This window comes from Lygodium microphyllum, chromosome 12 (assembly GCF_053477565.2).
Source record: "Lygodium microphyllum isolate KBCC chromosome 12, Lygodium_microphyllum_v1.1.10, whole genome shotgun sequence".
Lineage (NCBI taxonomy): Eukaryota > Viridiplantae > Streptophyta > Polypodiopsida > Schizaeales > Lygodiaceae > Lygodium > Lygodium microphyllum.
In genome coordinates, this window is record NC_141146.1 from 24,207,648 (window position 1) to 24,279,736 (window position 72,089).

The 72,089-nt window shown below is 42.3% G+C and overlaps 1 protein-coding gene across 2 annotated transcripts; it reads right to left on the minus strand.

The window, feature by feature from the left end:
- Nucleotides 1-14,831: 14,831 nt before the first annotated feature.
- On the minus strand, nucleotides 14,832-38,270 carry LOC148027546 (polyphosphatidylinositol phosphatase). 2 transcript variants are annotated; one of them, XM_087689272.1, is made up of 9 exons: nucleotides 38,254-38,270; nucleotides 38,001-38,160; nucleotides 20,116-20,250; nucleotides 18,083-18,294; nucleotides 17,709-17,858; nucleotides 16,700-16,914; nucleotides 16,362-16,620; nucleotides 15,566-15,982; nucleotides 14,833-15,417 (listed from the first exon to the last, which is right to left on the minus strand). In XM_087689272.1, exons 2-8 carry the CDS (start codon nucleotides 38,065-38,067, stop codon nucleotides 15,851-15,853), a joined length of 1,170 nt encoding a protein of 389 aa, XP_087545398.1. In that variant the 5' UTR covers nucleotides 38,068-38,160; nucleotides 38,254-38,270; the 3' UTR covers nucleotides 14,833-15,417; nucleotides 15,566-15,850. The 2 variants fall into 2 exon arrangements, with proteins under 2 accessions (XP_087545399.1, XP_087545398.1); XM_087689273.1 differs by lacking the exons at nucleotides 20,116-20,250; nucleotides 38,254-38,270 and having other exon boundaries at nucleotides 14,832-15,417; nucleotides 38,001-38,236.
- Between the last annotated feature and the right edge of the window lie 33,819 nt (nucleotides 38,271-72,089).

Genomic DNA, 72,089 nt, shown 5'->3' on the forward strand with positions numbered 1-72,089 from the left:
ACAAAGAATAAAATGTATTTATACTTAGGGCACATAAGTCACCCCAAAAGGCTTAGCTTCAACCATGTTAAATCTATCTGGTATCTTTTCAATGTACTTTTCTTGAGATTTTCATGTACAAACAAATGATCTACATGGCTATGTGTAAACCCATGAGAGAGCATAAAAGTGTCAAACTTTTTGTACCACTGTCATGGTGTTGAGATGGCAAGCTCAACACGTGCGGACATTGATGATAGACCGCCTAGCTAGATGGGCCCCATATCTACACTTAGCACATTGATGGCCATTATGATACTCACATGGCCACTGACTTATCACTTATTATATTTAGTTTGTTACACCTACCTACAACTGGCAAAGACATAGCGCCAGTCGATTATACACTATTTGACTTAGTAGGCTACTTTCCTTTATGTTGTATCTTATCTATACTTTGTGTACATTGTATAGTGTATGGAAGACGAAGAAAAAACCAGCAAGAAAACGTTTTGGCCTCCATCTCTCTTCTTGTGTTCTTGAGTGAGCTTCCTCTTGTGTATACAGTGTGTGTTTGGCACAGCAGCTCAAGCAAGTCCCCCCACCATGAGATTCTTGACATGGTATCAAAACCGTGCCACTGAGAGACTGATTTCGAAGATTGAAGTGAAGGACAAGAAGCAAGGTTCGAGCGAGCGAGCAACGGGTAAGAAGCTCTCCCATTCTTCCACTCTCTCTCTTGGATAGTGCCTGTGGAGGCACCGGAAGCAAGGTCGAGCAAAAATCTCAAATTGCTGTGAGATTTGATATGCAAGCAGATCACTGTATATTCTACAAATAAGCCCTTTAAGGCTTGCTCGTAGTTTTTTTGGGCAACTGAGGCCGTTTCAGGCCTCGTTTTAGGGCCGCAAGGTTGCGGACATCAGTTGCAGTGTACACTGTGATTTTGACTATATTGACCAAAAGTGGGTGCACAGGTTAGAGATTGCGAATCTATAATTTTAGAGGTTTTTGTAGGAAGCAAACATAAGGTTTATCTGCAAACAGGTTGCAGATTACATGTACTATTGAGCAATCAATGAAAAAGGTTGCTTTGTGTAGTGTTGTGCACGTGTTGTGGAAGATTGCAGAAGACTAGCTTACTGTGTTGTATCCTTGTTTGTGATAATGGCAGAGAACAATGGAAATCCCATTATCGAGAAGCTCAACAAGAACAACTATCCTTCATGGAAGTTCCGAATGAGGAACTTCCTCATTGGAAAGGGCCTTTATGAGTTTGTTTCAGGTGAAGAAAAGGAGCCAGAGTTGGGTATCCCTCCAACTGTAGATGAATTAAAAGCATGGAAAGAATGAAATGTGAAAGACAAAAAGGTGATGTACTGGTTATCTGCAGTCATTGATAATACGATGTTAGGACATATTAAGAATATAGAAACTTCACATGCAGCTTGGACAATTTTTGAAAACATGTTTTCAGTAAATACAAAGGCACGAAAGATTCAACTCAAGCAAGAGTTAAATGCCTTGAAGAAAGGAAAAATATCTGTCGATGAGTATGTGTTGAAGGTGAGGAGCATTGTAGATGCTTTAGCAACAATTGATGCAATGCCGGATGATGATGATTTGGTTTCATCCACTCTGAGTGGCCTTAATAATAAGAAGGCATGGAAATCATTTGTTACTTCAGTATATGTACGGAAACCATTTTCAGATTTTGATGAGCTAATCTCTCTCATGATTACTAAAGAGATCAATATGCAAGGTGATTCATCTGAAAGAAATGGTGAACAGGTCCAAGCATTTTACTTGAGTTTAGGAAGGGGACATGGTAGATCCTCTTCGAGAGGCCATAGTATGAGACGTGCTGGCGATAACCAGCAAAACAGGTTCAATCAATAGTTTGGTGAAATGCAAGTTTCTGAAGGTAGAGAAAACTTTAGAGGCAAGGGGAGCTCTAGAGGAAGAGGTGGATGATAGAATAGAGATTCTAAAAATTCTGCTATTATTTGACATTATTGTGGAAAAACATGCCATATTGCAGTCCATTGCTATGCAAAGAAGGATGATATTCACAGTGGTAAATTGCAACAAGGAAACTATGCATCGTCTTCACGACAGAATGAAGACAAAAATGAGCGTCTGTTTGTTATGCAGCATATGATGAATGCAATTACAGGAAAGGGGACACATGATGATGTATGGTATGTCGATTCAAGTGCATCTAATCATATGACCAGTCATGCTGAATGGTTTGGAGAGATGTAGGACTTACAAAATCCATGTTATGTGCAGATGGGTGATGATTCATACCACCCGATTTCACACATTGGAAAGATGCCCTTGTCCTTGTATGATGGTCAAACAAAGAGTCTGATAGATGTATTACATGTACCTTCAATTACAAAGAATCTAGTATCCATTGGCCAAATGGTAGAGCAGGGGTTGCAGGTCCGATTCAATGCAAAAGGTTGTTTTGTAGAAAACTTTAATTATAAGTGTAGGTTGGTCGCAAAAGGAAGTAGAGTTGGCCGAATGTTCACTTTAGATGTTGGAATTCCTACAATGGATGCTGCTATGTATGCTAAAGGAAAAGGAATAGTTGCAAATATTGAAATATGGCATAAACGTATTGGACATGCAAATGTACAAAGGCTGAAATTAATGCAATCCTCCAGAGGATTGGTTACAATGCTGCCTTCTTTTAGAGTTGCAGAATTGCATAAAGTCTGTGAAGCATGTCAGTTTGGTAAGCAGGCGAGACAATCCTTCTCGCATGATAGAGAAGTGAGCAGAAATATACTTGATGTGGTACATACAGATGTTTGGAAGCCTACACAGAATGTATCTCTTGGTGACAGCAAATACTTTGTCACATTTATTGATGACTGTTCAAGGAAGCTGTGGGTATACTTCATGAAGAAAAAAAGTGATGTGTTTGAGCACTTCAAATCTTTTAAGGCAGCTATTGAAACAGAAACAAACTTAAAAGTAAAGTGCTTGAGATCAGATGGAGGGGAAGAGTACCTCTCTAATGAGTTCAGTGGCTTCTTGAGGACTCGTGGGATAAAGAGGCAAGTTAGTTGCAGATATACTTCATAGCAAAATGATGTTGCAAAAAGAAAAAGCAAACATATTGTTGAAGTTGCAAGAGCATTAATGGCTGAAAAGAGTATGTCCAAATATTTTTGGTCTGAGGCTGTCCATACTGCTATTTACATTATGAACAGAACTCCCATAGCTGCAGTTAATGGGATGACTCCTAAAAATGCTTTACTAGCAAGAAGCTTAATGTATCGTACTTGAAGGTATTTAGCTGTGTTGCATGTGTTCATGTGTCAGATGAACTACAGAATAAGCTTGATCCAAAGGCAGAAAAATGTGTTTTTATTGGATACTCTTTAGAGCAAAAAGGGTATCGTCGTTATAACCCTATCACAGGTGAGTTCAAAGTGAGCAAAGATGTTATCTTTGATGAGATGGAAAGTTAGTATACACTTGCTGGTGATGTTTTGAATGATGATAATGATCAGGACAGCTATGTGAAGAAATATAAATAAGAATCACGGAGTCTTAGTGGACCAGAAACATCATCTGGTACTACACCTACAGTGAGCCCTTGGTCTGGGAGACTAAGGAGTAGCCCCACACCTTCAGGTGGATCTATAAGTGTTGCAGGGAAGGACAAAAGAAAGAAGAATGTGCTGGATGGTAATGATGCATCTACTAGTCATTTGGGATTTGATGGAGATTCTAGTGGTTTGGAGAGTTTGGATGATGAGCTTGGTATTCCTTGAATCAGGATGCCACGTGTACAGAGAGCTCATAGTAACGTAAAGGCTCCATTGAGTGATCCGGTGGTACGCAGATCTAGCAGGGTCAGATACCCTATTAAAAGATTTAGTTTTGAAGGTTATGCAGCTCACCATTATGCTTATATGGTGAAACTAGTTGAGGATGTTGAGCCCACTTGTTTTGAGGATGTTGTTGATCATGCTCATTGGGAAGCAGCAATGGATGAGGAGATGGCTGCATTAGAAGCCAATAAGACTTGGGATTTGGTACCCTTACCTAAGTGTAAGAAAGTATCAGCTGTAAGTGGGTTTACAAATTCAAGCATAATGCAAATGGTTCAATTAGCAGGTATAAGGCTAGGTTGGTTGCAAAAGGCTATACTCAAACATATGGCATAGATTATGATGAGACATTCAATCCAGTTGCTAGGATGGCAACTGTTAGGTGTGTGATTGCCTTGGCAGCAGCCAAAGGTTGAAATTTGCAGCAAATGGATATTAAGAATGCCTTCTTGCATGGTGAATTGCAAGAAGAAGTGTATATGGAGCAACCAACAGGTTATGAGGATTTAGAGCATCCCACATATGTGTGCAGGTTAAAGAATGCGCTCTATGGACTGAAGCAAGCACCTAGAGCATGGTCTGACAAGATTGGAGAGTATCTTGTCAATATTGGATTTTGTATTTCTGATGCTGATCACTCACTTTATGTGAGAAAGGGAGATCTAGGTTTGGCTATCATAGTCATCTCTGTGGATGACTTAATTATTACAGGTGACAGTGACACTAGGATTGCTGAAGTTAAGGACTGCTTGAAGAAGAAGTTTGAGATGAAAGATTTGGGTGAGCTGAGATACTTTCTTGGTATTGAGGTGATCATATGTGATGATGGTATATGGCTATCCCAAAGTCAGTATTGCTTAGATATGTTATCCAAGTATGGTATGACAACATGTAAGCCTCTTTCAATACCACTGGAGCAAAATGTGAAGCTGAGTGCTGATTTTGGAGATGAGATAGAAGACCCTACTATGTTCAGGAGGATAGTAGGGAGTTTGATTTGCATAAAGTGGCCTACTAAGTCAAACAGTGCATAACCAACTACACTAATCGACTGGAGCTATGTCTTTGCCAACTGTAGGTAGGTGTAACAAACTAAATATAATAAGTGATAAGTCAGTGACCATATGAGTATCATAATAACCATCGACATGCTAAGTGTAGACATGCGAACCCATCTAGCCAAGCGGTCTATCATCAATTTCTGCATGTGTTGAGTTTGCTATCTCAACACTCCCCCTCAAGCTCAACTCTATCTCTGTAACTCCAAGTAAGCTTCAGAACTTTCGAAGCTTCTCTGCACTCAATGCCTTTGTGAAAATGTCAGCTATCTGATTATGTGTGCTGATATATACCAGGTCAATCTCTCCTACAAGTACCTTCTCTCTCACAAAGTGGTAGTGCACCTCAATGTGTTTTGTCCTAGCATGGAACACTGGATTCCTAGCTAGTTGTATGCTGCTCATGTTGTCATAATGAATGACAATTGGACCATCTCCTTACACGTCCAAATCACCTAATAACTTTTGCAGCCATACCACCTCACATACTGCCATAGCAGTACCTCTATACTCAATCTCTGTACTCGATAAAGCAACTATAGGTTGCTTTTTATTGCTCCATGTAACTGCTGCACTACCAAGGGAAAACATGAATCCACTTGTAGATCTTATGACCTGACATGCTACCAGCCCAATCTGCATCTGTGTATCCAAAGACTTGTATGTTCTTACCTACCTCATAAAAAAGTTCACATGTTATATCTTATCTATACTTTGTGTACATTGTATAGTGTATGGAAGAAGAAAAAAAAACCAGCAAGAAAAAATTTTGGCCTCCATCTCTCTTCTTGTGTCTTGAGTGAGCTTCCTCTTGTGTATATAGTGTGTGTTTGGCGCAGCAGCTCAAGCAAGTCCCCCACCATGCGATTCCTGACACGTGGTGCTTGTTTCAGCCCATATAGGCTGCGTTTTAGTTTACACGCCAACTACTCTTTTCTAGGAACTACAAAGCCCTCGGGCTGTTTCATGTAGATTTCCTCATCAATGTCACCATGCGAAAAAGTTGTTTCACATCCATTTGGTACAGCTCCAATACAACAGTGAGAGCAAAAAACACACATAGAGTGATCATCTTCACAACAAGTGAGAAGATCTCTTGGAAGTCAAGCCCTTCTTTCTATGCATACCCTTTGGCAACCAGTTTTGCCTTGTACTTGGGTTTTCCATCAACTGTCTTTACTTTGTAAACCCACTTGTTTGGAAGAGGTTTTCTTCCTTTGGGCAACGACACAAGATCCCAAGTATCATTAGCATACAGAGATTTAATCTCTTCCTGCATAGCTAGCTCCCACTTACTGCTGGATTTGCATGACTTGACCTCTTTATTTGTAAGAGGCCCACCCTCATCTGTAAGCATCACACAATGCAAAGAGGGGTCATACTTATGTGGCGGCCTTCTTAAGCGTGTAGACCTGCGTACCCAATGATCTACATTCTCAAGAATTGGGTCTACATCTGGAGGTATGTTATTTTCAGCATTTATTGGCTGTTGTAAGCCATTTTCAGCATGCTATTCATGTTGTACAGCACCTTCATTTTCATTACCAGCACCTGCATTTTCATAATCAACAAGTCTATCTTGTTGTCCATGACCTCCTTGTGATGTTATTTGATGTCCATCATTATCTTGCTCAAAAATAACCAGTCGATCAATAGTTCCAGCCAGTGGTACAGCATTATGAGGCTCATCAGGTGGCTGCAAATTTTGAAATTTGACCTTTTTCATATCTTCGTCAGAGGTTGAAGTGCTTTTCAGCAACTTTGCCTCATTAAACACAACTTTACGGCTACGAACAATTTTCTTGGACTAAGGTAACCACACTCTATAGCCAAATTCACCCTCATCACCATAGCCCATGAAAATGCCTTTGGTGGATTTCGGGTCAAGTTTACTTCTTAGCTCATCTCTAACATGCACAAAAGCATCACAACCAAATATCTGTAAATAGTCATATGAGGCCAATTTGCCAAACCAAACCTCCTCGGGGATACCATTTTTTTAGGACCTGTTTGGAGAGTGGTTGCAAATGTGAACCGCGGTTTTAAGTGCCTCTCCCCAAAATTCATAAGGGAGATTAACAATGGACAGTACACACCGCACTCTTTCACATAAAGTCCTATTATATCTTTCCGCCACCCCATTTGAAGAAGGGTTGTAAGGAGCTATAAGCTCCCTCTTGATTCCATGCAAGTCACAAAAGGACTTAAACTCGGTAGAGGTGAACTCACCCCCATTATCAGTTCTCAAGCATTTAAGCTTCCTACCTGTCTGAGTGGTCACAAATGCATGAAAAGTTTTAAAAATAGTAAACACTTCACTTTTCTTTTTCAACAGATAAACCCAAATCTTCCTGAAACAATCATTAATAAAAGAGAAAATATGTAGCACCACCCACCGATTTCACAGGCATACTATATACATCAAAATGCACTAAGTCCAAGACATTGGACTTACGCGAGACACCAGAGTAAAAGCAACTTTTCATTTGCTTTCCAAACTGACAATCATTACAAAAGTCAAGATTAGAGCCTTTTCCATCAACCCTCTTCAAAGAGGTAAGGACCAAATACCTCGCAACCAAACACTCTCAAGTAAGTATACGAAGGTGGCTTGCCCGACCACTCTTCTTGAGGGACTCTCCCCCCAAAAGACCTATTTGGTGACCAATTAATCAAGTATACAGCTGTCATAACAGCCTCTGCCCAAAATCCATGGGGTAAAGCAGCATGTGACAACATTGTACGGACCTTGTCTTGAATGTTCCTATTCATATGCTCTATAGCACCATTTTTGGGGGGATTATGAGAGGTAGTAAGCTCCCTTTTAATCCCTTTGTTGTCACAAAATTCTTGAAAGGCTTTGGACACATATTCTCCATCATTGTCAGAGCGAAGGCATTTGAATGTCTTGCTGGTCTGATTTTCAACAAGTGCCATGAATTTTTTAAATGTATCCAAGGCCTCCTCTTTCCTACGGATTGGATAAACCCAGATTTTGTGTGTGGCATCATCGACAAAGGTTATGAAATACTTCTTCCCCCCTAAAGATAATCCTGGCATTTAATATACATCTGAATGTACCAACTCTAAGGGTGAAGACTTTAGAGAAAGAGATTTTTCATGTGACGTTTAAGTATGTTTATCATAAATACAATTATCACAATATTCAAAATTAGCATACCTCAAAGAATGTAAAAAACCCAAACAAGAGAACACTTTCATTCCACATTGACTCATGTGTCCCAACCGGCTATGCCACAAAGAAACACTTGGCTGCTCAGTTATGGCGACTACATGGTCACGCACACTAGATACATGCAAAGGATACAATGTATCACTTTTAGCCCCCTTGGCAACAATGCGAGAACCCTTACAAATTTTCCATTTGCTATCCCCAAATGTGGTGTCATAGCCTTCATCATCTAGTTGCCCTCTGCTTATCAAGCTCTTCTTGAGCTGAGGTACATGTCTCACATTATGTAAAACAAACACAGAGCCATGCTGAAATTCCAGTTTCACACTACCAGTGCCTGCAATTTTACATGCATAGATATCCCCCAAGTGGACAACACCACGTACACAACCATTGTAGTCATAGAACCACTCATGATGTGGTGTGACATGAAAGGACGCACCTGAATCAAGCATCCAAGTGTGCATATAATCCTCAGAATCTACAATCAATGCATGTGCACTCAAAGAAGAAGCAAAAAGTACATCACCATCACTGCCATTATCATGAGTGACTACATTAACCTCTTCTATTTTCACATTGCTCTTTTTGGCAGGCTGGTTGTCCTTGTTTTCAACATTGTTGGCTTCAATGTTTTTGTTTTTGCCCTTCTTTTTCTTCAATTGAAAGCAATCCTGTTTGTAGTGCCCTTTTTTGCCACAATGATGGCACTCCACATTTTTTCCACGAGATTTGCTACGTGCTCTGTTTTCAGAAGTGCTCATGTTGAAATCTTCCTCTAGAGTGTAATGCATTAGAAGACTTGTTTGTTGAGTTATTCTGCCTATTGAGTTCTTCCATTAGCAAAGAACTCTCCACATCAAAGTATAATAGTTGAGCATTCGAATTACTCAAAGCTGTCCTGAAAGTATCCCAACTTTCAGGCAAAGTGCATAGCAAAAAAGTAGCTTTGAACTCTTCATCAATATGGAAATCCAAAGCAATCAACTGATTGAAAATTGAGTTAAACTCATTTAAATGTACAAACATGGTTGTATCTTCTTTCATGCGAAAGTCCATCAGTTTTTCAACCAATAAACCTTGTTGGCTGCACTTTTCTGAGAGTACAATTCTTCAAGCCTTTGCCACATTGCATATGCTGAATTCAGCTTCTCAATGTGAAAGAGCAAGTTGTCTGACAATGAGAGCCCAATGGTAGAGCAAGCAAGCTCGTCCAAGTCATCCTACTCGTCTTGTTCCATGTTTGCTGGTTTGATTCCCTTTGTTTTGATGGGCTTTACATATTTCTTCTGCACCAAGACATTGTAGCATTGTTTTTGCCAATTTGCAAAATTATGTTTACCCTCAAGCTTCTTAATGTGCAAAAGATTACTGTTGTCACTGTTTCCAACCATAATTTGCAATCCCAAATTGACTAACCAGACACCAAAGGCAAGCCCAAATATGACACAAGTAACCATGGTACACAAAAGTACCAGCTAGCAATGAAAATCCCAAGATTGCAGAAATTTCAGATCTGCAAATAGATTTTCAAAATTAAAAGGTGTCTTTTTTTGCACTCCTCAAGCAATTTCTAACACATTTAAAGACCAAGCCACCAGTTACATGTGAAATCCCCAAAATTTCACTGCAGTTTCTACTCCAAAGGCATTCCTGAGCACAATTTTAACAATTTTGATCAAAGGCCCAAAATTTTAGAGGATAATCCATTCAAATTGCATTAACACACATACCCAAGTACATATACTAGGCAATTCTTACACAAATTGATGAAATTCTGCAAAATCCCCAATTTTCTCGGGTCTGGTATGCACAAATTTTAGTGAAATTGAAAAATTTTCACTAAAATGTGAAAAGCCCAAAAATTTCCTGTGCAAATGTGCACCGATTTTGCAATTTCTAAGTCATATTGTCCAGTTATGCATTAAAGTCCCCAAATCTAGGAAAAGCCCCAATTTTTCAGGTCAGGCTTGCACACTGCATGTGTGCGCGAACACCCAGTTGTGGGAGGGGAACAAATTTGAAATATTTTTTTAAAAATATAGCATTGGCTGCCAAATTGTGACTCGTGGCCCATTTGGTCATAGGTGACTTGTCAAACAAGTCACTGCTTGTCCTGTTGGAGCGCTCGCTCAGCCTGTCTCATCCGCTGCATGGTCCTGGTCGGGTGTAGGTCCCGTTTGGCCTGCGTCGACCTATTGCCTGCAACAAGCATTGACAAAGCTGTTGCCCATCCCCTGCTCACTACACCTATTGGTCCATCTGCCTCTCCTGCACCTACTGAACATTGACTACTGCTGCCGACACCTCTCACTTGAGGTTGCCTAACTAACCTGTCCAGCTTCGAGAAGCGTGCATTCCTTGAGCTCTGATACCAATTTGACTGAGATTTTGTTGAGCTGAGAGTGAATGCGACGGATAACAGACATAGAGTAGAGAGCAGTAGAGAGGAGAGTGAGCACAACACACTTGATGTTCGGTACAAAGACTAGTGTACCACATTTTAGGTTTTGATAATATATATAAAGTACAAGAAGTGTAGGGGTGCGTTCACACCCAAACACGGTAAAAGGCACGGTGAGCCTTTATTCCCAACAACGTCATCATAGCACCTGATCAACCTGCGTTTTCAGCATCTGGTGTCATGCGACAGGCTGCTACCATCTCTGCCACCAGGCGATTGCTGGAGTACTTGCATTTTTGTTGCCCAACAGGCTGTATAAACACCTCTCCTGTTGTCACCGTAGTTCCCTAACACTCTGAAGATCAACGTTTGGTATTTCCCACACTCTTATTGGTGGTTGCTGCACTTGGGATCCATCTCTGGTGGATGTCACTCTTTGACACTACATTGCTTTGCCCTTGGGCATTCTATACACTCTTACATTCATTTACAGCATTCATTCACTTCATAGTTTCTTCTCTCTATATTTGTCTGTGTTTGAGTTTTGTGTTTTGCATTTTGCATTTAGGGTTTGAGTTTTACTTATCTCTGTCTGAGTCTTTGTGTTTCACTCTTGGTCATACATGTTGTGTTTCCTCAATGCAAACCCTAGCATATATTCACAATGGATGCTCCTGAGAGTCGTGTCTAGCATGAGCTTGCTTTGGATGTTCCTTAAACAAGATCTTTGGTTCTGGTTCTGTCCATTGGATCTATGATTCACTTTTCATTTGGCGCAACATACAACTACATGGTCTAGATTGGATCTTATCTACATCATGCATGATGATGCCTTAATGCCAAAGATCTTGGGCATGCAAGTCTTGCAATGCTACGCCTTGTCGAACCATTTGCCTCTACAATTTGAGATCCTTGCACAATCTATGGCTTTTTTTGCACAGTTTCTAGGCAAGCCCCCATTGCACTTCAATTCCTCCTATTTGAAGCACCTTGTTTTCAATGGTGATATGGGGTAATTGCTTCACCAATTTGTGTCTAATTTCTCGTCAAGAGGCGCTCACTCTTTTGAGCAATTGATTGGTAATGCACAAAGGGTTGCCCCACAATATGGCATCCATCATGAACCCCTTTGCAAACAACATCAAGAATTAGCCTTAGTGCATTCATTACTTCTTGAGTCCCCGAATGATACACTCTTGTCCTCACTAGCTACGAGATTAGTTGATCTTATCCAATAGTTCCAGTTGAGATCTTATAAATAGGCTAAACTAAAATCTTTGACTAATAATTTTTGCAAGATGCCTCCTGCTAATCTCAATTTTTTTCGTGGTCTGCACCCTTCCCCTACCCATGAGAATATGGTTAGCCTACAACTTCCTAATGGGCACGTGGTTACAAATCTACAATCCATTGTTCCCATGTATCACAACTATTTTTTGGAGCTTCTTGGCTCGTTTGAACACCCCTCGAAGCATATTTCTACGGCCCGTTCAACTTTTTATGCTTTGATCCTAGACTACATTTCATCTAACATACAGGTTGCACTGAAAAGTAACATTCATTAGGATGAGATCATGGATATTGCACTTACCCATGAATAAAAGCCTCGATTAGTATGGCCTCACTAATGAATTTGTTCAAATCTATGCCACTCATCTAGTGAAAGGCTGTGATGTCTCAACAAGTTTGGGAAACAAGAGTTATACTAGCATCATGGGAGAGAGTTATTAAATTGATCCCAAAAGTGCCATCTCCATCAAAGTTGAGACATTGGAGACCCGTCTCCTTAATGGGCTCTATGTATAAAATTTTCTCTTAAGTGCTAGCTAACTGCCTCCATAGGCTTCTCCCTACTATTGTGCACCCCAATCAATATGGATTCATCAAGGGTAGAAATATTTTGCATAACTTGTTGAATGTGTACATGGGAATCGACTATGCCAAGCACTCTAACCACGAGGTGGTATTAGTACAGTTGGATTTGGAAAAAGCTTTTGATTATTTGGATTGGTCCTTGCAGAATTGATGCATACTATGGGTTTTGGCCCGTGTACGTCTCAATTGATCTATAATATCAGTATTGATGCTTCTTCCCGAGTAATATTAAATAGTGGTGCTATTGACCCATTCCCCCTTATATGCTTGGTCCGACAAGGCTATCCATTGAGCCCCTTGTTTTTTGCCTTGGCAACACATTCAAAGCTCACCAAGTTATCCCATATGGTGATCACTGACCAATTGGTAGGTTTATCTCTTCCCTATGGATAGCATTTTGTTGTCCAATCACTAGCAAATGGCATGTTCATGATCTTGCATGCAAAGAAGGACAATCTTCATAAACATTGGATGTTTAGACATTGTTTGGGCATGCTTTTGGTCTCCATGTTAATGCTGCAAAATCATCCCTCATCAACTGCACTGAGTCTGGTATCTAGTCATTGCGATGGTTTGGGTGGGTGGTGGTTTTTTTTTTTTTTTTTTTTTTTTGGAGGGGGGGGGGGGGGGGGGGTTTGGGATTGATGTGTGTGCCTTGTGACAATGTTGTTAGACACCTAGGATATCCTTTGGGTGTGGATGTTTAGTTAAAATACTTGCTAGAATGGATCTTCCGAAAGATGGAGGCAAATTTTGATTCTTATAAAACACAAGCGTGGCCCCTTCATATACACCTCAAAATAGCTCAAGCCATCATGCAAACCACGATTACCTACTTACCACTTCTACCTTGGAACACCACTTCCGTGAATGATCTTACCAAACATATCCATTTTTTGTTGTGGAAAAATGACTCCTTGTGCATCTCTTGGATTTCTTGGAGCCACGTCTGTACCCAAAAGATCATGGGTGGTGGGGTGATTTTGGATGCACAGACCCATACAATGACTCTTCTTTGGTCGCTCTTTAGAGAAATGTGCATTGATCGTCATCCTTGGGTCTTTCTAGTCCACTCTTTTCTAAAAAACCGAGGTATTGTACATGGTAACACCAACATACACAGATCATGGTGACACACTCTTAATTCTAATGCCTCCTTTTCCACATCCTCCTCCATTTTGGTGAATCATTTGGTTTGTTCTTGGCAGCTCGTCCTTCAAAAGGTTCGATGTCATCTTGTAGAGAAGTGTCTCAAGGCAAACTCCTTTCAATTGGAATTTCTAGCGGCCTCGTAGCTGCTCTCTTGGGATAGGAAACAGGATGATAGGCCCAAGTTGAATTGTATGGCACTAAAGCCAATGCAATTTGGGGCATGCATAAATCCAAGGCTTGGTGGAAAATGACAATGATAGAAGGATGGCTGAACAAGACCAAGTTCAAATGCAAGGTCTTTCATTGGAGAGTGATCACATCATAGATTTATTTCCTGCCCTTTGGCTAGGAAAATCTGGGCTCTTCTATCAGATATTTGGCAAGTGATCGTTGGTCTATTGCTGCAGCCTTTTGATTGGGTCTTTGCTAAGGCCAAATATCCCGCCCCAATGCAACCACATGGAGGTCTTGTTCCATGTTTTCAGATTTTGGGGCTGTTGGCATAATTGGATCACCTGGAATGCTTTCGAAAATATTTGGCTCCGCCATGGGCATCTCACTCAAGGGTCTTCTACACTGGCAGTCAAATCTTGTGCAGCATGCTGATCTTCTCCCTAGGGAGGATTTAGCTCCTTAGCATATGGCAATATCTTCTGGTGCTTTTCTGTGACTTTTGTATCTTTCATGTCATCTGACTTTTATACGCCTTCAGTGATCTGATATGATAAAAATTACCCATTACAAAAAGAAAAGAGCAGTAGAGACAGCTGAAGTGGAGGAAAGAGGCAAAGAAGCACAAAGAGTAGAGGAGGGGTATGGGGGGCAGTGTAGCAAAAAGGACGTGGTTGGCAGCGAGCACGGAGCGGGCAAACAGGCAGCAAACAAAGATTGGGCAGCAAGGAGGGGAGGGTTTGGTTGTACATCAGGGCTGTGGATACTTATCAGCACGGGCCCCACAGATTTTCACAGGTTCACCCGGTAACCAGGTTCTTGTGGGGCCCACAAATTAAAAGGCCCCTAAAAGGGGCATGGTCAAATCCGTCATGTCTCAACCCGGGCTTGGACCCACATCTCCCTTGGCACAATCTCACACTCTACGCCATGTGCCTGCATGACAGCTAGTCCGAAACTTTTATCAGAGAAAAATAGTATGGATTCCCTACCGATATCGATCTTCACCCATACATCAGCTGGACAGACAGCAGCAGCTTGCAGGGGGAGGTCATTTTATGGTCATAGGAAACCTTCCTGAACTAGCTGCAATTCATCATTTGTATTCCTATAACATCTCAGACAAAGTAAACATTTGTTCAAGTACTTTTTATCTTACTGCCACATGACAAAATATGATGTCAAGTATTCTCAGAATGATGTGAGGCTAACCAACCATTGTACAAACAAATTTTCTTCTTGCATCATGTAATAAGGGCAAATTTCCCAAGTCAAACAATACTTAAAGAGCTGAGGACCTTTAGTGAGACTTGAACATGCAAACACCTTCAAACTGGAATTCGCCTATATGTCGTGGCATAAGCAAGATATCCACTCTGAATAGCACCTTGCTCATCCATTTGTTGATTTGTTGACAAAAAATAGCTTGCAGTTTCATGTCAATGCATAGGCATTTGTCATGTCCATCATCAATATCTACAGGCATAAGCAAGGCATGCAGCTGCATAGAACCTTGCTCATTTATGTTTTGAAAATTTTTGCATTTTATGTCAAACCATACACATTTTGGTATGTCCATCTCATCAGGTTGAAATTTGTCGTATAAACTTTCATATCAAAGGTGTGCCATTCTGCAATAAACTAAATGGTGGTCTCTTTTCCAAGGTCATACACTTCCATGTTACTAACTGTGATCCTGCTTGATAGAAAGAATGCTTAAAAACCTAATACCTGCATTGCACAGCTTGAATTTGTTAGAGATGGTATTTTTGTGATCAACTTGGTCCAATTCTTGAGCAGCTCACCTCATTAAAGCCCGAAACAAAAAAATCTCAGTAGACAACAAAAGAGCAATGTAGTGCAAGCTAAGTAGACTTACATATACAAGTATCATGTTGTCCCATGTGCACATATTCTAAAAATCCCAATATGGTGTCATCCGATGTGCTTGCCTGGCAGCAGCTTGGGTCCTCTGATCTAGAACCATGCTGGACTGAGAAAGAAATAAGCATGATCTGGCCAAGAAGAAATTCTCCCATAAAGTGCAAGGCATGTACACCACAAATCCGAATGGGGGAAATATAGGTGTCCCATAATGTTGCACCTGGGACTTGAACAAAAAACCTCATTGTTATGATCCACGTAAACTGGCAATATGAGACACTTAAAAGTCATATTTCGTTCGACCACTGCTCAAAACAAGACATTCCATATCCGATAGATTGGCTGGATTTTGTTTGTAGAAATCCCATGCTTCCAGCATAAGTCTTTTCCTGGATCCTTTGAAATGCAAAACCTGTAGAGAGAAGGCATTCTCATAACCATCATTATTTCAAAGGCCATCATAATAAGTCCTCATCTAGACATTATTTCAAAGACCATCTAGAGTTTTAAATTCGTCTCTTCTACATGACCTGGGTGAACTAATTCGCACAGTGAAATAGTTACACTGAATGTTTGGACTAGATTTTTTTGAAAGCCAAGTGCATGTGCAGGTAGAAAAAGATGACAAGAAAAAATTGACAACAATTTTCACTGTGGACATGCAGATTCCCAAGGCAGAAAGTGTGACAATAAAAAATATCTACTAACAATGAAGTTTAACACAACACCTAGAAGAGCCATGAGTTTCAATCAAAAAGTCCATCCATGTTAGGGAAAAGAACACGTCTTACTTTAACATTTTCAGGCATGCCATGGAACTGTCCGGCTCCTTCAGAAGGAGTCCAATTGTAGAGTAAAGATGGCAAAAACAATGTCTTTGCTTTCAAAATCTGAACCACAAAGCTTGATGGCTTCTTGAAGTTCAAAATGCTGACATTAGAATTCTCTTTAACAACGGCTGCTAAAGAAAGCTGGTCACCAAGCATCTTGGCGGCTTTGATGAATCTAGTTTTGTACTGTTTGACCACCTCAACTAAGAAGTCTTTTGCTCTGCCACAACATAGTCAAGACATTCAGAGCTATGCTGACTAAACATTGATTCAAAACATTCTCCATAGAAATCTTGTACCTTGATATGCTTTCAGGTTGCCCCCATACCAGGATAACCCCTGAATTAATGGGTTGGTACTTATTGTTGCGAAATGTAAGAGCAATGTCAAAATCTGTATAAGTCTTGAAGATGCATCCAAGATCACCAACTATGATAATATCTGAGTCCATAAATACAAGATGCTCAATAACTTTCTTGTATTTTAAATTTGCCAGAGTTGTTTCAAGAAAATTCTGCAATAAGTCATTTTAAGTGTGTCAAACCTTGACCTAGCTTTAGATCACCAAGTTGTAAATAGAAAGAAACCTTTGCAACAATATACTTAGGTGAATGCATCTATATTGGACTTGGAGACTGGACCTCATTTGGGGCTTGTATGCATTGCTGACTACACTCAGCATGAGTGGCAACAAATAAGTCACCCTCCAAGAAAGATTAACGGTTCACAATTTGCACAACTGTCACATTATTATGGCACATATTAAGGCTTGAAGTATTGTTCTTGATTTAAACAGAGACTATTGTTATGTTCTATTGCTTAAGCCCTATCACACATGCAATTGGGGCTGAAATTTGCACCTCAACAAAAGATTAGCTACATGGTGAAAAGAGGCTCATTTTGGAACAATAATCTAAGGGAATTCTCAGTAAAAGAGGAACTCCCAAACTGATCTATCTCTTGTTACTATAAGCACTTTGCATAGATATGATAATGCTATCAGAGGCAGTAGTCCCAACCAATAGGTAAAATAGATCAGACTGGCAAGACTTGCTATCAGAGGCAGTAGTCCCAACTGATAGATAACATAGATCGGATTGGGAAGACTTAGAAGCTTTTGCTTCTCACCTTCTGACCGATTCTGCATTTGGCAAGTAAATTTGCCTTTCTTTAGTGACTAGTTACAAAAAGAGTTGTGCTAAAACTAAGCATTTTGCATATAACATTCACTAAAACTAAACAATGAGTTGACTGCAGCTTGAAAGCCTTGAGATGTGATCCATACACATGGTGAACAATCCCACTCACAATATAAGTCTGCAACCGTTGAAGCATGAGGTTATTGCGTGCAAACTCTTCATGAGTTCTCTGAACAGAAACATGGACATGCTGCCTCCTCATCACTACCTGTGAAGCTTTATCGGTCAAAATGGTCGCCCTACTGCTTGGCATTGAAACCTGTAGGAACAACAAATTAACCAGGTGTAAAAATATCCATTTATGTACGCATATATCTGTGTTCATGTCTGTGCATACATGCACATGCATTACAAAAAAAACAGTACAGATATATAGATAGACCCCTCTAAGTTCCAAAGAAACTAGAAACCAACTACTCGTAGTTTCCAAATCACCAAAATATCCTACTTCAATGATGCAGAAACCTGAGAACTTGATCTTACCTCAAGTGATTCCAGAAAAATGCCAAGAACAGCTTGAGGTAGATCTACCCTCCTGATAGAACTGCTTCCAAACTTTACAATTTCAGAAAAAACAACTTGATCATTCTGTGTGTGATGCACAAAGAATGTGACAAAATTTACTATAGCTTCCTTTGCTGGCAAGCAAGGTCCATTCAAAATCCCCTTCACTGTGCCACTTAGAGCTTTCAACCCTGTTAACATGACACCATTTACAAAACATTACCTGATTATCATTGAAATGATGGCCAAATTTAGAAAACTATTAGGACCAAGTTTCTTAGCAAGCTGCGATCAGATACCCTTGAAAATCTTCACAATTTGTATGGTGGTATTGCGTTCGCAATTGATAAGTGCATATAACCCACCACAATACACAACATTAAAAATATGCTCCATGTGCTAATCTTGTTGACTTGCAAACCTACACCACCTTGCCTCCTATTTGTAACATCATTGTAGCTTGGCACATCTGGAAAGTGAGAAGCAGATAAGTTGCTACAGGTCAGTCATACGTAAGGTCAGTCAGGTTCCTGTCTATTTATAGACTACAGGTCGGCCATAGTTAAGGTCAGACCAAAGTCATGTTCTGTCTATTTATAGACTATACACTGTACAGTTGGTCAGTTCACAGTTCTGCAATTAGGTTCTTTCTTCTACCATGACAACATTGTGTCCTTTCCTTTCTTTGCTGTCCACCCCTCTGTGTCTCTGTTTCCATCATGCCATCCAAGCACAAACCCCAGCATTGAAGCTTACCTGGAAGTTGGCTAATTGTCATTCATTGGAGTATTGCCGCCTAGACCTATGTTTCTCATAACACAAGTCACAGCTGCGCATGTTTCCTGGTGCAGCACATTTCAGCACTTCCCAAGCCTCTAGGCAGCAAATTGCTGAATTTCATGATTCTGCAGCTTGTTGCAGTTCATGGCAACCCTTCTACATGAGTTGTATGAGGACCAGTCCCACCTATTTGAGGTCACCTGCATGCAGTCCAAGACAAGGACTGCTGCATTTTGGTAGTAGCCCGCATTTGGTCCCTTCTCATAAAATATTTTATGGGGTGCATTGAAGCATCATGTGCAACTAGTTATTGGCAATGACAAACAAAGTAATTACTTCAATTGTTATGGCTATATGTCTTTGGGAATTGAACATGGCACATGTTCCATCATGACATCAGAGCACAGACCCTACCTTGCCATTGAAACTTACTTGGAAATTGAAAGATTCTTGTTTGTGGGTGCATTGAAGTCTAGACCAGCATCTCTCACAACAATATTCTTTACAGCTGATCACGTTTGCTGGTGCAGCAGCATTCAATGCTTCCTGAGCCTCTGGCACCTATTTGTGGTAGTGAATTGCTAGGTTTCTGCAGTCTACATCCTGCCCAAGTTCACCGCAGCCCTTCTTCAGACTAATTGAGATATCCAACACCCATCCAGCCGATTTGAGGTCAGCTGCTTACAGTCAAAGGCAGACCACTGCTATGTTTTGGTAGCAGGCCACAAGCGATGCCATGTCAGCCTGCATTTTTGCAGTTCTCTTTCTCTCTACTGCACTGCTTTCTCTCTGCTACCCTCTTCTCTATGCTAGCCCCTAATTTTCCTAAGAACTGCCTCATTTTAAGGTTCCTGCAGGCCTTCCACATCTGTATTTTGCAGCTATCCCTGCTTGTTTGCAGCAAACTTGCATTTTCTTTCGAAGAGATTCATCAAATCCCTCTTGATGTTGCACCAAAATTGGGACATGATCAAAGACATAATCCCAATTCTAGAGAATAATGACAAAGCCCAGCAAAAGTTGATCAAGCAGCCCTGGCTAATTTCTGTAATTATGGTTGCCATACAAAAATATTCTCATTTTACTTGCCCAGGCAAGATTGTGCCTTGAATAATACAGGTTGCAAATGACTTTTATAATCTTCTTGAAGTCAGGATGGATAGGCATTTAGTTGGAAAATTTCATATCAAGTACAAAGCATGCTACACATGGTAGTCTACATGTTCACTAACCATTACACTGAAGTTGCCCTGCCAAGCCCTGTCCTGCTGCTGCTCCAATCACTAAATGAGTATGCTTGATTTGACTAGGTCTTCCATTCAAAAATTGTTGAGATGTCCATAGCTCATAATAGAATATAACTACACCTGTTCAAAATCAGAAAACCAAACTCAAATATAAGGCCAATATAAGCAAGCAAGATAATAATTGCTGTGCTGTTCAAAACCAATAGCACCATGACAAAACGTGAACAAGACGTAGTCTAGGAACTCCAAGAAAATAGTATGGACAAGGTAAATGTCTCAGTATGTGATGCCTAATTGAGATGCAGAAAAGGTACAAACAGAAATCCTATTTACATGACAGTACAGTCTAGTGAACCGACTCACATCAACAAGGCATCACATAAGCCTCAATAAATTCAATGCCTATCTTTCAGTGGAATTATGAAGCAAGAGTTTTAAAGTCCTGTTGCACATGTTAGCCTACATAATTCAAATTTCTTGCGCTGAAATGCATGGATCATGGTGAGGGGCCAGGGCTATGAAAGAGGCAGATAATCTATTGATCCCACTTGACTAGATCACAGCATAAAACCAAAGTCACAAACTCTTGTAACATTGCACCTTGGGAACTTTGTCATGAAGTTTGAAAACTGGGGATTATGCTTGATTCTTGAAAAGAGGGAGCTATCAAATTGCTACCTAAGGCGCCCTCACCTTCCTCTCTCAAATGTCAGTGGCCTACTTCCTTCATGGGTGATGTGTAAAAGATTTTTGCTAAGCTGTTGACTCATAAATTGCACAAAAACCTGTGGAAAGTGTGCACCTTGCTCAAATATGAGCTCATCAAAGGATGAAAAATTTTGCATGATATTCTCAATGTACAAATGGGAATGGATTATGCCCAATATACATATCAAGAGACCATCTGAGCATTCTACAAATTGTGGTCTATAATTGTCATACTTTCTGTGTTTCGCTCTGTGTGCCCTAGCATTCCTTTACATTGTATCAAAGGTAGCTGCTCACATTGACACCCCAGCCTTGACAAGAAAGCTGGGCACTCAAGAGTGAGTGAGAATACAAGAAGAGATGTCTCAGTTCCTAAGAGCCTCTCTCTCTGGCACAGGTATCCCCTTCCATGGAGACTCTTAGGGAATAGTACTCACAGTCTCCATTGCAAACACAAGACCCTCCTCAGATTGAAGGGATCCCTCCAAGATCTAAGCACCTTATCACTGAATATAAAATGCAAAGATCCTGAGGCAGAGAACAAAGAGAGTCAGGCAAGGGTTGACCCCTCATGCTCAAGATCTACCTTGTCATATGCCTACCCCTCTAGCATATCATACCAATGACTGTCTACATCCTAGAGGCTACTACACAACAATTTGAGTATGAAATTGATGAAGATCCAGAACTCCCAACTCAAAGAGGACACACTGACATGGGAATGGTGCCACATCTATCCAATCCCACCAAAATTGGTGCAATGTGCATAAATTTTACATTCAAGTAGACCTGTGTTAACTCTCTTTGATGTGCAGGCCATGGGTATAAGTACTCATGATAACCTTGACCCATATCAATATGTGAATGTTAATACAAGTGGGTCAAAAGCAAGAAGACAAGGTAATCCCTCTCATTCACTTGCAAATCTTGGAGATTTTTCTTTTGGTGCATCACGATATTTACAAATCCCACCCATCCCATCTATGAAGAAATACCCTAACACAACAACATAAATGAAAGCATATGACAAAGCATAAACTCAAAAGAACACAGTTAGAGTTAGGGTAACTCAAAGACAATAAACACAGTGGAATTTAAACGAATGACTAAATACTAGATATACAATGCTCATGTAGCAAACAAACCGTGCAAGAATGAAAACTATACCCCGAACTCTCATGCCTCAAGGGCCAAGGAAAAGGTACTAAGCGGGAGAGTGGTCGTACTCTTGGCAAATCTCAAAACGCAGCAAAATGCAAGCCTCCAAGAGTCAAACACCAACAAACGCAGCTATGGAAGCTAGATCTGACGCAAAAAGGTAATGAGGAGAGAGAAAGACTGAAAATGCAAGTACTTGAGGAGAGAAGAAAACTGGGCGATAGCAAAAAATTGAAAACACAAATGCTGATGTGGTCCTCCCAACTAGGTGATAGCAAAACCAGCAGAGCCACACTCTTTGGATGGTCGCCAATAGTAGAAAGTGATCAAGAAGCAATCGCCAAATGTGGAGAGGGGTTACCAGGCAGCAAGACACAACAACTAAGTGGTTGGATCAGCAAGGCGAAGGCTATGAAGTGAGAGAACAGCACGGTGGAGGCTGGAAACAGGCACCAGACTGATGTAGACAGCAATGGGCAGCTTGGAATGAAATGTCCTCCACAAACGGGATGTGGACAGCAAAGCTAAAACCTACCCCTGTCAATCTAAAGAAGTAAATGAGGGTGTACCCAAGCTGATCTTGGGTAAAATATACTACAACACCAACCGATTGACCGACTTGGTCAATATATCTGCATAGTTGTCCAAGGAAGGCACAAACTCTAGGCATATGGTGCCTAGCTCAACCAGCTCTCTAATGAAGTGGAAGTGAACCCCCATATGATGTAATGATCAAATTGTCCGCAAGGGCAATGACACTCTAATTGTCACAGTAGACAATGGGGGGAGAGTCGCATGGAAAGTGTAAAGCTGCCAATAAGCTCCTCAAGTAGATAGCCTCCATGATACTATCAAAAAGAGCCCAATACTCAGCCTCGGCCGTGAAAACCACCACCATCTCTTGCTTAAGATATCTCACCCAAGAGATGGGTGTCGTGCCCAAGGTAAAGAGGTAGCCGCTATGGGAATGCCGGGTGTCACAATCTCCTGTCCAATTAAAGTCAATATACCCTTGCAAATATAAACCAGATCCATAAGTTAGGCCATAACAATAGATACACCACAAATATCTCAAAACATAAAGACATGCAATCCAATGTGAAATCCTAGCTGTAGTAAAACACTAACTAAGCAAACTAACAAATCCTACCACAAATCTATAGGTGTGCTCTGACCTAGAATATCCTTAGAAAGATGAATAGTGGGATCGAGAGGTGTAGCCACATGCCATTTCTGATCCGTACAATATTGATACACTAACTGAAAACCATACTTTTACTAGACACAAAAATACTACCTCCAAATCTAACTATCTCCATCCCCAAAAAATAAGACAATAGACCAAGGTTTGTCATCTCAAAAGTAGAACAAAGCTGAGCCTTTATTTCTACTATCACAACAGAATTTGAGCCAGTGATAAGTAAATCATCCACGTACAGCAAGATATAGCCGAACCCCTCTAAAGTAGTACAGATATATAAGTTCGCATCACAAGGGGTAGAATGGTATCCATGAGTCCTAAGGAACTCATCCATCCTCTAAAACTAAGACCGCGGTGCTTGCTTCAGCCTGTAATTTGCTTTCTGCAAACCAAACATCTTATCTTTCAAACCAATAGAAGAAAATCCGAGAATCTGCTCCATATAGACTTCCTCCTCCAAATAACCGTTTAGAAAGGCACTCTTGATGTCCATTTGATAGATTGGCCAACCATGGTGAGCGGCTAGCACGGCAGTAGTCAGCAAACAATGTCAGAGATAGAGCTAATAAGAAGAATGCAAATGCAAAACAAAGAAGCAAAAGTAAGAGTAGAGGGAAAGAAAAGCAGCAAGATATCACATGTTATCACTGTGGCCATAAAGGTCGCATGTTCAAGACATGCAAATTACTAAAGCACATGTTATTGATGCATTATTGACAATCGCGATGATGAATAGATAGTAGACTCTAGTGCTTCATTCCATGTAACTCCATGCTTGGAGTGTTTTGCTACTTTTGACGCAAGCAACTATGGCAAGGTTTACCTTGGTAATAATCATGCTTGTAGTATTTATGGGATTGGCACCATACATTTGTCTTTGGACAATGGTCGGGAGCTAGTGCTCAAAGATGTCAAATATTACCTTGCATCAAGAAAAGTTTGCTATCTATGGAACAAATGGATCTGCATAGTTACACCACAATGTTTGGTGGGGGTTTATGGAAACTTAAGAAGGGCTCTATGCTCGTTGTACAAGGCTGCAAAAAGGGCACACTTTATTGCTTACAGTGCAAAGCCTTACCCGAAAATGTCTTGCTATTGCTGAAATTGGTTTTCATTTAGAGCTTTGGCATAAGAGATTAAGTCATATGAGTCAAAAGGGACTTGAAGTCCTTTCTTCTTTGAAAAAACTTGATGCTAAGGGCTCAAAGCTCGACTTTTGTAATGATTGTCAATTTGGTAAACAAGTGAGAAATTCTTATTATTCTAGTGTCTCTCGTAAACAAAATCTTTTGGACTTGGTGCATTTTGATATGTGTAGCATGCCTATAAAATCTATGGGAGGTGCTGCATATTTGGTCTCATTTATTGATTATTGATGACTGTTCCAAAAAGTTTTGGATATATTTGTTGAAAAAGAAAAGTGATGTATTGGCTGCATTTAAGACATTTCATGCATTTGTGACCACTCAAACAGAGAAAAAGCTGAAATGTCTCAAAATAGATAATGGGGGTGAGTTTACATCTGCTGAATTAAGTCCTTTTGTGACTTTTATGGTATCAAAAGGGAGCTTACAACTCCATACAGCCAATCTTTGAATGGGGTGATAGAAACATATAACAAGACATTGTGTGAGAGAGTGCGGTGCATGCTATCCACCGCTAATCTCCCTCATGAATTTTGGGGAGAGGCATTAAAAACCGCGGTACACATTTGCAACCGTTCTCCTAACAAGTCCTTAAAGAATGGCATTCCTAAGAAGGTTTGGTCTGGCAAACCGGCCTCATATGACCATCTACATATCTTTGGTTGTGATGCATTTGTACATGTCAGGAATGAACTGAGTAAGCTTGATGCTAAGTCCACCAAGGGTACTTTTATGGGTTATGGTGATGAAGGTGAAATGGGCTATAGGGTATGGTTACCTTAGTCCAAGAAAATTGTACGCAGCCAAGATGTATTGTTCAATGAGGCAAAGTTGCTGAAAAATGCTTTGGCCTCTGATGAAGACTCTTAAGAGAGTCAAATTTCAGCATGTACAACCACCCACTATGTCAGAAAAGGAACCTCATGATGCTTTACCGCAGGCTGAAATTGATGATCAGACAGTTATTTTTGAGCCAGAAGAAGTTGGACAGCAAAGAGATGCTCATGAAGGTGCTGAACAGCAAGATGCAGGTGCTAGTCCACAAGATGAAGGTGCTGAACAGCATGAACAGCATGTTCAACATGGTTTGCAGCAGCCTGAAAGTGCTGAAATTTATCTGCCTGGTAATGTATTGCCAATGCCAGAGAATGTAGATCATTGGGTACGCAGGTCTACTCAGTTTAGACAGCAACCACTAAGATTTGAACCCTCTTTGCATTATGTTATGCTAACAGATGAGGGCAGGCCACTGTTTGTACACAAAGAATACTGATGGCAGTCCTATTATACTTGCTCTCTATGCAGATGATATGTTGGTAGCTGGGAAGACAAAAACTAATCTTGATCATCTCAAGGATCAGCTGAAATCAACCTTCTCTACGAAGGATTTGGGAAATGCAAAGCATATCTTGGGCATGAGGATCAGTACAGATAGAAATCAGAAATTCTTGTTTTTATCACAGGAAAAGTACATTGAAAAAGTACTTGGCAGGTTTAACATGGCTGAAGCGAAACCACTTGGAGTTCCTTTGCCTCCATACATTAAACTTAGCTAAGCCAACAGCCCAAAGGATGAGATGAAAGCTAGTGCAATGCATCAGCCTGTGGCTCTCTTATGTATGCTATGGTTGCTACTCCTCCAAATATTGCTCATGCAATGGGAGTTGTTAGTCGCTATATGTCTAATCCTGGTAAAGCACATTCGGAGGCTATCAAATGTATCTTCAGATATCTAAAGGGTACACAAAGAAAGTGTATATGCTATGGGTGGGGTGCTTTGAGTCTACAGGGATACTATGATGCAAACATGGCAGGTGACTTGGATACTCGCAAGTCCACTAGCAGATATGTCTTTACCATTGCCAAAGGAGCAGATTCTTGGTGCTCTAAATTGCAGAAAATCGTAGCATTGAGTACAACGGAAGCTGAATATATTTCAGACATTGAAGCTTCCAAAGAAGCTATTTGGTTGAGCAGACTTGCTGAAGATTTCAGCATGTCTATGAGTACTCCAGTGTTGGGATGTGATAGCCAGAGTGTTGTATATCTGGCTAAGAATGCCATGTTTCATTTGCCCACCAAACATATTGATATGCGGTACCACTTTATCCAACAAGTTTTGAAAGATGGTCTGGTCACATTGACCAAGATCAAATCACAAGATAACCCTGTAGACATGCTCACTAAAAGTCTTAGCAAGGCTCAGCATGAGCATTGCATACGACTAGTGGAAGTTGATTAGAGGTTCACTACAAACCTTTAAGTGGGAGGTTGTTGGGTGTAAAGGCCATTTATTCATAATGTAAATGCACCCTTGTGGGTAAAAACCTCGTAAACCCTAAAGTACAAATACATTCCTTTATCTTTGTATACCAACACATTGGTTGATACACACAAATCGTGTTTACTCTCTCTCTCTCTACTGTCGACTTCTCTCCTGCACTTCATGCCTGCACATCCTTCTCATTTGCTACTGCCATCTCTTCACTTCTGCCTTCAACTCTCCTTCATTCTCTCACCTTCTTCAACCCATTCTCAAAAGATCTCAACTTATCTCAACCATTTGGAGCAGATCTCAATCAGATATAGTGAACAGCAAAGAAAATTCTGCTATAAACTCTAAATTTCTGCAAAAATTAGGGTGTAGCAGTCACCTCAAGACCTGTGCCATCAATAGAAGGCACTGTACACTGAAATCAGCACCTACAATTTGTGGTATTGTCAGGAACTTCAGATGCCAACATTTGGGATAACATTTGGCCATTTGGGGTCCAATTAGAGCAAGCCCTGGGTGAAATTTAAGGAGCAATTTGCACAATTTGTGTGCTGATTGCATCTACAGCAAGGGGCTTTTGGATCAACCAAGAAGATTGTGGAATCTCAACTTGTACCCAATCCATTAGTCAATAAAGTTAAAGAGAAACCAAAAGGGGTGCCAGTTTTGGGGCCAACAAGGTGTCTATTGTCCAAGATTATTAAGGAAAAGTGTGCAGTTTAGTTTATGCTTGTTTATTGATTGCTGTAATTAAGTGCTTGATCAGCAATCACCACCCTATTTAAGAAGGAAGGCTGGTTTCAACAGCTGTTGGGAACAGGATAGGGGATATCCCCCATCCCATTTTGGCATCCCCTTCAGCAAATCTATCTAAGACAACTGTTCCTTGTTACTCTGTTTATTGCACATTGGATGCGTCTGATTGCCTAAAGCATAAAAACCTGAGAGCTAATGCAGAGTGATCTCTATGGGCCAAAAAGGTGAGATGGCACAACAAGTGCCAAGGGGAAGACGCATATACTCAGGCTCGGTAGGAAGCAAAGGTTGATATCAATAATTTTCGATTGGTATGCCCGTTCTTACCGCATGAGGTGCACCCAGTGGTTGGTCCTATCTATGTAGAGGCCACAACACCAGTGTGGTAAACCTGTAAAGGGAGGATGGGAGGGAGAAAAAGATAAGGGTATCGCCCAATGATGTAGCGAAAATAGGGAGTAAATGTGAAGGTGATGCCCAATCCACAATATTTGATTGTTTGTCTTCTTCACTGAAGAGGATCTTTAGCTCTCTTAGGCCCTCTGCTCTAACACCATGGCGAAATAGTGTGATGAGGCGGTATGAACTCATACCATATTACAAAGATGGTGGGTTTTTCTGGGAGAAATAGAGTGTACAGCAAACACTTAGAGAAAAAGAAACTCAAAGAAACATAGAAGAAGAAGATGATGAATGATGAATCACTAAATCATGCTCATTGAATCAAGCTAATATAGCAGAGCAAAGCTCTAAATATGACTGCATTGTCCTATTTGATTAGGCGGCAGCACCTATAGGATATTTACACTATAGAGAGAGCAAAACATAGTCCTCTAGGTAGTAGGGTATAGAAGATAATGTTGAAGATGAAGAACAGCTGTTAAGGGAGTGGAACATAGTCCTTAGGTATTGTTGGAGTCCAGGAAAAAGATCACCAACTATGGACGAGAACTCCAAAGGATGAAGAATCACAGGGTGGCTTGCCAGATGAAGGAAATTGATCCCAAATAGACCAAGAACTGCAAAATGCAGCCTGGATGGAATATCAATGTCTGCCAAAGGTGAAGCCAATGCTAGGGAGTGGCCTGATAGCAAAACACAGCCTAGCATGATGGCGCGTGGTGACGAGGAATGTTGCCTGATGATGAAGCAACCACCAAACTAGTAAACATAGCCTATAGAGGCCACAATCTATCAAACCCAAATGTTGGGAGCATGGAAAGTCGACACCACTAGGAAGGAGAGGTTGCCAATGGAAGAAATCCAATCACCAAGTGATGGATGATGATGCCTGGTGGGGAGAGAGTGTTTGCAGCCCAAAACACAACCTAGAAGGTGTGGAAAACAGGGTGTCTAGTGCAAAGGGAAGATGGAAACCATGAATTACAATGTCCTCCGTGTGGGGTGTTAGCAGCAATGGAGAGGATGGAGAAGAGTAACAAAACGTGGAAGGAATGAATGTGTGGGATGGGGTAAATGGGTGGAGTCAATGATGTATTTATAGGCACAGATTGTCTTGAGTGGTGCCCACTGAAGTCTCTCAGATGGCACCCTAACTCTCTCGGGAGGCACCCACAGAGATTCACCAAAATATCCACCTCCAATGGCTAGATTGCTATAAAACTTGGAGCAAAGCTCAGAAGAGAAAAATGTAGAGAGAGAAAATTTAGAGATCTATAGCGAGAATTTGGTGAAATAAAGCTGTTGACCCAGTTTTCCAGCCCCAAATGGATCCACCAATAGCAAAGGTGTTGAGAAGCAAGCATGGGAACTCTCCTTACACTAGAGAGGATAAGGATAGCTAGGTGTAAATGGACTGGAGGACAGGGGAGCAAGGGGAAACCCTAACCCTAACTTCTTCAGAGGCTATATAAACAGCCCAAAGTACACACTCATAGTTGAGGAGAGTGTACTAGTTGTACCTTGAACAACTGACTAAACAAGATCTTATTCTTGTACTTGAGCTCTCTCTCTCCCTCTTGTGCACACTCTCATGCTTCCTACTCTAATTTGCAACATGGTATCAGAGCCATCTCTAATCCTTTAGCTTCCCTCAGCTTCCTTACATCAATAAGTGCACATGAGCTTTCATTTTCTACCTCTTACCTCTTGACCACCATAGCCACAGCTTGACCCACCTCTGTTGGAGGACCTGGGGAGGGCAAAGGAGAGCATTTCACCTCCAGGTTTCTTCTGGAGATATTCTTCTCAGCTCAGGTCGATTTGGCGTGGCACATCAAAGGCTAGGATTAGGCGATGTGAAGGGCAGCATTGCAGCAAACACAAAAAACGGCACAAATCTGCAGGCGACATCTCCCAAAGCTCAGCGCGACCTGTAGACGGAGCAATCCTCCTAGCCACCATACAGCTTTCAAAGCCCCCCCAGTGGGCTATCTTCCTCTAAGAGGGTTTGGAGAAATTCCTTCTGTGGTGGTTGCAATCAGTCAAACCCTAACTATGCGTTTCTCGCAGCCATAGCCAAGGAGCTTCAAGCTCACTCATTTTCATTTTTTCTCAACTTGGGCATTATCAATAGTGATTTTACTCACTAGAAAACACTTGTCAAGATTTGTTCCTGCCCTGTGGAGCTTAAATGCAAAGTACTTCTCATTCCATGGACAATATTAAGCTTATAAAGATCAACCTACATTACGAGTACTAGAATGGATATTGGTAAGAGTGCTTCTTAGCACTACTAATGCATTCAACTGATGCTCCTTACTGGTTGCTGCTGGTAAATCAAAGAAATGAGTGTTATTATGCTCTCCTTTGATTCATCCCACAGCATAGATTTGATTGATAAGCTGTGCTCCACCAAGAACTCCTCTAATAGGTCACATTGTCAGGAGGAGCCTGAAGTCCAGTCAAAGCTCACCTCATTGAAACCTAGGAAAACAGTAAAGCTTAAATCAAGGGTTGTTCCAAGAACAGGACCTCCAAAATCATATCTTGAGATATTACATATGTATGATTTCCAACCTTTTTCATCTCTACAACTTTAAAGTTGGTTATCATTTATAGGGCTATCAGTTCTGCTATTTGGTTTGTACTTAGCCACCTGTAAAGCACTAGACACTGCCATTGCTCAAGGCAATAGGTAAGACCTTCCTATAATGGCCATGACCTACGCAAATCTAAGGCCTCAAATTCACAAGTTCAATGGAAAAGATTTCCATCCTTGGCAAGTCCTAGTAAAATATAAAATGATGGAACAAGGCTACAAGCCCTTTATAAAAGGGACCAAAGTGATTGACCCATCCAATCCCCTTGATGTGAAAGATGATAAAAGAGCTCAAGCCATCATCATGCTTCATTTAGATGAATCTTTAATTCATCATATTGACCAACTCTCCACTGCCAAGGAGAAGGGGGATGAACTTGAAAGGCTCTATGGCGCTATAGGGAAGAACTCCAAGATCTTTCTAAAGATTGAGTTTTTTAGCTTGGGGTATAAACAGGGAGAAGATCTCAACAAGTTTATTTCACATATGTAGGGGCTTATGGCACAACTGGCCTCCATTCAAGCACCCATTCATGATGAAGATGCCATTGTCATCCTTCTGAAGTCTGTGAAGAAGGTCTTTCCAACCCTTGTGACTACCCTAACTAATATCCCAAACCCAACCTTGGCAAGTACCATCCAGTCTTGCCTGGATGAAGAAAAGAGAAACCATACTAAAGGGACTTTAGTATTTACTTCTCGTGAGCAAGTGTTAGTCCATACAGCTTCTACTAAGTGCTCTTGTCACAAAAAAGGGCATATTGTAAGCAATTGCTAGAAAAAATATCCTGACAAAATAAAATGCAATAAATGCAAAAAGACCGGGCATATCACCAGTAAGTGTCACAATGTTCCAGAAGTACCTAAGGAATTAAAGGCCAACTTTACCTCCCAATCCACAGATGACCGACTCTTTTGAGTCTTGTAACACTCTCTACCTATAACCTTCTTTTGTAGCTTGATTTATAAAGGCATCTCATTGTGGATTAAGGGGGGGCATGCTATCATGCTTTATCCAAGGTCACCTGGCATTGAGGGGGGGTGTTGAGAAGTAAGCATGTGAACTCTCCTTACACTGGAGAGGATAAGGATAGCTAGGTATAAATGGGTTGGAGGACAGGGGAGCAAGGGGAAACCCTAATCCTAACTTCTCCAGAGGCTATATAAACAGCCCAAAGTACACACTCACAGTTGAGGAGAGTGTACTAGTTGTACCTTGAACAACTGACTAAACAAGATCTTATTCTTGTACTTGAGCTCTCTCTCTCCCTCTTGTGCACACTCTCATGCTTCCTACTCTGATTTGCAACAAAACGGAGCATCAAAGGTTGTAATGTTCAAGAGAAAGTGCATCAGCCGCAATCACCAACTTCCCTTGGTCAGAAATTTGAAACCGTCTTCACCAAAATGGTCTTCAATGGCTGAGAAATGGCCCTAAAAGCAAGCAGGAGCAGCCAAACCTATCTTCCCAACAACTCCAAAATGCAAAAAACAAGACTTCATTCTCCCTTCAACCCCAATTCAGCTTTCCCAAACTTGCATGGGCAAGTTTTGCCCAGTGGCAACCTTGTAATCTGAATTTCCAGCATTATCCAGCCCATTAAATTAATTTTTATAACATAAATTCTCAAAATTGATTTAATAATTATTTCTATGCTCCCAAACAAAAAAAATCTAACCAATCAACATTTAAATTGGCTAGGCCAATTTATCACCCAAGTAATCTTGAGCACTTATTAGCCTAAAACTCGCATTAATTAATTAATGCCAATTCCCTAGTGTCACCACTCGCACTAATGGCTAATTAAATATTCTAGGCCAACTTTTGACACCCGATACCACCTAGTACCTGTCAAGCATAACTTATTACAACTTTTTCCTTTGGCACCAATTGATATCTCAAGGTCCTACGTCCCACACTGTCAAATAATTGACATGCATCTCACATGTGCAAGTCACATTTACACATTTGATTAACTTTTAATCAAATACTAGGCAAAGAAAAAAAAATTCACATCCTTGTAATACTCGCCCTATGATGGCTAAATCCCCCCAAAAGAAATCTGAGGAGATGGAAAAGGGGTAGAAACACTTGAGAATGAGGTAGAAAAAGGAGCTATCAAGGGTCGAAGGAGAGGGAGATAGGGTAGTAGAAGAAGGAGGGGGAGGAGTCACAGACAAAGAAAGGGTGCTAATGGGTAACATGGAAGGAAGGGGAGGAGCCGATGGTTTTCTTTTAGGGGGTTTTTTTTTCTTCCTCTTTTGGGAGCAGGGGGGGAGGGGGGGGGAGGGCCAGGGGGAGGGGGAGGGGGAGGGGGAGGGAGATCGTATTGATGACAAAGAACCACCAGCAATGGAAGAACCATCAATCGGATCTTCGAAAGCCGCAATCTCGTCGAAGATTACATCCCGGCTCACCTCAATCTTTCTTTTCTTGGAGTTGTAGAGCCAATGGCCCTTCATGATCATGTTGTAGCCCATGAAGATAAGCTTCTATGAACTGGAGTCGAGTTTGCTCCCCCTTTTCTTCATGTCCACATGGACATATGCATTGCATCCAAAGGTACACAAGTGGGATACGGAAGGCTTCTTCCCAAAGGAAGCCTCATAGGGAGTTGTATCCTTCAATGCTGAAGTATGGGACTTGTTGCGGATATGAACCATCATAGCCTCTACCTCACACCAAAGGGAATGAGGTAAACTCCTATGTTTTGCCATTGATCATGCCATCTCTAGCATGGTCCAATTGGCACGCTCCACCATACCATTCTTAGATGGCGTGTTCAGATGGGAGTTCTCCACCCAAATACCACAATCTCTACAAAACTAAAAAAACATGTTAGAACAAAACTTGCCATTGTGGTCTACTCATACACCTCAAACTTTAAAAGACTTTTGTGTTCCCACAAACACTTTCCACTTGCAAAAGTTAAGAGTACACCCCACTCTTGCACTAAGAGAAGTTTGAGAACCGTGCCTGAAAAAGCATTCTCCATAGTTACAGCATCCCATGTGGCTACAACATAGGTAACCATGAACAAACAATAGGTTAAAGCCCAAATCTGAAATATAGAGAACTTTGGCAGAAGAGTATTGCCGCTCTAGTAATAGGGGAATGGTTCCCACTCCTCAAACGAGGATGGAAGAGCTGTCACCAATGGTGACGAATCCCCCTCTGAAATGCATGTCTTGAAGCCAATCCTGACATAAAGTCATACTGGAAGAAGCCCCACTATCCATGAGCCAAGGCTTCTCCTTAGAAGAAGAAGCAAGAGCAGTATCCTCCTCAAAGAAATGGATGAAGACACACTCGACAGTAGCTAGGGTAGCTTTTGAATCCTTAGACCACTCCTTGGGCTTCAACTGGGGATACTTCTACCAACACTTCTCCTCCAGATGAGTGCTCTTCCCACAGTATGGGCATTTGGGCTTCTTCTTAGCATCCTTTGTGTTCTCTTTCTTATCCTCTTGTTTATTAGCCTTTGGCTTCGCCTTCTACGTCCCTCCTAAACCTACCCAATCCACCGACACCAATCCCTTTGAGCTACTCGTCATGCTCCAAGACTAAGAGGGCAAGCTTGTCCCAAAGAAGAGTTTCTTGAGTCCTCAATGTTAGAAGGCTAGTGTAAAACACATCAAACTTCAGAGATAGCTATTAAGTCCAAAGAATCATCACCATATCCTCTAAAAAGATAGTCCTCCCAAGGCATGCAAGTTCATCCCTCGTGTCTTCTAGTTTGTTGATGTGATCCTTCATGGTAGGAGAGTCATCAACATTGAGCATCCAAAGTTTCTTCTCAAGAGTAATCCTGTGGGAAAACGTCTTTTTATGATACCAAGGCACAAGCTTTGACCATAATTATGCCGCTACCTTCAACATGTGAACATGCACTGGGACAAAATCCTATAAGTTCATAAAAGGAAGGATTGAACTCAAGAGTTAAGACGATCTTAGAGGGTTACACAATCCATTGTTCCCACAAGAGAATTCTCTACAAGACCTAGAATAGGTAGGGTAACAAGCTACCAAACATCAAAGGTGTCAAGTATGCATTCCACCTTACAAGACCAAAGCAAATACTTGGAACCATCTAGCCGGTCCTCTTTGGGTAAAAAAGGGAGTGGGCACCTGCAATGGTGGTGCCATGTGAGATAATTTGAAGCCAACAGAATAGGCTCTATGGAAAACATGCAGAGAGGGAGGAGGAGAAGGAGAATGGTGATCCAAATGGTGAGACCGCACAAGAGAGCTCAAAGACCTCCATTCTTCACAATGACCCTGCCATCATTCAAAGCAATGATGAGAGATCTCATCAAAGTCATCAGAGCCATCGAACCATAAAACATCTTCAACACCTACAAACACCCACAAAAATCTGTGTTTTGATGTACACGGTCCTGAACAATGGAAATCAGCTACATCTCCATGAAGGAAAGACTATGGATGTCCTACTTGAGTCGTATGGATCAACAAAATGCAAAAAAATTGTGTTTCCAGCAAGGGGCAGATGGCTGAAAATCTCGGGGGGGGTGGGGAACCCCTTGATGAGGTAACTTTGTGGACTCACTTTGGCCATGATACCATGTGAGAGAGCACAACGGAAGAGAACTACAAACACAAAAAGAAAGAGAGAGAAAGACAACAAGAGATGAATGAAAGAAATCTACACTGATTGAAGAAGAATGTTGAATACAAAAGGAGTGGACTGATCAATCCCTGCACATAGCCAAAGCCGTCTGTGAGGGCACCAAACCAAGCTGAAATGATGATAGCAACACCAACAATGACAAAGACGGTGTCAATGATGGAGACGGAGAGTATGCAACCTGCTATCCACGCTAGAGATGGAGAAGACTAGAGCCACCAACAAAGCACCTGTAGGGGCAAAAGGAGAAGTGATCTGCCCCAGCCAAAACATCATCTATAAATAGCTGAAAACCAGCTAAACTGCCGATTGCAGCCTGAATATGGCCAATTGTGTGGTCCAACTACACATTGATGTGGTAGATAATGTGGCACTGATGTGCCAAATGGAGTGGCAGCTGACACTGCAGCAATAATGTTGACGTGGCCATCCACAGGCTGGAAACTGACATGCAAGGGTTGCAAAATCTCTACATTGCCTAACAAACCTAGAAAAAACACAGTTAGAGCTCCTATGTCTCCATTAGACTCTAATGGAGCTCACAACCAACACATGACAGACTGACAGACTAAAATAGATAGGCTCACGAGATCCCATTCCTTTGGCTTTAGAGGGGGTCCTTTCTCATTCCACAGTTCTTCACACACCTTCTCGATAACCCTTGGGGTGGTTGACATCTCCATGCCACATTACCCATTTCCTCGCCCATTTCCTCATCTATTTACTCATCATCTTTTTACCATTGACACCCAAGATCTACAAGTTCTTCCTAGTTTGGGGCTTTGGATGGTTCACCCATGGCTTGGTGGCTAGGCCTTCGTATACCTTCCAACATGGAGTAACAGAGCTTGTGGCTTCTCTCCCAAGGTTGAGTTTTAGGTTCTATTAGCTTATCCTATTTACTGTTCTTCACTACATGTTACCTTACAAGTAGAACACCGGGATCCCTGGGTTGATCTTTTCCTCTCCCTCACTCCTCTTTTTCCCTCCTTGTTGGGCCTGAGAGGGGATGTCGAGAAACCAAGTCATTCAATACATTTTCCCTCCTCCGTTCCTCTTCTTGGTTTCCATTTACAACCCCAAAAAGGCTATATGGACACCTCTCGAGAGAATCCGGGTGCCAATTGAGACAATCTGTGCCTATAAATACAGCACTCACTCCACCCATTCACCCCATTCCACACATTCATTCCTTCCGACATCTTGTTACTCTCATCCATCCTCTCCACTACTGCTCATACCCCACATGGAGGACATTGTAGTTCATGGTCTCCATCTTCCCCTGCACAAGGTGCCCTATCTTCCACACCTTCCAACCTGTGTTTTGGGCTGCACATAGTCTTTCTCCACCAGGCGTCATCATCCATCACTTGGTAACTGGATTTCTCTTGTTGGCGACCTCTCCTTCCTACTAGCATCAAGTTTCCATGCTCCAGACATTTGCCTTTGACATATTGTGGCCTCTATAGACTGCGTTTACCAGTCTATTGGCTGCTCCATAATCAAGAGACCTTTCTCATCACCAACCGCAATCATCCCACACTATGTTTTGCTGTCTGGGTACTCCTCGAGATTGGCTCCATCTCTCGCATGCACCTGCTATTCCATCCAAGCTGCATTGTGCAATTCCTGGTCTATCTGGGATCAGATTCCTTCATCTAGCAGGCCACCTTATGATTCCTCACCCTTTGGAGTTCTCATCTATAGCTGGTGATCTTCTTCCTCAACTTTGATGGCACCTAAGGATTGCGTTCAGCACCCTCAACAATTGTCCATGTTTAGCATTACCTTCTACCTCTACAATGCAGATTCCCAATAGGTGCTACCAGCTGATCAGACAAGACAATGCAGTCATATTCAGAGCTTTGGCTCCACTATATCCGCTTGATTCGCTTAGCATGATTCAATGATTCGTCATTCATCTTCTTCTTTTTCTTCTCTATGTCTTCTCTGAGTTTCTTCTTCTCTCAATGTTTGCCATACACTCTTTGGTTCTCCCTGCAAACCCTACTATCTCTCTAATATGGTATGAGTGCATACTGCCTTGTCACACTATTTTGACACTAACCTCGTGACAAGACAAGACATCAGATTAAGCTTGGAATACTCCATGAAGTCCTACATTACTAGTAAGCAACTCCTGACCTATAGTTGCAACATCCTCCACTTATGCACTTGGCATGGAAATTTGGGAAAATAGCATTTATTGTACGCACATTTATCCTTGATGCCTTGATATAGTTTTCAAGATTTCGCTTCGAAATGTTGCCCAAAATGTTAGGCATCATTTGACAGCTAAAATGACAATGTTACCCAAATTGGCCTCCAAATTCACACATTTGTGAAATGAACGACATTTCATTGTATTCTACATATATGGCCATATGCCTAGAAAGAAAAGGGGAATTCACAACTTTGGATGGGCGGAATGAACTTCGATGACCACAAATTTGAGCTAGTTGATTGCCAGGACCTTTGTGGGGCAATCAGAGGCAATCGACTGGCCAGAATTTCAGGTTGATTGATGACCTTCTGGACTGTTGCCTCATCCTCAATTAACAGTTTGAACAGATTTCTTTAAGCCGCAACAAACCATACCAATTTCTGAACATACAGCAGCCAACCCGTTGTATACATGTCCTCTCCTGCTTTCACCCTGATGTGTTGCTGTAGTGTTGCTCAAAATCCTTGTTTGATCATGTGTTTCCGTAAAACTCGGAGTCCATTCTGAGATTTATTAGATCCTCCCATTAAGCTCTCTCGGAATCACGTTTTCCACTGCAATTCCCAGGAGTTCATCGTGCGAGTACATTTACTCCTGACATGAACGTGTAAGTGATATTACAAGGCAGATCTAATACAGTTAGCTGTCATTCGATAAGACAACATGCTCATGTTTTCTGTCTATCGTTTCTTTAAAGAAAGAATGTAACGTCAAGCTCTTACAAGCTAGCTTGCTTTGAGCTGTGCAGCACACCTGTCAGTAGAAGGGGCAGTAAGACTGATGGACCGAGGAATGTCAACTGTCGCCAAGCTCTGATCATTGTCACAACCCTGGATATGAATACAGTATCAGTAGCCCTCTCCAGTCTTCGGCCATTCAGCTACGAACCGTCTCTTCAGTGTAAATTTTTGAGCTAAACATAAAATTATCATGTTGTGCAAGGTCTAAGAAAACACCCAGCAGCTGAATCGTCTGTGTGAATGTTTGGCCTGAAAGTGAAACTTACTTATTTGACCCTTGCTCTTCAAGGTCCAAGAGAACAGCCCAATAGTGTTTAGAGCAGCGTTTAAGGCATATGCGTGAGATGCTAAGTTCAACTCTCAAGGATGAAGTTGTGAATTTCAAGCTTTACACATGTGGGGTGTTAGGAGTATATGTAATAAGTTGCAAGAGAAAGCATTGCATTAAACGTTCAGAGCCTTTACTCTAGGCTTTATTACATGCCACAGCCACACGCTTGCATGCGCGTAGAACCCTAGGGAGGCAAGAGGCTATTGGCCCACTAATGGTGGCTAAGTCGGTGATTGGGAAAAAGCAAATGACGAACAAAACCACTATGAATTGTGACAATAGTGCAGTTGTTAAGGGGAATGGTCCAGCCTGATCGAGAAGGAAATCCACAAAAGCAGGCGTGACTCAATGAAATGAAGCAAATTGAAGTGACAAGGAAGGTCCTACATAAAGCCAAGGTCGATATCTCACTAGACAAGATCAAGCAACAATTTGTTGGTTTCGCTATAGCTTGTGGTAATCTTATGCTAGCTATGCCCTATGGAGCCCCTCATTCTCTCCTAAGAATGTACTTCACTTCCCAATATGGATCATGTATCCAGATCTTCCTATTTAGCTAGATGATGAGGTCACAATGCTAGCTAGTACTCTTGGGAGAGTGCTCTATGTGTCATCAATGTCCACTCTTATGGAAGTTCTCAAACTATATTGGAAGGTCTACATCCTTTGGGATCATCACAAGAAGATCTCGGAGTATGTTGCAGTCTCTAGGGCTATATGCTTCAAGATTTTACTGCAAGTGCGCTTTGGGCCCTTCCTTCATTCCTGCTATTCGTGCAAGTAAGGTAGACACTTTGCTAAGGATTGCCCTAGGAAGGAAGAGAAGGGCAAAGATGATAATAAAGTAGAGGTCAAGAATTGCAAACTGCCAAGGCAATGGCAAGAGAAGAGAATTTGGTGAATCCAAAGAAGACAGAGGTGGTTGAGAGCTCAAAGAAAACTCAGCAACCAAAGCTTGTAAAAAGAGCCCCATTGTTACCTGCATGCAAGACATGAAGGAGAAGGGAGAACCTTGAAGAATCAAAGTTTTAATTTTCATTTTCTTTGAGAATTTGAGGAAGATCGAGAATGAGAGCTGAGCTCTATCCCCTGCAAATTGTATTGGATTATGTGGCAAGCAATGTACAAAATAGTCAAATCATAATAGATCTAGGTGCATGCAACAAGGGGAGACTGGTCTCTAGGCCAAAAAGTGGGTTGAATGCCCATGGTGATGGGAAAGCCCTAACCTTGAATTTTTTATCTTTCAAGGATAAGAAAGAATGGAAAAGGCTACTCATGAGTGTGCTCATCTTCTTGCTTTCCATTGTGAGTGAGGGGGAGAGAGAGAGAGAGTTGGAGAGAGATTGAGAGAGGGACTATGACTATGAGGGACCAAGGGTGAAACCTCCATCTTCCTCATGAGCACTCTCTCACGCCTATGTTCATGCTTCTTCCTTACATGTGAAAGCCATAAAGGGTGAAGAAAAGGGGTACACTCTTGGATCGTAGAGCTTGCCAAGTGCTATCTTCAATCTTGAAGGTGGGCCAAGTGAGCTTACTACAAACGAGTGTGGTTTTTTGTGACATGCAAGTGGTTAGGTGAGAGCTAGGCAATGCACTACATGTTCAAATCTTTTCAATCAATAAGAAGGTGTGCAACATCCCCAAAATATTGAGAGCGTGTTGGCCAACATATTGGTTCCATTGCTAGGACCAAGGACACATTAAGCACATGGTCGCTTGCATGACTCATATAGTGGAATAGGAGGGGTACACCTTGCCAACTCTAAAATGCTTTTTAGTGATTAGATATTTGTTCTCGTGCTTAATTATGTACCTTGGTTCCATTTCTAGCCTTTGGCTTTTTGGTCACAATCACGACTAGGACTAATAAGGTAAGAGTGTCAAATAGTAGTTGCCATTATCATCACGTGGTGTGAAAGCACAAGAGATTATTTTGAGTTCTAGATGAGGATTAGGAGGCATGAGGTCTTATAAGGACCATTGGTGTTTTTTTTCCCTTTTTTTTTTGTTAGTGGCCTTATTAAAGGTTAGTGTCTTTTTAAAGTTAGTGTAGAAAGGTTAGTGTCTTTTTAGGTTAGTGTTAGTAGATTTGCATCTTTTTTTACAGGTTAGAACTTAGTGTTATTTATTTAATAGTTAAAAAATGAAAAAAAAACCCAAAAAATGTCGTTTGTTTGATATGGGGCTTAAGTTATAGCCCCATCCTTCCTTATCAAGCCGCCTCCATTGTCTTTATCATATCCATCCTCTTTGTCATCTTCATCATCGTCGTCATCATCTAACCCTCGTGTTGCCCACTGACTGTGTCCCTGCCCTACCCACAACCCTATCAACTACTCTCCTGCCCCACCCATAAACAACCTTGTCATCACATGTGGCGCAACCCTCCAATCCCAAATAGCAACAGCCTGACTTCGTCCTAGCCACCCAATGGCTATGATATTCAACAATAGGTGGTGCAAACCTCCTAGCTATCATCTCTGATACTAGGTAGCCTCCTAGCCACAATAGGTTGAAAGAAAGGAAGAAAAAAATATGTATATATAGATGAAGGTTGATTTCCTTCCAACCATGATTAATTCTCCATAGAACCCTCTCTTTCATGGCAACAAGTCATGCTTTTCGCACAAGGTACCAATAGTGTACAATGGTAGGGATATGGTAAGCTGTGAGCTTCCTAAAGGTGGACATCATCGCCACAGTTATCATCATTATCATTAACATCCTTGTGCTAGTAATTACAATATTATTATCTCCATCAAAACCCTATGCGCTTCTTCCCTCTAACTGACCATCCTTCCCACCACTAATCCCCTCATCCCCATCCCCTTGCCACACCATCATCATGGTTCCTAACCCTACCCCCTTAATCTATCTTCTATCTTTGTCTCCCATAACCCCTTCACCTCTCCACCTCTGATCTATCTCTCTTATGTCCCCTTCATAACTATCAAAGGAAAGAAGAAAAACGATTGCCATTAGAGAAGGGAATAGGATAGAGGCAACAACAATCGCTCTTACAAGAAGAGCCTAGGAAGGGGAAGAACCACCACATCACAACCACCAACAAAGGAGGACCCATTTAAGGAAGGAATCAAAGATGCCATAAAAGGGGCAACAAACATTGCAACCTACCATCAATTTTAAGGAGGTAGGATCCTTTGGATGCAATCCATTTTAAATTATGTTTGTCATGATTTAAGCTCATGATGCATTAAAGGAGAGAGTGGGGAGGAGGCATAGTCAGCATGACTCCTTGTAATCCCACATGTGGTGGGAGACACTGGGGAGTCCAAGGAGGAGGTGGGCTCATAAATTTAAAGGTAGTTTTTTTTTTTGGGGGGGCGGGGGGGGGGGGGGGGGGGGGGGGGTTCAGCATGTAGTTTTGATAAGTTTAGATTTCTTGACTAAATACATGTGCACATAGGCCCTCACATATGCATGTGTACATGTACACATAGGCCCTCACATATGCATGTGTACATGTGCACATGAACCCTTGCCCATGTGCAACCAAACCCTCACACATAGGATCCTTGCACATGCACATAATCACTCCCACATAGCTTCATGTACGTGCATATAGATCATACACACAAGTAGTGCACTTAGGCCCTTTGTACATATATCCTTGGACATGTGCACTTGCCCCTCCACATAGGACCTAACATGTGTAGTTATTAGGACCCCTACACTTAGAATAACCGTGCATGAAGATCCTTGCGCATGCACATAGACACACTTGCACATAAAACCTCACACATAGACCCTTGCACACATAGGTTGTGGCACTTGCACATGCATGTAACACCCTTGCACATAAGGCACTTGCACATAACACCCCTACACATAGACAACTACACATGCACATGAATATATAGATGCTTGCACATATCCACTCATATGTGCATGTAAATGACTACACATAGGCACTCATTAAGTTCTCACACATAGGCCCCTACACCTACACATGCGTGTACTCAAGTATTCGCACATACACCTAGACCCTTGCATGCATATCATCCCTACCTACACACTCACCCTCACATGTGCACATAGGCCCTTGCAGGCATGCGTATGCACTTGCACATAGGTCCCTGTAGCTGCACATAAACACTTGCTCATACACACTCACACATGCACATAAATGGCTACACATAGGCACTCGCACTTAAGTTCTTGCACATAAGGCCCTACACCTGCACATCCTTTCACATGCACCTAGACCCTTACACTCACACCATCTCTACACACGCACCCTTGCATGCACACATAGGCACTTGCACATAGGTCCGTGCACTTGCACATAGACACGTGCATGTAGACCCTCACACATGCACATGGACCCCTGTTCATGTGCACAGAAACCCTAATACAAACCTATGCATGTACACACATGTGCACCTAGACACTTGCATGTAGAGCATGCACTCTTGCACCTAATACAAACCTCTGCATGTCCACAAATGTGCACCTAAACACTTGCATGTAGAGCATACACCCTTGCACCCATATCCCTACAAGTGCACATAAACCCTTGCATGTGCACACATAACATCTTAGCACGTAAACACCCACACACTAGACACTCGCATATACACACTAACATTCTTGTACCTTATCCTTACATGCGTACATAGTGTAACGTACCCACCTTGATTTCTTAACGGATAACATTTTAGTAGTTGCCCAGTGTTTACCTTCTGGCCATTGCTATCCGTACTCTAATTAGAATGATCAGATTTTGTCCGGCTAATTAACCATAGGTCTACCCTGCAAGGGAAGCATCCTGTCGTTACCCATGGAGGACCGACCTGAAGGTTCCTCATTGACCTAATAGTCACCTATCAACAATAACTCACATTCGAAGAGGTGTCCTTTGAGAGGCTTCTTATCTGGAAGGAACTACCATTACCCTTGGTTCATGGAGTACAACGCTTTTTTCTAGTAGCAGATTAAGGATTTATGAAATCCCTTGCAGTGCTTTGGCATAGCCACCGTACCTTTCCCCTAAGATAATTTACAGTTTGGGTTCTGAGACCAAACCCTAAGTAAATCAGCGAATCGGCCCTTCCTAGAGTTTCTTCCTAATGTTTGTTTTGGGGAAACCTCTCGGCTAATCGAGACCACCCTACCATAGGACTGGATTCGCTCGTCGGGAATCCATCCACCCACTTCCCTCTATGGAAGTTCTTAGTTATCTAATTACCTATCACATTACGTGAAACATATAAAAACACCTTCATTAATTAAAATCCTTTTATGCACAGTTGTTCGTTTACGTAATTTACTTATGGACATACAATCAGAATAAAACAATTTCATTGATTATATTCCATAATTTATGTTCTCCTGTCCATACAGGAGAAAAATTACAATTTCATATGCTGCCTCATCTGGCACATCTGCGTGTCACCAAGATCAAATCCACCTATAGCTAGCATTTATAGGTGTCCCAAGTAAAAGTTGAGCCATATAGGGGACCAAGTAGTTCCTAGGTGTGAAAAGGGATTTACTAGCTAGAGCCCCCCTAGCACCTTATCCACCTCCTACTTAATACGATCCCTGCTAGGAGACCTCTCGCCATCGAAGCCCGGTCCATGCTTCCACAGCGGTAAAAACATCCTCTCTTGGTATGGGGATTTAGGACCTATCCTTGGCAGAGGTATAGGACTCAATTTTTATCTATTCCAATACTTAATTCAATCAAGATCTAATCTAGAAGATCACAAACAAGATTGATATTTGCAAGTAGTTATGACTTCAATCAATCATGCAACTTTCAAGTGATGCTTAATTCTAGTAGCAATTGACACTTGAGTTTCTCATAATGAAATCTTCCCATTGGAATTCAACTAGGGGTATCTAGATTTTGGGGTCTCTAACTTCCCAGTTCTTGTAACCAAGTTTCTTAGCCTAAAGTCAATATTTCTCAAGAGACTTATCTTATTTGGATAGAACTTTTTTAGAAAAACATGTGGTATCGTGATTGGTAAAGGGTTGTTATCCGCGCCTATGACTCCGTTAATAACTCCCGTGCTTGCAACTCCAACTGTTGCTTCCATGATAGTAGGGTCATTCGTGATTTCTGCTTTTGAATTATTTTTCTTTAGGACCATGATGGAAATATGATTCATAGAAGAAGAAGAAGAACACGACAGTAATACCGGTTGGCAAGGGTGTAAGACTCTTGATGATGATAATGGATATTGCAGGATTCAATGATGTAGGCCTTGTGGATGATTCTTCTTGCCTTGTGGAGAGCAATACTTCACTCTCTCTAGTAGATGGAATAGAGACGAGAGTAGAGATATGATAGAATAGGATAGAGTTCTTCAATGTCTTCTCTTCTAGGATCAGAGTAAAAGAGGATGAGAGACCTTCAGCGTATCCCCTTCCTTGGGTTGAATGGAATAATGTCTCTTTGTCTCATGGAATAGAGTCTCCTCCTTCTCGATCAGTATCTCGTCCCGTCAAGATTGCTCTTGTCGCTCTTTCTGGTCATCCCCAAGCCCTCAATTTATAGTTTTGCAAGGGGGGGGGGGGGGGGGTAGAAGAGAGGACGCTTGCTTTTTTAGTGTATTTCGATGACAAAGAGAGAATGCTTTCCTTTAGCACTTCTGATGACATCATTAATGATGCCAGAGAGGGAGATCCATTTTTGTAGCATGAAGATAAAAATATATGAATCTATAGGTGAGCACCGCGTGGTGGCGGCCGTCACTCTAAGGCTCACGACCAAGGCGGAGACCAAGGCATAGACCTTGGCATCTTGGCCTTGGCATACTTGGCAACGAGCTACGAAGGCTTTGTTGGCGCCGTTGGCTACGCGCGAGAAGCTCCCACTAGCTTGTAGGAAAATCTTCCCGAGAAGTCACCCATCCCGGCAATGTCGTCACCAAGTGTGCTTAACTGCCAAGTGACTATCCACTAGGCTAGTTCTTTTTTTGTTATTATATACCACAAACATAGTTTTAATAAGCTAGTCTTGGGAGGGTCTCCCAAGTCTTTCTTCCATGAACTGGCATATAATACCTCATTAATTATCTTCATAACGAGATATAGTTTCATAATTAGAGCTAGTATTTTAGACAAAAAAAAGTACGACATGTTAATTTTCTTTGGAATGTATATGCACATTAAAATAAACTAAGTAATGGGGACATTGCACATAGACCCTTGCACATATAGACAATATCCTTACACATAGACCCTTGTATGTAGATCCTTGCACATTAGACCTTCGCACATGCACTTAGACCTATGCACATGCACATGGATCCTTGCACACATATCTTGCACGCATACCTTGCAAGCATAGACAACTCTCACATCCTTAGGGCACACTATTACATCCTGCACATAGAGCACATTACCCTTGTGCCTCAACCTTCATACTTAGTGCACAACACCCATCCTTAACACACTACAAAAGGCTACAGTGCTACACATAAGTACAATAGTGCAAGTGCACTATGCTAGTGTGCACTACACACACTAGTATGCTACCCTTGCACTTGCACACCTATTAACCTTAGTGCATCCATGCACACATAACTTAGATCTACCCACATTGAGTGGCCCACACAATCACATCAGTCCACATGTAAGCCATTAACACAATTAGGCAAGTGTGACCTTGTAGTCACATTGTAGCACTCACTTAAGGATACACACCTACATCCTAGTACTCACCGCATAGCATTTAGTTGCACATCCATACCATTTATCCAACCTAGTGCACATATATACACCCTCTTAGGAGCACCATTGCACCCTATGCACATGCACACATACCATGCATTATGCATGTACCCTAGTGCATCCATGTGCACTAGTAACCATAGGTGTGCCAAGTACCCAAGGCTCACAGGATCCATCCAATGGTACTAACTCCCCTCATCCATAGTTGCAATCAGATTCTAATCACATTGTACCCTCAAGCTCATAAGTGCACTTGCACACTCAATAGTGCATGCTTGTACTTGCCCAATACCATAGTGCATCATGCATGCGGTGCACCTTGCATGCCTTGTACACCTCATAATGCACTCCCCTAGTACACTCACACTAACATAAAGAGTGCATGTGCACACTATGACCGCATTAGCACACATGCATACAACACTTACATTTTGCACTTAGTATCCACTCTAACATCACACATACACATGTACTCGGCCTTCAGTGCACTATTCTCTCACGGGTGCACCATTGTACTGCACATCTTTGTGCGTCTATGTGTAAAATAGTTTGCACTCTAGCCTACTAGCAATTGTACACATGTACCTTAGCTCACGCATCTTCATACACACATATGCCTGCATACCACGCTTGCATACATGTAGGTGTCACACCCTTCACATGCATACAACTTTGTGCAACTGAGCCATAGGACCAAAAACCTGAAAACAAGAACAAAGGGAAATAAAGGAATCAATTGAACCATGGAAGACAAATTGATGACTTGCATTTGTAAGTCATTGTCTTATGGCTTCACAAGTTGTTAAAAAGCAAAAAGTCTAATTGAGCCCTATGCACCCACTCGCTTGTAGAAATCATAGGTTACTTTTTTTTCAAAAGGAAGACACACACTAGGGCAAAATAGTAATCATAACTATGGGAGCTTCTCGTTCGACTGCCGAGACCTAGGGATCGCTTATTGTTTTAAGTGTTTCAAGCTAAGTGCAATGGCTACCTCTCACATAGCCATACGCGCTCTCACACTTATGAGTGTAGTGAGCTTACCTCTATGCATGATTGAGTTGCCTCCTCCCTCAGCCACCCCGGTAGCTCCATGATCCAAGGTGCAAGCTCAATCCTCAAGCTCCAAGCTCCATGCTCCATTGTTGCGCGTGTGAGACAAGAGAAGAGAAGAAGAAGAGAGGAGAAGATGGAGAGCTTCTCCACCACAGTTCTTCACCCTGACACACTCACTCCCTCACACTCCCTCTCTTAAGCACAAGCTCAAGCAAGCAATAACAAGAACAAAAAGAAGAGGAGGAGGAGAGCTAGTTTTGGCCACACATAAGAATGAGCTTCTTCATTCACTTTTTGCCATTTATACAAGCCCTAATCCTTTTTGGGCACCCATCCCTTTTTTACATGACCGGCCATTTTAGCCTAGATCCTCTTTCCATATTTCCATCCTATTTACATTGTTTCTTCACCCATGTCCATATACATTTACAAATTGCATAGGAGGGAGCCTGGTGCTCTTTCATAAAGATTTAAAGTGTGCTTTTATATTTAAAATGCACATTTCCTCTTTTGCGCTTGCCCTGAACTTTTAAGGTTTCCCTTGCACTTGGGCTTTTACCCTCTTATTTCTTTAGTTGGACCGTTGTTTTCTGCTTTGCCCTATGTCTTTTTAATTTTCTTTTTGATTTCTTTGTACTGGGGTTAACATTACCCCCCTCCTATAGCTGAGTGCTAGTCCCATGGCACTTTTGCGGGCACTTGTTGATGAGGGCTCGGGTGGTTGAAGGGTTGCCATGTGGGTCAGTGATGGGGCTTCGTAAAGATTGGACGAGGAGAAGAAGCATCACTAAATGGATGTGAGATTGTGGAGGCCGAGAGTAGATTGAGTGGGTAGCAGGGGCCTCCGAAGTCAGTTGCTTAATCGACAGATTGTTGAATGTATCTGAAAAGAAAAGGAAGTGCATGACCCTGGGGTATGTGCCTACCTCACCATGTAGTGCGGGGTGTTTGTGCTAGTTAAACTAGCACTTGGTTCAAACCCCAGGGAAACTTGTGGTATTGTCCCACACTTGAGGACCTAGTTTGTGTACAAGGGGAGGTGTTGTGGGTGTGATTTAGGGAGATAGGACTAACCATAGGTGAGTGCAAAACTCCTTAGGTGTGTCTTGCCCTTAATGTGCCCTAAGGGTAAAGTGGGGAGACGGAGGGCTAGGGGTTTGGCACGGAACCGACTCTGATCGAGGCCACTGGATGCACCTAACTTGAGAACCCCTAGGTGCAGTGTTTGTGGCACTCGGATGCTACATGAGAAGCTCTTTGTACCTTTCTTTTTGCTTTTGTGGATCTTTACTTTATTTTCTCTTTTTTTTTTTTTGTGAGATACGTTGGGAGAGGGAGCATGCTAGACATCATTCTGATGCTCTTCAATAGCTACATTTTATGAGATACATTGGGAGAGAGCATGCTAGACATCATCTTGATGCTCTTCAGTAGGGAGCACACTAGACATCATCCTAATGCTCTTCAGTAGTAGCTGCACTTTATGAGATACATTGGGAGGGAGCATGCTAGACATCATCCTGATGCTCTTTAGTAGCTACATTTCGAGGGGGCCCAATAGATTTGCTAAGGAATGCATGGCTTTGCATGTAGCCCTTTTGGTTAATCCTTACATTGACAGGGGTAGTAGAGAAAAAAGGATGATTACATTTTAAGAATCAGCTAGCACTCATATCTTCTAAAAGGCTCATGCAAAAAGCTGGCAAGAGAGCACAAAGAGATGGCAAGAGGGTAGTGCACATCATTAGCCTAGCCATTGCACAACTATATATGCCAGCATTGAGATAAAAAAAAGAGTGGTGGGAGATGGTGCTCCTATGGCATAGGCTCCTATCTAAGTAGTACCCTAAGTAATCTTAGATAATTACAAGTAGTAATAAAGGCAAGATTTGGGAAAAAAATGAACTTGTTGAGAAAATGGGCAATTGATTCCCATAGATTGGTTTCGGAGAAGGTTAGGGCGTCCTTCAGCTTGGTGGCATTTGTGTTATATATCTTTGGAAAATCATATCTACCATGGATGTTAGGGTTGAAATCCACCCCTACCCTTCTTGGATACGGCATATATGTGGGGCCATTTCTCTCAAAGGGTAGTGTATTGCAAAACGACATCCATGTTGCCGTCCACCTCCATGACTTTGTCTTCCTAGTATTTGAGTGCTTCCATTCCCCATTGTGTCGGGTTCTTCTCCTCAACTGGTTCCACCTACTACCTAGCCTCCTCCCATGCTTATTACCTTCTCCACCACTTTGGTGTTGATAGGACTTTGCATAAGGTAGAGGGGAATTCAAAGGTGAAGTCGAAGGGTTGGTGTCTATTTTCTTTTTGCTCCCATACTATGAGCTCTGCATGCCAATCCACTAGGAAGCAATCTACTCATGGTGGAATGGGCACTTTAGGGGCTATTGTTGGTTGGGCTTTTAGTCTTCTCTTTGGTTGCTCCAACATCCTTACCCTTTTCTTCTTGAGTTCGGCTTTTCTCTTGGCAGTGGTGTCCACTTCTTGCTGCATTTCTAGTTGTTGGAGAGGGAGGTTGTGGTACTAGTTCCTCTTTTAGCTATCTCATCTCAAACTTTGGCCCAGCCTCTAGGAGTGGCCCCTGCCTTTTCAGCTTCACTCTTGAGCTCTCATGGCTCTGCTTCCTTGGAACCTGCAACTGGGAGTTGGATGTGCAGCTCGTGTCTTAAAGCCCTGCAGGCGGGAAATCCCTAGCTTTCTCCTTAATGATTCAATGGCCTCTTCCTCTTCTACTTGTTTGGCATCTAAGAGAGTATTGAGGAAGGTGCATCGTTGGGCTTCCAAGCTTATTTGCACTCCGTCCTACTTTCTGCTAACACCTTGTCACCTTCTACAATGGCTAGTCGGTTTGCTAAGGCTCTTATCCGTCCTTCACTCCTGCCTACCCATTCATCTGTTCTTCTGTTAATCTCTTCCACGCTTTTGTTATGTCTTTGGGCTAAGGCCCTTATTCTCTACTCTTGCTCTTTGATTTCTCTTTCTAGACTTTTTTGCTCTTTTAGCTCCACATCCATCATCTTCTCCAACTTGTCCATGTTTTCTTGGTATCTTTGGGCTCTCTCTCTTCTTCCCCAACTATTGCGAGCACCTCCATGGCATCTTGGACCCTTTTTATCTGTCCTTGCAGCTCTTCTTGTTGTAGGATTAAGAGCTTGTACTCCCTTTGAAGCCCCATTAGCTCTTGATTTTCATCTTCAAGCTTTCTTCACCAACTGTCCTCCTACTCCTCCTTAGCCATGAGCACTGCCTTTAGCTCACTTATTTCTCATTGATACCCGGCTACTTGGTGGGTTTTCTCAAGCTGGAAAGTTGCTAATGCATCTTTCTCTACTTCTAGCTCGACAATTTCCACCTTCTTTTCCTCTTTCACTCTTTCCAGTTGGGACAGGAATTCTTGAATATATTCATCGTAGTTTGCAGACAACGACACTGCGGTGGGGGTAATGGTTGTAGATGCTTCTATCTTCTGCCTTTTGGGGTCCTGTCTGGACTCCACATTTGCAGTTATCAGTATTTTTGTTCCTGTCATTGGAGTTCCTCCACTTGCACCTTGAGTTGTCTCCTTATTGACCAAGAATTGCACCCAAGCCACAAGGTTACTATTATCCATCATGGCAGAAGAGGCTTGGGTGGGTGCAAAGACTAGGGTGGTGGACACTAGGACAGGTGGGATGGGGTTAATTAGACCCTTGGCCTTGTCCTCAGCTATTGGGGGTGGCATGTTTTTGGGTGCTTGGGAGCTTGTGCTTGGGCGTTGTTCTTCGTTAGGGCTCATGGCAGCCAGCTCTTCTTTCCTTGAAGGATGCTCCACTGAGAGGCGGATGGCCAGGGCTATGTCTTCTTCTTTCTTCCTCCTTAACTCCTCGACCTCTCGCTCTACTTTTCTCCTCATCTCCTCTTTAGCTTTCTTGGATTCCTCTTTTATTCTTTTCGCCTCCTACTTTTCCCTTCTCTTTCTTCTTTCTTTGGTGCTTTTGGACTCACTTTGGGCTCTTTGTAGATCTACTTTTTCTTTCTTTCTGCTCTCTTCTTCGGACCTTTTTTGTGGATTTTTTTTCTTTAACTTCTTGGCCCCTCCTTAGCTAGATTGTGCTTGCCACTCTCCTTCTTTGTCACTCACCATCCTCTTGTTGGATTGCTCTTGTTCTTGGTGTGGATGGGACCTATTTGGCATCTCGCTAACTTCCTCATATTCTTGTGTTTCCCCTAAGGCCTCTTTGATGATGGCTATTAAGACCACTCCGAAAGCCAATGGTAGAGGCCTTTGGTGACCAACGACTTCCTAGCTTTGGAGGCCGGGGATTCTCCCCCCGTGGGTCTTCCACATGTGGCCAATGCTTTCGCCGATGCTTCTATCATCTTCTGCATGAAGCCATTGAGGTTCACCTCATCAAATTACTTGGTAGCAATTCCAGCATTGCTGCATTGGCACAGGTTGTGGATGGTGGTCAACACTCTATAGGAGGTTAGGGCCACATAAGTTGGGCCATATTTTGAGGTCTTGATTGTACATCTTTGCTCAACGTTGGTCATGATTTGGTAGCCTTATTGCTTCTAAGAGTATACCATTGGCGCAAGAAAGAGGTTAGGGCGACATAAGTTGGGTCATATTCTGAGGTCTTGATTGCACATCTTTGCTCAACGCTCTGCTCAATGTTGGTCATGATTTGGTAGCGTTCTTGCTCCCATTGCAGTCTGAGCATACCATTGGCACAAGAAAGAGGAGTGGTTAGCAACCAACTGTTTCACCTTTGCATTTTCCTGGTCGGTGGCAAGGACTATGCTCTTGTCATAAGATGTAATGAGGCATTTCTTGCATGCTTGTTTGTGGGAAATCTCAGTGTCTATGAGTGTCTCGGCTACCTAGGGAGCCTTGATGAACACAAATTCTGACTCTTCCCATGAGCAAGGTAGCGCGTGTACCTCCATTGCTAAAGGCTTGTCTAAGAGACCTAGGTCTAATCGGTCATAGCTTTTAGCGAGGTGGTAAACGTGGCATCCAAATGCCAAATGCAACCCACTAAGTTATCCCTTGTATTTTCAGTGAAGTCTGTGGCCAAGGTAAGAATCAAACACCGTTTGTAATAAGGTTTAAGGCTTGCTGGGGGCTAGGCTGACTGGACCTGATAGCTTAGCAGTTGATGTTTGCAGTTGTAGCTACTCCAGAGTGAGTGGTTTGGCCTGTCGTGCATTAAGGCTTGGTTTGGGATTCTGACTTTGTGCTGCCAGATGTCTGTGAGGCTTAAATAGCACTAACAGTACTGGGTTGAATTGGTTTGGAAAAATCAAGCTATGGTTTCAGCCAATAGACTCGTTGAGGTTTTGGGTCAATGACGTTAGGCTTTATGGGCTTCATAGCTTGAGCTTTTTGCGGCCTTAGTGTTTGACCTGTCGTGCAGGTTTGTATAGTCGAGTTTGAGGGTGGCGTTTGAATAGTGCTTGGCCAACTTAGCTTTAGGTACCCATATCCAAGCATTGCCCTCGTAATAGCCTTGTGCTTGTAATAAGGTCTTGGGGACCCATCGCGGCTTGACCATTCATCGGTGCCTATAGTTTCTTCTTTGCCTTCTATAGGTCTCGAGTATTAGTTCCTAGACTTACGAGGCCATGATTGCATGCTTCTAGGCGGCAGTCCTTGATGTTTAGGCACCCACTTGAACCAGGGTTTAGGGGCCTTAGATTTGATCTTAGTGTTATGTTGACAGTGTGGCATGGCAGGTTATGACAAGTCTCGATCCCCCTCCTTAGACTTGGTGGTGGTGGGTTCCTCTATCCGGTGGCCTTGTGAGCTTTGGTGGAGCCGCACTACCTTTGTTGTTGAAAGCTGTGACTATTCATACATTGCCAATAGCAAGGTGAATACACTGTGACTCGTAGTCGTCGACATTACAATGTGCTTGCTTTTTAAATGAGCATCCTAGCAGTGATTCATGACCAACATCTTTTGTGTTTGGCAACATGTAAAAGAATATGGGTATGCTTTCAGACTCAATAGAGAGTGCTACTTTGCACTTTCCTAGAAGGGCATACAATTGACCCCCAAATGGATTGAGTTTGGCATTGGTAGGTTGTAGTTGTGGGTGGCTAATGTGAGTCCAACGATCACGAGTTAAGATATTGAAATCAACTTTCTCATTGATTAATGCATCGAAGGTATGTGTCTGTTGGGCAGTGTTTGACCGCTATGCATAGGTAAGCGGGTGCCACTGCCTCCTCATCTTCCTCCTCAATTTTCGTTATTGTACAATAACTTGGACTTTCACAGGGGGCTTGAGCATGGGGAGACTCATGCAGTGGGTGGATGTGTGGGAGGGTAGTAGTTCTTTATGCAGCTCCCATGTTGAAGAAGTCTATGCCCTCTCCATGTAGGGTCTCGAGCTCTACATTGCCGGTTCAACTAATAATGCAAACTCAAAAAGGTCCTAATCCCCTGAACTTCATCTTTTGTTTGTGGCCCCTTATTGGGTATAATAACACTAAGTCCCCTTGTTCGATTTCTTACTGCTTGATGTGCTTGTCAAACCAACTCTTGTGACATGCCTTTTTGCAAATCAGCACTGCGTGGGTGGCTAGAAGTCAAGTCTCTGATAAGCATTCTAGCTCAATTAGATGGTTAGCCCATGCCTCTTTTCTGTCCCATCTCTCTTGGGTGGCTATTCTCAAGCTTGGGACAAGGAACTCTACAAGTAGAATGTCTTTAGTCTCGTAGGTTAACTTGAAGGGAGTCTATCATCCTACCATTGTTTTATAGGCTATTTGATAGGCCCATAAGGCTACCGTCAGTTTTTTGTCCCAGTCACTACACGAGGCAGAGACCACTTTGGTCAAGACATTCACGAAGATCTTACTAGTAGACTTAGCCTGGCCATTTGGTTGAGGGTAGTAGGGTGAGGATTTTCGATGGATGATTAGAAAGGTTGACAGGAGGTGAGCAATCACTTCATCAATGAAGTGCGTGCCTTTATCACTAACTAGTTCAATGGGATAGTTGAAGCATGAGATCACCTGCTCCTAAAGGAACTTAACAATGGTTTGAACATCATTTTTACTCGTGGCTCATGTTTCTACCCACTTGGTGAGATAGTTTGTAGCAATGATGATGTACTTGGCTTGTGAGTACTGTGCCGCAGGACTAATCGGCCCAATGAAGTCAATCCCCCATTTCTTGAATGGTTGTCTTGCAATGATTGGACTTAGCTCCATTTTGTCCTTACGAACGAGTACCTTGGTTTGTTGGCACTCGTCACAATGCCTTAAAAATCATGCTCAATCTTGAAAAAGAGTAGGCCACCACATTTGAGACTATAGTACCTTTGCGAGTTGTCATGTCTTTGCTAAAGTGCCCTCTCGCAATTGCATCGTGTGCTTCTGCATCATGCATCTCATGTTTGCATATGCATCTACGTAGCAAGCCGTGTTGTGCCCTAACCTATAGAGTTGTGCTACTATCAACTAATAGGGTTGTTTTAGGATGAGTCACCTAAGTCGGGCCTTCTAGACAATAGGTCTTTTGATAGTTCGTGCCCAAGCACTTGGACTATGTCGTCTACCCATAATGGCATCAAGTCAGCTCTATACAAGTCCCTTTTGATGGATAGGTTAAATTGGTGTGCATCTAGCAAGTCGACTCTGTGATGGCATGTCCAATGGCTTCTCTTATGGGTATGCAAGGCATATGGTTGGCCATGTAGTGCTGCTTCCCTTTGCATACAACCACAAAGAAGTCGAACTCGAGAAGAAAAAGTAACCATTGAGCAATGTGTCCCGTGTAGCGTAAGGTTTGTTAACAAGATAAAGCAAGGCTTGATGGTCAACAAAGAAGACGAAAGGTGTGGCCAAAAGGTAATGCCGAAATTTCTTTACATCAAACACCATGGCTAACCCCTCCCTCTCTGTGGTGGAGTAGTTCACTCAGTATCCATGAGTTTTTTGCTAGCAAAGCTCATTGGATAGTCTAAATTGTGTTCACTCGGTTGGCACAACACAACCCCCACGGCAAACTTTGAGAGGTGTCAATGTGAACATAGAAGGTTATGGTCTAGTATAGGGCTTGTAAGATTGGTGTTGTGGTTAGAGCCTTCTTCAACTCTTTGTATGCACGTTGGCATTCCTCGTTCCATTCAAATATCACCAATAATTTGTATAAAGGCCTAGCGATTAATGCATAGTTTAACACAAATCGTCAATAGTATCCTGTATGGTTGAGGAAGCACTGAAAACTTCCTTGTAGTCGGTTGGTGGTGGAAGATCGATGATAGCCCTAACTTTTGAGAAGTTGGTGGCAATGCCATTCTTTGACACCACGTGCCCTAGGATGCATCTGCGCTTCACCCAGAACTGACATTTCAAGGGGTTCAATGAGAGACGATACAGTTTGCATCTTTCAAAGACTGCTTGGAGCTTGCCTAGGTGTGCCTTCCAATTGGAGTGGACATATAGATCATTGACAAATACCTCTAACTCTTGCCTAAGCATGTCTTTGAAAATGGCACACATGAGTCTTTGAAATGTGGCTGGTGCGTTCGTCAACCTGAAAGGCACGACTATGTAGGCAAAGACACTCCACTCGGTAGTGAAAGCAGACTTGTGCCTATCATCCGAATGATGTACTTGCACTTGATTGTATCCAGAGAAGCCGTCTAGGAAATTGTAGGCCTCTTTATCAACCACCCTCTTGAGCATATGCTCGGTGTATAGCAGTGGATAATTGTCTCTCTTCATGGCAGCATTGACTTTCTTGTAATTTACGCACACTCTGATTTTTCCATTCTTCTTCATCATGATCACTATGGGTGACACCTAGTTTGTGTGCTCAATTTCATAAACAAATCGTGCTCTCAGTAGCTTATCGATTTCCTCCTTGACAATGTGAGCATGTTTAGGATTCACTGGATACGATCGCTACTTGACCAACGTTGCATTGGATGTCATCGAGATGTTATGAGGAGTCACTACACTTGGATTTACCCCCTTCAGCTCATCAAGGGATGAAGCGAATATATCTATGTATTCTTGTAAGAGAGCAACAAGAGTTGCCTCCCCTTCCTTGGCCAAGTTGTTGGCCATAAAAATAGGTCGAGGCGTCTCCCATTCCTCAGCTAGATTGGCCTCCTTGACTTTGGCGGGTCCTTCTATAGGCTCACTTGCTTGCCCTCAAATTTTGACTCCTAGCAAGACCACTACCCTCTTGCCTTTCTTAAATCTTGTGAATCGTTTTAGTAGGTCTTGCGGCTTCCTCAGCTCCTCAGCTTGCAAATCCTTAAGTTGTTTCTTCTTTTCCTCCTTCGACCTTCGGTGCCTAAGGTGGACTGGTAGGTCTCCTCTAGTGTGTTTGGTCTTAGTTGGCCGGGGTATCTCAGGATCACTATCTGAGCTTAGTTCTGACTCAAAATCAAACTCTCAGTCTTTGCTAGAAGAGGAAGTCTCTCCTGGAGGTCATAGCTCTAATGGTGATTCCGTCTTGAGCAACACTTGGTTGGGCAAGACCTACTTTGTCATAATCAATCACTCCTATGTGCTCCAACGAGGTGTGGTCACAGGCCATTCGTGTGACTCCTTTCTCAAGTCTAAAGATTTTCTTTTTCTATGGTTTGGAGCTTGCCCTTGTTTTTTCAATATCATGCCCCTCTGTGTGTTGTACTCTATCGTGTCAATCTCTTCTTCGCTCTCATCATTGGAAGAATAGTAGTATTCATACTCATCATTGAAATCGTCCTCATCCAACTGCTATTATATCCTAAGTGTGGTTCCTTGTTAGTTGTGGCTAAGGCCCAACTGTACGTCAAGTTTAGGTCGTGCACCTTGGTCCATTCGCCACTTGGGTTCATCCAAGAGATCCTTAAGCAATTTAAGATTTGTAGCTGGGTTACTAGCTGATTTTTCAGTTAGGTGCTCTAAGATCTCATGGAGGTATCGTTTATTGCTTGGGACATGGAACGTTATAGAGGTGGATTGCCCATATGAGCTCCTAGCCATCATGTAGATTGACACCGAGGGTGTTGAGATGGCAAGCTCAACATGTGCGGACATTGATGATGGACCATCTGGCTAGATGGGTCCGCATGTCTACACTTAGCACGTTGGTGGTCATTATGATACTCACATGTCCATTGACTTATCACTTATTATATTTAGTTTGTTACACCTACCTACAACTGGCAAAGACATAGTGCCAGTCGATTAGTGTAGTCGATTATGCATTGTTTAACTTACTCGGCCACTTTCCTTTATGTTGTATCTTATCTATACTTTGTGTACATTGTATAGTGTGTGGAAGAAGAAGAAAAAACTAGCAAGAAAACGTTTTGGCCTCTATCTCTCTTCTTGTATTCTTGAGTGAGCTTCCTCTTGTGTATACAGTGTGTGTTTGGCGTAGCAGCTCAAGCAAGTCCCCCCCACCACGCAATTCTTGACATGGTATCAGAGCCACGCCATTGAGAGAGGTTGATTTTGAAGGCTGAAGTGAAGGAGAAGAAGCAAGGTTTGAGCAAGCAAGCAACGGATAAGAAGCTCTCCCATTCTTCCACTCTCTCTCTTGGATAGTGCATGTGGAGGCACCAAAAGCAAGGTCAAGCAAAAATCTTAGATTGCTGTGAGATTTGGTGTGCAAGCAGAGCACTATATATTCTATAGATAGGCCCTTTAGGGCTTTCCCGCAGTTATTTTGGGCATCTTAGGCAGTTTCAGGCTCCATTTTAGAGCCACAAGGTTGCGGACAACAATTTCAGGTACACTATGATTTCGGTTGTATTGACTGAAAGTGGGTGCGCATGGTACAGATTGTGAATTTGTTTCAGATGAAGAAAAGGAGCCAGAGATGGGTATTCCTCCGATTGCAGATGAGTTAAAAGCATGGAAAGAGTGGAATGCGAAAGACAAAAAGGTGATGTACTAGCTATCTGCAGTCATTGATAATACTGTACTAGGACATATCAGGAATGCAGAAACTTCACATGCAGCTTGGACAATTTTTGAGAGCATGTTTTCAGTAAATACAAAGGCAGGAAAGATTCAACTCAAGCAAGAGTTGAATGCCTTGAAGAAAGGAAAAATGTCTGTCAATGAGTATGTGTTAAAGGTGAGGAGCATTGTAGATGCTTTAGCAGCGATTGATGCAATGCCGGATGATGATGATTTGGTTTCATCCACTCTGAGTGGCCTTAACAATGAGAAGGCATGGAAATCATTTGTTACTTCAATATATGTATGGAAGCCATTTCCAAATTTTGATGAGCTTAATTCTCTCATGATTACTGAAAAGATTAATATGCAGGGTGATTCATTTGAAAGAAATGGTGAACAGGTCCAAGCATTTTACTCGAGTTCAGGAAGGGGACGTGGGAGATTCTCTTTGAGAGGCCGTGGTGTGGGACATGCTGGCGATAGCCAGCAAAACAGGTTCAATCAACAGTTTGGTGAAATGCAGGTTTCTGGAGGGAGAGGAAACTTTAGAGGCAAGGGGAGCTCTAAAGGAAGAGGTGGATGGCAGAATCGAGGTTCTAGAAATTTTGCTATAAGAAAACTATGCATCGTCTTCACAATAGAATGAAGCGAGTAATGAGCATCTGTTTGTTATGCAGCATATGATGAATGCAGTTACCGGGAAGGGGACACATGATGATGTATGGTATGTCTATTCAGGTGCATCTAATCATATGATCAATCATGTTGAATGGTTTGGAGAGATGTAGGACTTACAAAACCCAGGTTATGTGTAGACGGGTGATGATTCATGCCACCCAATTTCACACATTAGAAAGGTTCCCTTGTCCTTGTATGATGGCCAAACAAAGAGTCTAACAGATGTATTACATGTGCTATCAATTACAAAGAATCTAGTGTCTGTTGGCCAAATGGTAGAGCAGGGATTGCAGGTCCGATTCAATGCAAAAGATTGTTTGTAGAAGACTTTAATGATAAGTGCAGGTTGGTCGTAAAAGGAAGTAGAGTTGGCCGAATGTTCACTTTAGATGCTGGAACTCCTGCAATGGATGCTGCTATATATGCTAAACGAAAAGGAGCAGTTGTAGATATTGAAATATGGCATAAACGTATTGGACATGCAAATGTGCAAAGGCTGAAATTAATACAGTCTAGAGGATTGGTTACAGGGTTTCCTTCCTTTAGAGTTGTAGAATTGCATAAAGTTTGTGAAGCATGCCAGTTTGGTAAGCAAGCAAGACAACCCTTCTCGCATGATAGAGAAGTGAGTAGAAAAATACTTGATGTAGTGCATACAGATATTTGGGGGCCTACACAGAATGTATCTCTTGGTGGCAGCAAATACTTTGTCACATTTATTGATGACTGTTCAAGGAAGTTATGGGTATACTTCATGAAGGAAAAAAGTGATATGCTTGAGCACTTCAAATCTTCTAAGGAAGCTGTTGAAACAGAAACATGCTTAAAAGTAAAGTGCTTGAGATCACATGGAGGGGGAGAGTACCTCTCTAATGAGTTCAGTGGCTTCTTGAGGACTCATGGGATAAAGAGGCAATTTACTTGTAGGTATACCCCACAGCAAAATGGTGTTGCAAAAAGAAAAAACAGGCATATTGCAGAAGTTATACGGGCATTAATGGCTGAAAAGAATATGCCCAAACATTTCGTGGTCCGAGGATCCATATTGCTGTCTACATTATGAACAGAACTCCCACAACTATGGTTCATGGGATGACTCCTAAAGAGTACTTTACTGGCAAGAAGCCCGATGTATCGCACTTGAAGGTATTTGGATGTGTTGCATATGTTCATGTGCCAGATGAGCTACAGAAGAAGCTTGATCCAAAGGCTGAAAAATATATTTTTATTGGGTACTCTTTAGAGCAGAAAGGGTATCGCTGTTATAACCCCGTCACAGGTGAGTTCAGAGTGAGTAGGGATGCTATCTTTGATGAGATGGGAAGTTGGTATACACTTGCTGGTGATGTTTTGGATAATGATAATGATCGAGACAGTTATGTGCAGAAAGATAAACAAGAATCACGGAGTCTTAGTGGACCAGAAACATCATCTGATACTAAGCCTATACAGTGAGCCCTTGGTCTGGGAGACTAAGGAGTAGCCCCACATCTTCAGGTGGATCTATAAGTGTTGTAGGGAAGGATAAAAGAAAGAAGAAAGTACTGGATGGTAATGATGCATCTACCAGTCATTTGGGATCTTATGGAGATTCTAGTGGTTTAGAGAGTTTGGATGATAAGCTTGGTATTCCTTCAGTCACTTCCTTCAGGACACCAGGTGTACAGAGAGCTCATAGTAATGTAAAGGCTCCATTGAGTGATCCGGTGGTACACAGATCTAGCAGGGTTAGATACCCTATTAAAAGATTTGGTTTTGAAGATTATGCAGCTCACCATTATGCTTATATGGTGAAACTAGTTGAGGATATTGAGCCCACTTGTTTTGAGGATACTGTTGGTCATGCTCATTGGGATGTAGCAATGGATGAGGAGATGGCTACATTAGAAGCCAATAAGACTTGGGATTCGGTACCCTTACCTAAGGGTAAGAAAGCTATTGGCTGTAAGTGGGTTTAGAAAGTCAAGCATAATGCAGACGGTTCAATTTGCAAGTATAAAGCTAGGATGGTTAAAAAGGCTATGCTTAAACATATGGCATAGATTATGATGAGGCATTCAGTCCAGTTGCTAAAGGGCAACTGTTAGGTGTGTGATTGCTTTGGCAGCAGCCAAAGGTTGGATTTGCAAAAAATGGATGTTATGAATGCCTTCTTGCATGGTAAATTGCAAGAAGAAGTGTATATGGAGCAGCCAACAGGTTATGAGGATTTAGAGTATCCCACATATGTGTGTAGGTTAAAGAAGGCACTCTATGGGCTGAAGCAAGCACCTAGAGCATGGTCTGACAATATTGGAGAGTATCTTGTCAATATTGGATTTTGTATTTCTGATGTTGATCACTCACTTTATGTGAGAAAGGGAGATGCAGGTTTGGTCATCATAGTCATCTATGTGGATGACTTGATTATTACAAGTGACAGTGACAATGGGATTGCTAAAGTTAAGGAGTTCTTGAAGAAGAAGTTTGAGATGAAAGATTTAGGTAAGCTGAGATACTTTTTTGGTATTGAGATGATCAGATGTGATGATGGTATATGGCTGTCCCAAAGGCAGTATGGCTTGGATATGTTATCCAAGTATGGTATGACAGCATGTAAGCCTCTTTCAGTACCATTGGAGCAAAATGTGAAGTTGAGTGCTGATGTTGGGGATGAGATAGAAGACCCTACTATGTTTAGGAGGATAGTAGGGAGTTTGATTTACATGACTATCATAAGGCCAAACTTGAGCTATGCTGTTGGCCTTGTCAGTCAGTTTATACAAATGCCTAGAAAGCCTCATTTGGATGCAGTTAGACGTATATTGAGGTACGTGAAGTCCAGTTTACATTATGGACTTTTTTATGAGGCAGGTAAGGATGTATAGGTCTTTGGATACACAGATGCAGATTGGGCTCGTAGCATGTCAGACAGAAGATCTACAAGTGGATTCATGTTTTCCCTTAGTAGTGCAACAGTTACATGGAGTAGCAAAAAGCAACATATAGTTGCTTTATTGAGTATAGAGGCTGAGTATAGAGGTGCTGCTATGGCAGCATGTGAGGTGGTATGGCTGCAAAAGTTATTAGGTGATTTGGATGTGTAGGGAGATGGTCCAGTTGTCATTCATTGTGACAACATGAGCAGCATACAACTAGCTAGGAATCCAGTGTTCCATGCTAGGACAAATCACATTGAAGTGCACTACCACTTTGTGAGAGAGAAGGTACTTGTAGGAGAGATTGACTTGGTATATGTCAGCACACAAGATTAGATAGCTGACATTTTCACAAAGGCATTGGGTGCAGAGAAGCTTCGAAAGTTTCAAAGCTTACTTGGAGTTGCAGAGATAGAGTTGAACTTCAGTGTTGAGATGGCAAGCTCAACACGTGCAGACATTGATGATGGATCGCCTGGCTAGATGGGTCCGCATGTTTACACTTAGCACGTTGGTGGTCATTATGATACTCTCATGGCCACTGACTTATCACTTATTATATTTAGTTTGTTACACCTACCTACAGCTGGCCAAGACATAGCGCTAGTCGATTATGCACTGTTTGACTTAGTAGGCCACTTTCCTTTATGTTGTATCTTATCTATACTTTGTGTACATTATCTAGTGTGTGGAAGAAGAAGACAAAACCAGCAAGAAAACGTTTTGGCCTCCATCTCTCTTCTTGTGTTCTTGAGTGAGCTTCCTCTTGTGTATACAGTGTGTGTTTGGCGCAGCAGCTCAAGCAAGTCCCCCCACCACACAATTCTTGACAGAGGGTGTGTCTATGGGCTTACGAACTGCCTTAGCGGCTTGCTCGTATTCCTTATTATCTGAGAATGGCAGATCGATTATGGCTAGCACATGCATCCATCTTGCTCATCCTCAGGGCAAGGGATATACTTAGTTAGTAGCTCATAAGATTTCCTGATCTGAGCATCACCCTTGAGCATAGTTGAGATGGTGTCTAGGTTGATTGGTGTAGTCTTCCAGAATATCCATCTCCACTCTTACCACTTTCATTCGATTGCCTAGGAAGATCAAATCATTACCCCAGTCTTCTATGACTTGTGTGTTGCACATTTAGGGTCGGCCTAACAGGATGTGGGTTGCTCATTAGTGGGGATTCTCTTATAGAGACTCCGCATGTGAGTAACATAGTCCCTGATGTCCTCTTTGTCCCCTTGGTTGACATTCATCAACTACATGATAAGATTATTCGAGTACCTGGCCTCTGAGAATATCTTAAGGAAGAGACTCTTGAGGTCATTGAAATTATTGTGCTCCGCAGCGTCTAGGCTTGTGTACCACGTCCTATCCTTATCGCTTAAGCATAGGCCAAGAAATTGTACCACTGGGCAAGATTCGTGAGGCTGTTAGCCTCTCACACTTGCTCGAATTGCTCTACAAAACTGTACAGGTCATTGCTTGGCCGATACTTGTCTAGTTGTTTTGCAACTACGGGGATCCTTGACTAGCTCTTGGAGCCCTAGGTAACTCCTAATCTTGCAAGCAATGATGTTGTTAGTGCTATCGAGCTTTGCTCAGCCGGTGTGTTGTCTATTAGTTGCTTCGTGCGAAGCTCACTCTAGCATTAAGCTTTCCTCTAGCACTCTTTCCCTCTCCGCGTTCGGTCCTGTTTGGTTTTTATTTGCTAGGGTTATGTACTGGACCTCTCGCATTTCAATGTCTTGCCCGCAATCTCCTAGTATGTTGTCTACTTGTTGTATATTCCTATGCTTTGCGAGGATTTCCATGCCAGCTTTCTTTCCTCCTCGAGGTCCACTATAATGACTTCGGAGGGTTTGCCATGGTGATCCAACCTAGTTTGCCTATCATATTTGTTCACCATTCACTAGATTTTGACCAGGAAAACTCCCAAGTCGAGCTCTTTGTTTTCGCGGTTTACACCGGGCTCTACTATATCTGTGGTCTCTTGCTCCACTAAATTGTCAATGAGGTTGATCAAGTCGGGCAGTGTCGTGCTCCCAATGGTGTTGCTCCCTCAATGTGTCTGGCCTTTGGTGTTGTGTCTGTCACTTAGTCCTACCAATTGGGGTTTCTTGATTCCCTATCTAGGTTTGAAGATCGTCTTCTATTTGTGGGTTTGTTTTGTTAATTAAGTCCGAGTATGTTTCTTTTTTATTTACATACAATCCTCAATTTACGTCCACTAGGTGTGTGCGTGGTGCTCTTTTCTGTGTATTGTGCGAAATCATGCTTTTAGTTTTTCCAAGTGCACTTCAAGTGTTGAAAAAAATGTGGGTGGGGGTACGGGGGTCAATTTACAGCTCTAAAAGGGACTAAAAGTTGACATGTGACTATTAGCGACAGTTATGCCTAGCCATACAATTGTGGTTTCTAAGGTTGATTGCACCTGTGTAAGACTTTTGGAGCCTTCCTCAGTTGCAAGAGGTGTTCTGCCTCACCCGGGATGCACTACATTTGTCAGTCTCTCCTGTCAAAATTTTGGTCCAATTTGATTGTTTGAGTGCCCAATTGTTCGAATTGGATAGGCCATGTGTCCAATCGGATGGATTGGGTGGTGTCTGAGTGATTCAATTTCCAAAATCAGGCCGTCTCGATTATCCAAAATTGGATACTCCGAGTCCAATTCTAGGAATCGGATTCTGTCAGTCGTGTCCGATTCCATCGGTCATGTTTCCACAGTCGAGGCAAAAATTGAATTGATGGCAACAATTTTGGGCATGCCAAGCCACACAACCTTCCAGAATGCAAGAATAGGCAAGGGGCAAGGTTTGTATATACTTGGGATGGCAAAAAGACTCCACGATCGATCCATTTGTTTGGCCCTAGTCTCTCTCTTCTCTCACAAGCTCACACACACACACACACACACACTCTCTCTCTCTCCTGCAAAAGCTAAAAATGAGCTTTCCACCCCCCTTCCTTGGGTCTTAAATCTTTGTTCTAATGCCCAAGTGCTGCCCCGTTAATGGTTAGGCCTTATCAATGGATTGCAAGCCCATTTTCCCCCTGTTTTGGTCATGTTTTGGGCTTGTTTACAATAGAAACCCTAAAATGATTTGTTTTGATTTTTTGATCCTATCCTACTCTAAACACAACAAAAATCAAAACCCAAATACTGAAATGATTTTTCCTACTCGTCTACTCATTAAAACTCAAAAATACTTACTTGTTTTGAAGATTTAAAACCCCAAATCTACTCAATACTTACTTGTTTTGAAGATTTAAAACCCCAAATCTCCTACCTATCTTGTGGGAGCTCTCGCTCAATCGCCAAGACCCACATACTACTTATCGTTTCAAGCGTTCCAAGCCAAGCACTAATGGCTACCTCTCAATAGCTAACGTGCCATCCATCTCCACGGGTGTAGTGAGCTTATCTCCATGCCCGATCGAGTTACCTCATCTCCCAAGCACTCCGGTAGCTCCATCCTCAAGCTCCATTGCTTCTAGCAAGAGAAGAGAAGAGAAGAGAAGAGAAGAGAAGAGAAGAGAAGAGAAGAGAAGAGAAGAAGAGAGAAGAAGAGAGGAGAAGATGGAGAGCTTCTCCTCCCCGGTCCCTCACCCTCACACACTCACTCCCTCACACTCTCACACTCCCTCTCTCAAGCACAAGCTCAAGCAAGCAAGAAGAAGAAGAAGAAGAAAAAGAAGAGGAGAGCCACTTTTAGCCACACACAAGAATGAGCTTCTCATTCACTTTTCAACTTTATATACAAAGCCCTAAATCCCTTTTGGGTGGTCATCCCCTTGTCCCCTTTTTTACATGGCCGGTCGTGGCCTAGGCCCTTTTTCCCATTGTCCTCCTATCTTCCTAGCTTCCTTCCTACCACCCATCTACCTTTACAATTTGCTGGGGTGATAGCTCGATGCTCTTAAAATAAATCACGGTGGGCCTTGCGCTCTTTTACAAAAGTATTTACTTGCGCTTTTTCTTGTGCACCTTTCTCCTTGATTTAGGACTTTTCCGCACTTCTTGTGTTTCCATATTTTTCTTGGTGCACCTTCGTCTTCCGTTTCACTTTTGCCTTGGCCTTGTCTTCTGCTTTAGATTTTCTAGATTTTCCACCTTGTTTGTCTAAGGGTTAACATTACCCCCCTCCTAGAGGAGTGCTAGTCCCATGGCACTCATTGTCGTAGGTAGCAGGCTTTGGCATGCGCACCGAAGACGTGGGTGGAAGGGGCTGCTGTGGTTTCAACTTTGAAGTTTTGGTGGTGGTGCATATGAAGGTGGTTGGTGGCCCTTTGTTGGCTTGAATGGTTGGTTATAGGGTTGGTTTTTGTTGGGAGTTGCACTCATGGGTTGGCACAAGTGTTGATGTTCTGGGATTTTGGGGTGGGCGATGATTCTTTGCTTGGTGGGCTTGCACGATGATAAATGATAAGAATTCAGAGCTGAGTGTTGATAAAGAGCTGATGGTACTTTCGTTGGAGTCAGCAATTTCTGCAATTGAAAATTGTTATATGTGGTCTCTCCCTAGGGGTTAGTGCTAGTCTTCTTATTGTACACAAGACGTAGTTTGATTAGTTTGGGAGACAAGTCGAACTCTAAGCAAGCTAAGATTATTGTCCTGCACTTGAGGATCCAAACTGTGTATATATTGTGGTGCAGATATTATGTGAGTGTACATGCATACTTATATATTACATAGTTAGAAGACTACTGGTCTGGTTCCTTGTAGCAATGGGTGGATGAAGCAAGGGTTCGATGGGGTGGAAAAGATTGTCGGTGTTGAGGAGAAGTACACTTGAAGGCTTGTTGAGACATCATTTGTGATTTTGACAACACGACATAGCATAATTGAGCTCATTGATGCCTTAGCTTTTTGTAGCTGGTGGTTATGTGTAGTGGTTGAAGAGTACTGTGTACTTTCCATGGTCTTCCATGCCTTGCTTACCACTGTTGATTGCAATGGTACTGAGATGGAGTGCAAAAAAGAATTGTGCAAATGGTTCACGGTGACAGGTCTAACCATAGGCGAGACGAGCTCCCTAGGTATGTCCTGCCCTTGATGTGCCTTGAACAATTGTGGGTGATGTGTAAAGGGCTAGGGGACTAGGGACAGAGCCAGCCGACCAAGGTCACTAGATGTACTTAATTTGAGGACCCTTGGGTGCTATGTTGTGATTATGGGTGCTTTTTTTTCTTTTCTTTTGCTCTTTTTTTGTGTCAATAAAATGAATACAACCATTGCAATACGTTGAGGCTATCAGCCTTTCATTTGGATTGGGAAGTGTCGAGATCCAAAGGTTGTGAAAAATGGATATTACAAAGATGATTGTGTTACTAGCCTCGATGCTAGAGGAACAATTGTTGAGATGGTTAGCAACTAGTGAAGTGTGTATACTACCTTGCTCCTAGAAGGAATCTAAATTCATATTTGTTAAGGTCCCTATGGTAGTTGAAGAGTTAATCGACAATGAAATCTCTTACGAGAAAGCACGCAAAATGACGACTCATCACATCTTATGGCACACGCACGGTCTTTGCCATTACCCAGGAAATTAAATCGTTAAAAGCCCTAATCAACACTGAGTCTACCTTATTATGTAAATGGTATGCTCTCCAACTCCAATGGGAACAGCATGGTTGCTACATCATGACCAATGCTGAGCAAAGACATGCAATTAAGACATCAGAGTAGGATCTGACTTATCTGGCTCCTACCTCCTTCAAAGTCTTAGCCACCACTTGTAGTCATCATGAACTCCCACATGCCCAAGTCAAAAAGTGAATAAAGCAGCTCATTCTACCTAGGCAAGAAAACTGGAGGAGAAGGCAAGCTCAGAAAAAACGTGGGAGAGCACCGAATATTCTACCAAGGCTCTCTCACAGATCAAGGAGGTCCTCTCAAAGATGAAGGAGGTGCTCTCAAGGATGAAGGAGGTCCTCTCAAGGATCAAGGAGGCTCTCTCAAGGATGAAATATGCTGTCTCAAGGATCAAGGAGAATCTCCGAGGGCTCTCGCAAGGAAAGTGCAGGGCACAATGTAATTCATTTTATAAGAGTGCCAAGCTCCCTCCGATGCATTGTAAAGTCTAAACGAACATAGGTGAAGGGATAAGGCAACTAGAAGGGAATAGGGGAAGAGAACCTTGGCAAAATGCTTGGTCATGTAAAAAATGGGACGAGTGCCCAAGGGATTTAGGGCTTGTATATAAACCTGAAAAGTGAATGAGCCTCAAATCGAGCATCAAAGTAGAGTTGCATCCCCAGACCGGTGCCTGAGATTTGTTAACCCTCAGATGAACAAGGTGAAAAATCCGGAAAATCTAAAGTAGAAGACAAGGCCAAGGAAAAAGTGAAAAGGAAGACAAAGGCGCACTAAGAAAAATATGGAAACACAAGAAGTGCAGAAAAGTCCTAAATTAAGGAGAAAGGCGCATAAGAAAAAGTGCAAGTCAATACTTTTGTAAAAGGACGCAAGGCGCGCCATGATTTATTTTTAGAGCATCACGCTCTCACCCGTGAAAATTGTAAAGGTAGATGGGTGGTAGGAAGGAAGCTAGAAAGATAGGAGGACAATGGAAAAAAGGGCCTAGTGCCATGTAAAAAAGGGGGCAAGGGAATGTTCACCCAAAAGGGATTTAGGGTTTTGTATATAAAGTTGAAAAGTGAATTAGAAGCTCATTCTTGTTTATGGTCAAAAGTGGCTCTCTTCTTCTTCTTCTTCTTCTTCTTCTTCTTCTTCTTCTTCTTCTTCTTGCTTGAGCTTGTGCTTGAGAGAGAGTGTGTGAGAGTGTGGGGGAGTGAGTGTGTGAGGGTGATGGACCAGGGAGGAGAAGCTCTCCATCTTCTCCTCTCTTCTTCTCTTATCTTCTCTTCTCTTGTCTTGCTTGCGGAAATGGAGCTTAGAGTGTGGAGCTTGATGTTGAGATGACAAGCTCAACACATGTGGACATTGATGATGAACCGCCTGGTTAGATGGGTCCACACGTCTACACTTAGCACGTCGGTGTTCATTATGACTCACACATGGCCACTGGCTCATTACTTATTATATTCAGGTTGTTACACCTATTTACAGCTGGCATAGTTATAGCGCCAGTCGACTAGTGTAGTCGGTTATGCATTCTTTGACTTAGTAGGCCACCTTCCTTTATGTTGTATCTTATCTATACTTTGTGTATATTGTAAAGTGTGTGGAAGAAGAAGAAGAAACCAGCAAGAAAACGTTTTGGCCTCCATCTCTCTTCTTGTCTCTTGAGTGAGCTTCTCCTTGTGCATTTTGTGTGTGTTCGGTGCATCATCTTGAGCAAGTCCCTCCACCACGCAATTCTTGACATGGTATCAGAGCCGCGCCATTGAGAGAGGTTGATTTCGAAGGTTGAAGCAAAGGAGAAGAAGCAAGGTTCGAGCAAGCAAGCCACGGGTAAGAAGCTCTCCCATCCTTCCACTCTTTCTCTTGGATAGTGCCTGTGGAGGCACTGGAAGTAGGGCATAGCAAAAATCTCAGATTGTAGTGAGATTTGGTGTGCGCGACTAATTTCAAAGACCTAAGTTTAATCAATCATATCTTTTAGCAAGCATGGTGAATGTAGCATCCAAGCGTCGGATCCAAGTGACAAGTCATCCCCCGTGTTCTTAGGTAAGTCCGAGGCCAAGGTAAGAATAGATTGCCGCTCGTAAGAGGGTTTAAGACTTGTAGGAGGTTGAGGTGACTAGGCTAGATAGCTGAGCAGTTGATGTTTGCAGATTCTTTGGATTTGGAGGGGTCGGTTTAGATTCTTGAGCAATAGGGCGTGGTTTACAATTTTGTTGTTGTGCTTCTAGATGCTTGTGAGGTTCTTGAAACGCTAGTAGTGCTACATTGAGGCGGTTTGGGAGCAGCAAGCTGCTTGTTTGGTTAGTAGACTTGTTGAGGCTCTGTAGGCTTAGTGGGTTTAGGCTCTATGGGCTTTGTAGGTTGAGTTTTTTTTGGCTTCAGCTCCTTAACTAGTGTGATGTCTTATTTAGGCAAGTTTGAGGGTTGCGCTTGAGTAGTGCCCTTAGAAATCTTGGCTTTAGGCACCCATATCCAGGTATTGCCCACATAATAGCCTTGTGCTTGCAATAGGGTTTTGGGAACCCATTGCAGCTTGATTGTGCGTTGATGCTTATAATGCCTTTTTTGCCTCCTAGGTTTTGAGTATGAGTTCTTAGCATTGCAAGATTGTGTCTGCTTATTTCTAGGTGGCGGGCCTCGATGTGTAGGTACCCCTTTGAATTTGGGATCATTGGCTTTGGTTGCACTCTTGGTCGTGTGTTGGCATTGAGGCTTGGTGGGTTGTGATGAGGTACAAACCTTCTCAGACTTGGTTGGAGGTTTCTCTATTGGTATCTTTGCAGGCTTTGGTGTGGCTACACTACCCTTGCTGAAAGCTGTCACTATGCGTACATTTCCAATGGCAAGGTGAATGTGCTTTGACTCGTAATTGACATTACAATGTGTTTGCTTCTTAAGTGTGCGTCCTAATAGCGATTCCTTATTGGCATCCTTCGTGTTTGGTAATACATAAAAGACTACGGGTATGCTCTTAGACTTCATAGAGACTAGGAGTTTGCACTTTCCCAAAAGCGCATACAATCGACTCCAAATGGGTTGAGTTTAGCATTCGTGGGCTTTAGTTGTGGTGGACCACCCAATTCAAGTCTGATGATCGTGAGTTAAGATATATAAATCGACTCCCTCATCAATCAAGGTATCGAAGGCATGTGTTTGTTGGGGAGTGACTATTATGCGTAGGTAAGAAAGTGCTACTGCTTCCTCATCTTTGTCCTCAAGCTCTGTGATTGTGGCAACTCGCACATTTGTAGGGGACTCTAGCATCGGAGGCTCGTGCGATGAATGCTTGGGAGGGTAGTACTTCTTCATGCGGCTATATCATTGAAGAAGTTAATGCCCTCTTTGTCTAGGGTCTTGAGCTCGACATTGCCAGTTCTACTCATGGTGCAGACTTTGAAAGGTCATAATCTCCTAAACTTTATCTTTTGTATATGGCCTTTCACTAAGTATAATAGCACACTAGGTCGCTCTAGTCAAAGTTTCGTTGCTTGAAGTTCTTGTCAAACTAGCTCTTACATCGTGCCTTTTCACAAATCAATGCATAGGTGACTAGAAGTCAAGTCTCTGATAGGTGTTCTAGCTCAATTAGGTGTTCCATCCATGCCTCCTTTCCATCCCATCTCTGTTGGATGACCACTCTTAGGCTAGGGACAAAGAATTCTACTGGTAGAATGGCTTTAGTTCCGTAGGCTAGCATAAAGGGAGTCTGCATCTTAATCACATCACAAGAAAAGGTGGAAAAAGTGAAAAAGCGCAAGTCGGGACCTAAAATGTCAAGAATCGCGTGGTGGGGGGACTTGCTCAAGATGTTGCGCCGAACACACACAAAATGCACAAGGAGAAGCTCACTCAAGAGACAAGAAGAGAGATGGAGGCCAAAACGTTTTCTTACTGATAAATTTTTTTCTTCTTCCATACACTTTACAATGTACACAAAGTATAGATAAGATACAACATAAAGGAAAGTGGCCTACTAAGTCAAACAATGCATAACTGACTACACTAGTCGACTGGCGCTATAACTATGCTAGCTGTAAATAGGTGTAACAACCTGAATATAATAAGTAATGAGTCAGTGGCCATGTGAGAGTCATAATGACCACTGACGTGCTAAGTGTAGCCGTGTGGACCCATCTAACCAGGCGGTCCATCATCAATGTCCGCATGTGTTGAGCTTGTCATCTCAACACTCCCCCTCAAGCTCAACTGCATCTCTGCAACTCCAAGTAAGCTTCAAAACTTTTGAAGCTTCTTTGTACCCAATGCCTTCGTGAAGATGTCAGCTATCTGATCCTGTGTGCTGACATATACCAAGTCAATCTCACATGCTAGTACCTTCTCTCTTACAAAGTGGTAGTGTACCTCAATATGTTTTGTCTTGGCATGGAACACAGGGTTCCTAGCCAACTGTTTACTACTCATGTTGTCACAATAAATGACAACTGCACCTTCCACCTGCACATCCAAATCAGCCATTAACTCACAATAAATCGACAAGGCAGCCATCTCCTCATCCATTGCTGCATCCCAATGAGTATGACCAACAGCATCCTCAAAACAGGTGGGCTCAACATCCTCAACTAGTTTCACCATATAAGCATAATGGTGAGCTACATAACCTACAAAACCAAATCTTTTAACAGGGTATCTAACCCTGCTAGATCTTCATGCCACCGGATCACTCAATGGAGCCTTTACATTACTATGAGCTCTTTGTACACCTGGTGTCCTAACAGAAGGAATACAAGCTCATCATCCAAGCTCTCTAAGCCACTAGAGTCTCCATCAAGAACTGCATCAATGCCATCTGACACTTTATTCTTTCCTTTGTCTTTACCTGTAGTGCTACTAGATGCACCTGAAGATGTAGAGGTACTCCTTAGTCTCCCAGACCAAG

What these genes read in the sequence shown, in the direction of transcription:
- LOC148027546 (XM_087689272.1), bottom strand. Translation starts at nt 38,067, where the DNA reads ATGATCAGAGCTTGGCGACAGTTGACATTCCTCGGTCCATCAGTCTTA. An exon ending in ACTGCCCCTTCTACTGACAG is followed by an intron (nt 20,251 to 38,000) that starts GTGTGCTGCACA and finishes GATTTTGAACAG; the next exon opens with GTGTAGTTATATTCTATTAT. An exon ending in TTTTTCTGGAATCACTTGAG is followed by an intron (nt 17,859 to 18,082) that starts GTAAGATCAAGT and finishes TTGTTCCTACAG; the next exon opens with GTTTCAATGCCAAGCAGTAG.